General features: G+C 51.5%; 2 protein-coding genes and 1 long non-coding RNA gene across 4 annotated transcripts; 1 reads left to right on the top strand and 2 right to left on the bottom strand.

Moving 5' to 3' along the window:
- Window positions 1-35,184: 35,184 nt before the first annotated feature.
- LOC139705149 (uncharacterized) lies at window positions 35,185-43,530 on the bottom strand. Its single transcript, XR_011707004.1, has 3 exons — window positions 42,853-43,530; window positions 36,311-36,493; window positions 35,185-35,785 (listed from the first exon to the last, which is right to left on the bottom strand). It is a non-coding gene; the product is annotated as an uncharacterized lncRNA (long non-coding RNA).
- A 314-nt stretch (window positions 43,531-43,844) lies between these two features.
- Serhl2 (serine hydrolase like 2) lies at window positions 43,845-66,091 on the top strand. 2 transcript variants are annotated; one of them, XM_027954553.2, is made up of 12 exons: window positions 43,845-43,930; window positions 46,098-46,247; window positions 46,338-46,451; window positions 46,739-46,780; window positions 47,112-47,131; window positions 47,553-47,627; window positions 48,844-48,953; window positions 50,135-50,214; window positions 55,337-55,371; window positions 60,053-60,135; window positions 60,960-61,056; window positions 64,875-66,091. In XM_027954553.2, the coding sequence occupies exons 1-12, from the start codon at window positions 43,927-43,929 to the stop codon at window positions 64,887-64,889; spliced, it is 825 nt and encodes a 274-aa protein (XP_027810354.2). In that variant the 5' UTR covers window positions 43,845-43,926; the 3' UTR covers window positions 64,890-66,091. The 2 variants fall into 2 exon arrangements, with proteins under 2 accessions (XP_027810354.2, XP_027810353.2); XM_027954552.2 differs by lacking the exon at window positions 64,875-66,091 and adding an exon at window positions 61,996-62,427.
- Window positions 59,157-69,371, bottom strand: Rrp7a (ribosomal RNA processing 7 homolog A). The gene is made up of 8 exons (XM_027954556.3): window positions 69,294-69,371; window positions 68,237-68,379; window positions 65,677-65,802; window positions 64,854-64,971; window positions 64,429-64,526; window positions 63,866-64,064; window positions 60,607-62,850; window positions 59,157-60,274 (listed from the first exon to the last, which is right to left on the bottom strand). The coding sequence occupies exons 1-7, from the start codon at window positions 69,364-69,366 to the stop codon at window positions 62,765-62,767; spliced, it is 843 nt and encodes a 280-aa protein (XP_027810357.1). The 5' UTR covers window positions 69,367-69,371; the 3' UTR covers window positions 59,157-60,274; window positions 60,607-62,764.
- Window positions 69,372-69,739: the final 368 nt, after the last annotated feature.

Raw genomic sequence — 69,739 nt, 5'->3', positions numbered from 1 at the left:
ACCATCGCTTCAGTGTGGTACCAAATGTCAAAAGCAAGAAAGAGAGCGAGGATGTGAGGCCAGAAGACCCTGAGCCGTGACCAAATGCTGCAGGAGGGGAGTTGGCCCATCCGTCCTTGTGCCCAGCTTCGTCACGGAGTCACTGTGACTCTGGGAATGGTGTTAAGCAGCCTTACGAGACCAAAATACCTGGCAAGGACTGAAGAGGAGGAAAACTTGACTTGGGCTTGTGGTTTCAGAGGCTCAGCAGCCCTGGGCGGGAGGGGAGGTGGGACATCATAGCAGAAGGGCACGGGGGAGGGGGGAGCCCTGCTCCACCGGCGGGAGCCAGGAGGCAGAGAGTGGGAGGAGCCAGGACTAAACAGGTAATCCCCAAGGCAGGCGCCCGGTGACCCACTTCCTCCAGCCCTGCCCAGCTGCCTACAGTTAACAGTAATCCATTCAAACTATTCATCCATGACATGGATTAATCCACTGATTAGGTTAAGCTTTCATGATCTGATCACTTCACCTCTGAACATTCCTGCATTGCACAGGCACTTTGGGGGACACCTCATATCCAGGATGTAACAGGCAAACACAGATTCAATTTGGTCTGTGTCAGATTTCTTCCCGGCACAATGATTACTAAAATGCCAGCCCTTCTCCGTCCCTTAATGCCTGCTTGGACCAGCTCCTCTATGCCAGCCAGCTCCCCGCACTGAGATCTTCCACCAATATCGACAGAGGACAAACATGTAAACAAAGTGGGACTTTCAGCCAAGCATGGTGACGCACGCCTGTAATCCCAGTGGCTCAGGAGGCTGATGCAGGAAGATCACAAGTTCAAAGCCAGCCTCAGCAACTTAGCGAAGCCCTAAGCAACTCAGCAAGACCCTGTTTTGAAATAAAATATAAAAAAGGGCTGGCGATGTGGCTCAGTGGTTAAGCGCTCCTGGGTTCAATCCCTGGTACAAAAAAAACAAAAACAAAAACAAAAAAGTAGTCTTTCTAGACTGGAAAAATCTGCAAAGGAAACACGATGCTATTCAGGGTGCCCCTTTCACTCACCCCACTTCCTGAGTGAGAGCAGATCCTTTCACCCTACTGTCAAACTCAATTTCCCTGAGTCCACTACTCAGGGTCCTGGGGGGTCCTGGGAGCCCTCAGTGGCCTCTCTCCTCTGCCCTCTTGTCCTTAGGGTCAGTCCCCGCCCACCAGCTAGGCAAATCCTCTAAAAACACACTGTCTTATTCTGCTCAAAACTCCCACGGGTTTCCAACTGCCCCAGCCACCTGAATTCACTGCTTGGTGACTTCTATCCAGGCTTGTGCCTGGACGGTGGGCACGGTTTATTAATGTGCCACTTGTGCTCCCCAAAGGACGCTTGGAGATAGACACATCGATGCCCTGCCGCGGACGCTCTCCCCTCCGCCTGACCACTCCTTCCCCAGAGCCCCTGCCTCCCCTCATCTGCTCCCGCCTCTGCCTCCACCTTCCACAGCGCCTTTCATGACTGAGACCCTCCCCAAGTCCCAGCCTCCCTCTCCTCAGGGCTCTGCGTCCCTCACAGTTCTCACAACTGCCATGTGTTTATTTTTCTTATTGATTTATTGTCCTCCTGCAGGCACGTTATTAGCATCTTGTTCACTGCTGTGTCCCTAAAGCAGTGCTTAGCACCTGCCCAAGTGCTGGAGTTTGGATCCCGTGTGTCCCTCAGAGTCCCATGTGGTGACAAAGGTTTGCTCCTCAGGGTGATGTTTTGGGGAGCTGGTGGGCCTCCTGGGAGGTCTTCAGGTCCCTGGGGGATGGCCTTTGAAGGGACTGTGGGACCCTGGACCTTCCTCTCCATCTCTTTTGCTTCCCAGCCACAGGTGAAGGATTTGGCTCTGCTGTGTCCCCTGCCATGACGTGCCAGCACAGGGCAGTCGATCATGGACTGAAAGCTCCAACCCTGTGAGCCAAGATAACCCTTTCCTCTCCTAAGTGGCTTCGCTCAGGTATTTGCCATAGCCGCACACCAGGACAGCAGCCACACACCTGGCTCTGGACAGGTGGTCAGGGAAGGCTCTCCCAGCAGCCAGCACTGAGACTGAGGCTGGTCACAATTTCTAACAAATTACTGCAAATATAAGTGGATCAAACCAACACAAACTCATGTTTTGGAAGTCAGAAGGGGTCCCTTAGGGAGACCCAAAAAGGGACTCACTAAGCTAACACCAAGGAGGCTACACGGGAGAATCTTGTAGCTGGTTCTTCTAGCTTCTAGAGGTCACCCACAGCCCATGGCTTGTGGCATTCTTCATCTTCAAAGCCAGCAACTTAGTGAGACCCTGTCTCAAAATAAATAAATAATAAAAAACATAATATGAAATGGCGATTTTGCTAGGACTTTAGGCCACAGGACAGAGGAACCTTGGGAAGAAGAAGAAACATTGTATGCAGCCTATCACTTTTTCTTATCTTCTCTGGAAGTCTGTGACCCGCGCCCCCCCCCCCCCCAATAACCACCACTGCTGCATCCTGTCACTCAGATGGCCTTAGAACCCTCAGGAGGACACTGGCCAACCTGCATTTGAAAAAGCAAGTAGTGAGATCCCTGGGAGTTTGCAAGACATCCTCAAGGCCACAGCAGGCATGGGGTTACAGGAGAATTCTGGGATCCTTCTCACACTTCTCTTTCAATCTAGCCTGGCTGAGCTCAGGTGGCACCAGGCCTTGGGAGGGCTTGTAGGTCAAGAGCTGCTGCACTGTGCAGCGAGCGCAGACTGCAGTAACCAGGGATCCCCGGCTCCAGTTAGCTCAGGCCTAGAAAACGGCGTCAGCAACCAGTGCCCGCAGGACCGTGCCAAGGGGATGCGGGACGTGACTGCCCCCCGGGATGCGAGGTGTGGGTAGGGGGGCGAGGGAAAGAATTCACCAGATGTTTAAACGGACGGCGCTCCTTCCGGACTCACTGTCTTGGTGGGTTCCTGCCTTGAGTTCTGCTCAACTTGCAAATGAACTTGCACAAGGATAAATGCCCGCGCCGCGGAGCCGTGATTTCCTCGGCAGGTGGAAGCAGGAGCTCGGAGACCTGTGATAATCGCCCTCTGCGACGAGCACTCCTTCTTCCCGCTCATTACGGGCGGCAGCGCGGAGAGGGGAGCCCGGGCGCGCAGTGACAGAGACACTTGGAAACCTGCTGGGGGACGGCGCTCTGTCACCGGGAAAGACAATGGAATACATTAAAAATGTCTTATTTTCCCTTGTTCTGCCAAGCAGAAGCTTCGGAGCCCTTCGGGGAATTCACTTGACAAGGAAAAGAAAACGAAGCCCGCGTCCCGCCCCGCCCTCGCCGCCAGGTGCGCCCCTCCGCCCCTGCGCCGGGGGACACCGCAGCTCCCGGCGGTGGCCTTGTTGAGAGGCCTCGTGGAACGCAGTTATTCTTTGCAGTGGCTGATTTCCCTTTCTGTTTTGAAGGCGCCTCTGTTTATTCCCATTGAACCCGGGCTCAGAGAACGGAGGCGAGTACAAAGCCGGGGAGCGCGGGTGCTGGCTCTTTGGTCCTCACAGCGCGGGTGCTGGCTCTTTGGTCCTCACAGCGCGGGTCCTGAAGGCTCGGTCGGCACAGCGACCCTCACTAATGCCGAAGGGTGGACCCCTGACTGTCTCCAGCATGAAGTTGCAAGGGAACGCCCATTTCTTATGCTTTAAAATATTTATCTTGCCAAAAAAGAAGTCACCAAAGAGTGACTTTAAACAGTGACTTTAGAGTTGAAGAGCTTGAATTGCTCGCTCTGAACTTATTAAACCACCAGGGCCATTCTGGTCAATGATCTGCAAACCAGCTGGGTCAGGAAACAAAGTCCAGCCCAGCGCACCAGGTGACAACAATGAGAGATAATTAGGCCATTTTGGCCCATGGGGGACCCGTGGAGGGGGGCGGGGGGAGACGACTGTCTTGAATCGGGCCTGAATTAAGCAAAGTGTAATAACATAAAACTGTTTTAAATAGTCTCTTTACAACCCCTCCCCCATAGGTATGAAGGATGGACAAGGGGACTTGTCACATGCTAGGCAGGCGCTCTCCTAGGAGTAATATCCCCTATTTTAAATTTTGAGACAGGGTCTCGCTTAGTTGCTAGGGCCTCACTTAGTTGCTGTGACTGGCCTTGAACTTGCAATCCTCCTGCCTCAGAATCCCAGATCACTGGGATTATAGTCATGAGACACTGAGCCCTTTGAAATGATGTTTTGACTCTTATTACTAATAACATTGAGGATCAAAGTGAATAATTTCAACTTCCCTCAATAGCCAGGAGGAAAAATTCTTCATTCATTAAAATTACAAAATAGTAGTAGGTGCACACAGTGGCTCAAGACTGTAATTCCAGTCTTTCTGGAGGCTGACACAGGAGGATCAAAAGTTGAGGCCCTGGGCTGGGAATGTGGCTCAATCGGTAGCGCACTCGCCTGGCATGCGTGCGGCCCGGTTCGATCCTCAGCACCACATACAAACAAAGATGTTGTGTCCGCCGAAAACTAAAAGTAAATATTAAAATTCTCTCTCTCTCTCTTAAAAAAAAAAAAAAAAGTTGAGGTCCACCTAGGCAGCACAGCCAGACCCCAGACCCTGTCTCAAACAAACAAACAAACAAATAAATAAAAGATTTATGAAAATCATCAAAGACTACTTAGGGGCCAAAGTGTCCTTTTATAACCAGATTATAAAGTTGTTTTTGCTTGTTTTTACAGTGCCGGAAATTGAACCCATAGCTCCACACATGCTAGGCGACTACTCAACAACTGAGCTACACCCCCAGCAACAGAACGCAAGGTTCTTGGGCTGGGGCTGTGGCTCAGTGGCACAGCACTTGCCTAGCATGCATGAGGCTCTGGGTTCAGTCCTCAGCACCACATAAAAATAAACAAATAAAATAAATGGATTCTGTCCCTCTATGACTACAAAAATTAAAAATAAAAAGAAGAACAGTTTCCAGAAAAATTATTTCAACCATCTACTAATTCTCCTTAATAGCTTGGAGTTTCTCAAGATGTTTGAGTCTGGACCTAATTTGTGCTACTCATAGTTCTGCCATTTGCTAATCAATCTGAATTTAGATTCTCACAATACTGAGCTTCCCACTAGGTCATGAATATCTGCTAAGCACCTTTGAGAAAAGATCATGAGTCCATGGCAGGATGTACAATAGACGGCCTACGTGGGGAATATGTGCATGTGAGTTTTTTTTTTTTTAATTAAAAAAATTCACATGCAAAAGAGACATTTTCCAGAACGCTTGTGCCTAATAATTGTATAATTACAGGAGAGGCAGGCCAAACTGTTGGAAATGGTTGCCTTTGAAATACATTTTGGATGGAGTTTATGGGATCAATCACATCTTGATAATCAGGTATTTTTTTTTAATCAGGTTGTGGCTTTGGTTTCTTTTACGCTCTGTTTGCAAAGTTCTTTGTCAGCACCCATTTTATAAATCAAACACCTGGAGCTCAGAGGCCCCACAATGAGCCAGGGATAGAACTGACTGAAAACAGGAGCTGTCCTTTCTCTGTAGCCTCAGTGCCTTAGCCCTCGTCGGCTCCACGCCCACCCACTCATCTATTTGTGGGACCCAGTATTTCCAATAATCGTAGAACTGAACAATTCATGTCTAAATGCAAAGTTTATTTAAAAGGATGCCTGAGGTTCCCATAAGTTTTCCCCAAAGCCTTATTCAATATATAATAAATGTTGACATTGTGTTCACTTTCCATTCCTGCAACAAATGGGAATTATTGCCCATGAATTGATTTACACTGGATGCTGGTATCATTGTATCACCTAATCATAGATGAAATCAAGAAGACAGCAGGGCACGGTCTAGATGACAACCCTACCGTTGAAATCAGGAGACACGGACAAATCATTGAATTTCTCTAGGCCTCAATTTCTTGCTCCATGAGGTTAAGGGTTCAACCCACACCAGGGTCCATGACCTGGCCTTTCTGCCTGCATTCTGGGCACCACATCTCTCCCAGGCTGGCAGCACCACACAGTTGACACTGTAACGCTTGCCATGGTCAAGTTCACGCAGTGACAGAGAAGCAGGTGCCAGCGTGTGTGCCTCTGCCTGAAGACAGATCCTTCCAAGCAAGGAGGGTAGCAGAGGTCTTAGGAGCAGTGCCATTGGCCCGACTTTGGGAATTGCTTTCCAACACAGAGTTTGAGAAGTTCTCTGCCTTGGATTTAAGCTTCTAGAAGCCACCAAAAATGCATGCTATCTTAGGAGCACCATATGATGAGTTTTAATAAGTGCATATACTTATGACACCAGCCCAGGGAGAATCAATACCGACAAATTTTCATCTTCAGGAGGTGAATTTTATTTCTGGAAATATGCAAAAGTTATAACCAGTCTGATAAATAGAGACTTGAAAAAAATTAAGGAATATCATTTAGGACTAAAAGCAAAACAAAAATCAAATATAGCAAACAAAGTAATGACGTTGTTGTGTAGCTCTGACTTCCTCCGAGGATTCTTCGTAAGAGAAGTTCTGAAACTATTTCTCAGTCAATGATCATAGCACCCAATGTAAATATTCTAAAAGTCACTTCTTGCCCTAAAATATATTTTCTTTATTTAAATATATTACATATAATTTATGAGCGCATTCAATATGTTTAAGCAGGGATGTGGAAAATATTTTTCTAAAAGGGTATCCATTGCCTAATAAATACTTTCTAAAAATCACATTTAAGCATAAAAATTACATTGTTTATTTCATTAGGGAAAATATGTCGTTCATATTTCCACATACTTCTATCTAGTACTTGTCCTTGAGACGTCTATCTGAACCAATTCACTGAACAGTCACTGAAGTCCAAACCTCCAGGCTTGTAACACAGTCCTCTGTGACACCAAGGAGAGTCATTGTAATGCTTCCTTTTGTTCTCCCCCCCCACCAACTTGGGTACATGGGGCACTTAGCCACTGAATCATATCACCCCAGCCCTTTTTCTTTCTTTCTTTCTTTTTTTTTTTGGGGGGGAGGGGGGAGGCTCCACTGGGTATTCTTATTTTGAGGCAAGATCTCACTAAATTGCTGAGGCTGGCCTTGAACTTGGGATCCTCCTACCTCAGCCTCCTGAGCTGCTGGGATTATAGGTGTGGCCACCACACCCAACTTCACTGCACTATTCCAAAGTGAGAAACTTGAGGCAGAAAGACCCAAAAGCAACCTTCTCTGGGGGCAGAGGGGTTGTCAGGGACACCTAGATGCATTTGGGGCTGTCCTGACTCAGGAGCTCCTAAAGCGTTGTGGGTCACAGGTCCTCGGAGATTCTGGTGAAGGCTCTGGACATGCTCCTAACAAGCACACACCACATGTGTTGTGCACACGCAAACTTCACACAGGACACATGATCATCAAACATGTGTGGATCCAGATTCGGGACATGCCTCTGCTACCTGTCCCCATCTGAGATGAATTTTTCTCTTTCTGAAATTTAAAATAATTTTTTTCTTTTTAACAGTACTGGAGATTGAACCCATGGCCCTGTGCAGCTAGGCCAGTGCTCTCCCACAGCTTGGTCCCCAGCCTTGACATTTAAATTTTGTTAATTTGCTAATTTCAATAACTGAAAAGTTTGGAATGATGGATCACTAATTCTTCAAGATCAACGTCCCATACATCTCTGCCTCCTATCTTCCTCACACCCACTCCCTAGTTAACAACAACAACAACAACAACAAAAAACACTTTCTGGAAATTCTGAGAATAAATCTCTCTGAAACCCCAAGTTTTTGGTCCCCAGCGGTTCTTAGCACTGCTCAGTGGGTGGCAGAGCCCCGAGGCCATTGGCTATCAACACACATTCATTTGTTCCTTCTATTTTGCAGGTGCCTACTGGCCTAGGGACTCAGAGCACAAGTGTGAACAACTGTGTCCTGAAGAGCCTGGCACACACCTGTAACCCATGCCTTGGGAGGCTGAGGCAGGAGGATCCAGAGTTCAAAATCAGCCTTAGCAACTTAGGGAGACCCTGCCTCAAGATAAAAAGTATAAAAGGGCTGAGGATGTGGCTCAATGGTAGAGCACCCCTGGGCTCATTCCCTGGTACCCGCCTCCCACATGCTGGTGTAAGGACGCTGGCATTTGTGGAGGGGGTGGAAGGGTCAGTGCAAAATTTTGAGCAGGGCCTCTGTGTTGAGAAGAGATTTTAGGAGGCCAAAGGAGAAGCAGGTGGCATGGAGTGTGACAGCTTAGCATTCCTGATGAGAGAGGAAGGGGCGGCAGAGGGGCGAGCAGGGAGCGGCTTCTGCACTGAATTTAACCCAGAGCTGATGTGTCCAATGACAGAGTGACTCTAGGGTGAAAGAGAAGGAAGAAAGGGTGACTAAGGGTTTGGGTCTGAGCGGCTGAGGGACGGGGTGCGGTGGACTCAAAGGGGAAGACTGAGGGAGCCTGGGGGCTGGAGGACCCCCACACACACACACAGACCATGGATGTGCAAGCCCGGATCAGAGGCGGCAGTGGGCACGGGAGGAAGGCGTCCAGGGGCGAGGCGCTGGCCAGAGATGTCACCATGGGAGCTGTCAGGCACAGGGGGGACCCAAGCCAAGGGACAGAAAAGGTAACATTTAAAAATTAATTCTGGCTCATGTTAATCTCACCCAGAGAGAAGGGTGTAAATATCTCCATTTGGAACTTCAGTTGTGACATGTGTTGTCCTATGTTTTGTGGTGCTGGAGATGGAACCAGGGCCTTGTGCATGACGGGCAAGTGTCTACCACTGAGCTATGCCCCCAGTCTCCAGTTGCCATGTATAAAATTGGTACAACCTGTAATAGGAGATGATACTTTCAGTTTTTAGTTCAGGTTCTGAACTTTTTTTTTTTTTTTTTTTGTACTGGGGGTTGAATGAATGCGGGGTGTTTTTTTTCTTTTTTCGTCTGAGACAGGATCTCACTACCTGATTAAGGGCTTAGGGTTTCACTAAATTGTCCAAGCTGCCGTTGAACTTGCAATACTCCTGCCTCAGCCTCCTGAGCCACTGGGATTACAGGTGTGGGTCACGACACCAGGCTGAATCTAAAACACTAGTGTCTTTTAGAAGTGTAAAAACGAAGCTGGGCACAGCTTCACATGCAACTCAGTGAGAACCCATCTCTAAATAAAATACAAAATAGGGCTGGGGACGTGGCTAAGTGGTGCTCCTGGGTTCAATCCCCAATACCCTCCTCCTCCCCCCAAAAAGATGTTTGAAAACAAGGCAGTCCCAGCCACTCCAGAGGCCACTCAGGAGTTGAAGACCAGCGGGCGGGCAACATGGAGAGACCGTGTCTCAACAGAGAGGGAGAGAGTGTGTGTAAAAACATCAGATAATCTAGCTTCTAGGATTATTTATCTTCTTTATTCAGCTGGCCTCTCAAAATGACCAAACATGATGTTTCGAAAGAGTCAGGGAAGATGTGCATAATCTGTTTTGAGATTAAAGTTTGAATCTGCACATGTGGCCAGACGTGGTATCGTATTTCTGGACTGCAACTAATCGTCTACCCCAGCATCTGGTTTGATGGGGAAACCACCCAGCAGTGAGAGGACCGTGTTGAGGACTGAGGGGCCCCTGGTCACCGAGTGCCTGACCCACTTTCCCGGGCTCGGGGAGAAAGCAGGAGACAGACAAAAGCTCAAAGAGGCTAAGAAAGAAGGAAGTGGGACAGAGCAGAGCTGCAGCGCGGCACCCCAACGCGCTCGAGGCCCCGAATCAGAAGACCTGGGCTGCAGTGTGGCACGTGTTAAAGTGACTGGTCTTCGTAAAGGGGACACTCATCCTGTCCTGCTCCTCAGTAACCCAGAGCCCTCCGCCCAGCAGTAACATGCCTGGGGTAGAGCGCGGGACGAACCCCAGGGGCCCTCTCTCACATCCGCCCCTGTCCACTATGTGCTGCCCCGCCCCGGCTGGCCACCCTGTCCAGGTCTGCCAGTGAGACTTGTCCCCTGTCTGCTCTGCCTCCTGCCCTCATCAGCTGCTCACCGTCTGGTCTCTTAACAACTCTTCCGTTTCTTTGGCCGCCCTCTCCTCCCCAGCTCGGGTCCTCCTTGCCTCCTCCTAGAACACTGCGAAGGCTTCCCAACCTGTCTCCTCGGGGTACATCTGTGGAATTCCCCCCTAAGCACAGTTGTCACCATGTCCCTCCTCTGTTTATAAACAGGTAATAGCACCGGACGGCAGATACAGGTAGGGGTGGCTGCTCCCAGGGCCTATCCCCTTGTAACAACTCCACCACATCTACCTGTTCCCACCCCAACCCCTGCATACCACTGAAAATTCTGTCAAAAGACATCCCACAGGCTCAGGAGGCTGAGGCAGGAGGATCGCAAGTTTGAGGCCAGCCTCAGCAACTTAGCGAGGCCCTAAGCAACTGAGAGAGAACGGTCTCAAAATAAAAAGCGGCTGGGGATGTAGCTCCGTGGTAAAGTGCCCCTGGGTCCAATCTGTAGAACCACCACCAAAAAAGACCCAGATCCAACTTGGGCCACCCCCAGTGGCTCAACCCTGGTCACAGAGTTTGGTCGAGGGGTGGGCATGAGGCCAAGCCCAGAGAGTCAGAACAAGGACACTTTTGCCCTAACTGGAAAGGGCACGTGGATGAGCCCAGGGCTGCTGACGTGGGTGGAGGATGCAGTATTGGGAAGGAAGACACAGAGGGAAGCCACTTCCCAGAGGTGGTCTCCAAGGGCAGCTCTATGCCCACCTCCTCGGTTACAGAGCTGATGAATCTCCTCGGGGACTTGAGCTCATTTAGGTTGGCCTTCTGCCATTTGCAGCTAAAGAATCTGTATTCCGCTCACCCTTCTGCTAGCTAAACTGCTCGAGCACCGTGTGAGCCTCCTCTGGTGGAACCGTCACCTCTGACGCCTCCCCTGTCCCTCGTAGACACCCATGGGCCATTACAGCCAGGTGGGTGGCCGTTCCAAATTCTTGCCTGTGGGCTGTCGCTCTCTGGCCTGTGCTTTCTCTTCTGCCTCCCAGTCCACACCCTCATGCCTCTGAGTTCCTCTGAGTCCAGGCTCCCACATCAAGACCTGTCTCAGAGGTCTCCTCTACCTAGGAATAGGTCCCCGCTGCTCCCTCAGAACACAGAGAATTCAGAATCTCTGTCCCCTCTCGCTCTGGGTTTTCATCAATCTCTCTGTCCCTCTCATGCCCCAGGGCCTGCTCTGGGCCGGACTCCCTCCAAGAAAGGCTGGTGGGAGAAGGAAACCCCAGGTATCCTAAAGGTTTAAGAAGAAATTAAAACAGTAGATCTGTTAGGGCAACAGAATTCTAGATGATGTTTGGTATTTCACAAGGAAGATGCTGCCAGCAGGAATCGTGATGACACTCCTTTTGGCTTTCTTATTAGGGACCTGGCACAGGGATAAAGTTCATCATGCTGTGGTCAACTAGGAACTCGGTTTCCTCTTCCTGGGAGTGTCTTCCCGTCCCTTCTTCTGCTTCCTTTGGGGAATTCCATCCTCATTCTGTATGGCCCTGATGTCAGTCCCAGTGCCCCGGTCCCTGAGGTGGGCGTGTGATCTTGATCCGCCAATCAGAATTCTCCACTTTGCCCCCAGGCTTCAGGAATGGTGATATCTATGGGAAAATGTGCAATTGGGGCTGCAGCCCATCTTCCCTGAGTGCTTAGAAGAAACCAGCAGTTGTGGGACAGAATGAATCCATCACACAGGGAGCCCCTGTCTCCAGCTCTGCCCCCAAACGTCCACCTTGGATGTCTCCAACTGTCCTTGTTCTTTGTGGGCCTCTGTAACAGAATTCCACCAACTGGACAATCTGTAACAATACTTTATTTGCTGCCTGATCCTGGAGGCTGGAAGTCCAAGGTGGAGGGGTGGCCCCAGGTGTGGGCCTTCCTGCTGGGCCCTAAGGTGGCAGAAGGCTTGGCCATGGCAGGAGAGCGGGAGAAGGCAGCCCAACGCTTCTATCAGGTCCACATCCTCCATAACCAACCACTCCCACAACAAGAGCATGAATTCATTCAGGAGGGCCCTCCTAGTCACTGTCCCCCCACTCAGCAGCAACAGGGCGGCCTCAGCAGATGCTGGCGCCCTGTCTGACAGACCAAGTCCACTGAGTGCGGTCACCCCAAATCCCAGGCGTGCGCAGCCTGAGGCACAAGCAGCTCAAGTTCCCAGACAGCTTGGGCAGCGAGTGAAACTGGACAGCCATTGTCTCAAAATACAACTTTAAAAAGGCTGGGATGTGGGCTGGGGATGTGGCTCAAGCGGTAGCCGGCTGGCCTAGCATGTGCGGGATGCTGGGTTCGATCCTCAGCACCACATAAAATAAAGATGTTGTGGCCACTGAAAACTAACTAACTAACTAACTAAATATTTAAAAATTCTCTCTCTCTCTTAAAAAAAAAAAAAAAAAGCCTGGGATGTGGCTCAATCCCCAGACGTGAAAACCAAAACAACAAAGAAGCAAAACCAGAGGTGGCCCTCGCTGTGCTTTACCCTCTCTGGTCCCTGACCACGCACAGCTGAGGAGCCCCCCTAAGGGTGTGTCGCTCCCGGTTTTCTCACACGGAAAGAACCCAAAGCCCCTCTTTGCCTTTCCTTTCAAATTGTGCGCGGAAGACACTGGCCAGACAACCGGCGGGGGAGCGCCAAGGGCCCCGGGCTTGGGAGGGTCCCCCTGGTCAGCCTCTGGGAGGCCACGGGTAGGGACCCCGGGGGGCGCTCCTGTCCCGCCTGCCTTGTGCGGCAGGTCTTCCACGGTGGCTGCCCCGCGCCCGAGGTCGCGGCGCCTGAGGTCCCCTGGGATGAGGCTGCAGGTGCCCCGTGCGCCGGGGTCGAGGGTTCGGGTGACACCGTTCCGCGCTCCTCCGCGCCCCGGTGGCTCTCGGGGGCTGGACGCGGCGCTGCAGAGCCGCGGGCCGGGAAGCCTCCGGCTGTCGCCCTTCCTGCCGCCGCCCAAAGCCAGCTTTGGCCAGGGCACAGTCGGAGAGCGCGCCGCTGCCCCGGAGCCGTGAAGCTGTCGTCCCGCAGCCGCCACCGGCCACCTGGGGGCGAATCGGAGCCACGAGCCCATCCAGAGGGCCGGTGGCGGGCGGCGGGAGGGGTGGCCGCGGGCTGGGCTAACCACGCCCCTCCCCTTCCTCAGTGCCACCCGAGGGCCCCGAGGGAGCCCATCCAGGACGTCCCGGCGCCTCCGCTGCCTGGACACTCCCCAGACTGTGAATACGGGGACCAAGGGACCACGCCAAGCCGAAGGACCCCGAGCTGGCAAAAACGCAGCTGCCCTAATTAAGGCAGGGGGGCGGCCGGCAGAGGGGACCCCCCGCAGAGGGGACCCCCCGCCGGGAAGCTGCCAGGAGCTGACCCCTAGTGGATGGCAGTGGGAGCCCAGGGCCGGCGGGGTGGTGACCTGGACCTCACCTCGCAGTCCCAGCACCGGGAGACCCCTCAGAACGCAAGTGCCAGGGATACACTGGCACTCATCCCCTTGGCCACGTGGCCCCTGACCTGCCCTGGTGTGCCAGAGGCCAAAGTGACTGCGGCTGGCCTCCCAGCTGAGATGCACTGAGCTCAGGGCATCATCATGACAACCTCCAGCTTTAGGCCCAGAGGAGCCACCGTGGAAGGCTCTGGTCTTAGGCTGAAAGGGCCACAGAAAGCCTGCTGGTCAGCGCTTCCAGGAGAGAGGCCAGACTGGGCAGGAGGGGGGGTGCCTGGGAGCCTCAGCCAATTCCACCCAGTTATCCTAAATCAGGTAAAGGACTGCCCTTTGTACCACTGCTTCAGCTGGCCAGTGGTCATGGGCTGCTCGTGGTAAGACATAACCCTGGTCGCGAGCTGGCTCTGCCCTGCTGAGTTACTCCTTGGTGAAGAGAACTGTGGTTTTCAGGCCGTGCCCAACCCTGAGTCATCCATTTTAAAGCAGTAGCTGCCCCTGAGCTGCTCCGTGGGAGGACAGGGCTGAGGTGGGGCTCCACACCTTATCTGTCCAAGGCCACCGCTGCCATCTGCCCGGCTCACACCGATAAACCGATCGTGCTAATAAGTGACGACCACCAGTGACCTCATCAAATTAAACCAGTTGCCCATGGATGCCTGGGTGTACCACTCCAGGCCCATGAGCCGATCAAACACCCGGAGCTCCGACAGCAGCAAGCCCCTCGCCCGAGAGCACGGAGGAGGAGCACCCCAAGACCCATTGTGTGGGCACGCACCCACCATCATCGGACCATCTTGTGAAGGTGTCATGAGGTCCACAGGAGGTCACCGTGACCCTCGGACTCTGTCCCCAGCTTCAGCTCGGCCCCACCTCCTGCTCGACAAGGCCCACCTTGCAACCACCTGCCTGCCCCTGGACCCCGGCCGAGAGGGAGCCCTGTGCTCTGCCAGCGCTGCACCCGACCAGCCTTCAGCCGGCCCCTCGTCCACCTGGGCACTGCAGCCACTCTTGCTCTCCGCCTTTGCCCTCAGGGCAGCCTCCTGGACCCTGTGGCCACCTCAACCCTCTCTTAGCCTTTCTGTAACCTAACTATGTCATTGTGGAAAGTTGCTTTGTCACCTCAGTGTTATAATTAGAAATTAAGATGGAATGAAATAAAAGGACCGGTGACTGCCCAGCCGAGGACTGCCAGGTGGCCCAGGAGTGCGCCAGGCACTGCGACTGCCGAAGCTGGTGTAGCCGGTGAGTTTATACCACTCAGTAAATTCTGCCATCGTGGAAAGACACAGGCGCCTTGGTCTGTGAGTGGCCCTGGGAGTGGCCCTGCTTGTTCACTGCAGCTGGCCAGGGCAGCTCCCTGGGAAGAGCCCAGCCCGCGCTCCCTGGCAGCCAAAGGATGGCACCCCAAGACCCAAGAACGTCCACTCCACTGGGCCCCGGGGAGCCTGCTGCGCTCTCTACTTCCTGCACATTTGGGTTTTTTCTTTCTGCCACTCAGGCTGCAGTGACAGATGACGATCATAACAAGGCTTCTCAAGTAAAAAGTTCCATTTCTTTCCTCTTTCTTTTTAGAGAAATCCTAAAGATGGAATATAAAACACAATTCCTGGACACAGACCGGGACCCGACATGGCTCAGGTGATGTGGCCTAGGGACAGTCACAAATACCTTTATGACTGTGTGGATGGGGTGGGCAGGTTCCCCCAGAGGAGGCACCCTGGGAATTAGGCATGCCCATCTGAAGGTGACAACTGCAATTTAAAGGTAACCACATCCAAAAGGAACTTGGGCTTCCAGGCTGAAGAAATAACATATGCCAAGGCACGGAGTGTGAAAAGGTATGACATGTTCCACAAATTCATACATTTATTCATTCAACAAATATTTACTGAGCACCTGCTAAGTACCAGACGCTATTTCCGGCTGGAGACACAACTGTGAAGAAAACACAGCCCCTGCCCTGGTGGAGCTGACATTCGAATGAAATAGACGCTGAAGCAGCATGTGGCGAATCAGGTGGTGCTCAGCCCCTCAGAGACCAGGAAGCCTGGGAGGAAGGACTGGCTGTGCCCATCGGACGGGGAGGGGACAGGGAAGCTGGTCAGAAATGGAAGCTTGTGAGCAAGGACCTGCAGGAAGAGGCTGGATCTGCCTGAGCTGGAACCCTGGGGTCGGGGAAGTCCCCAGTCCCACAAGGGGCCTGGAGAGTGTGAGCAGGACTTGGGCTCTCCATGGGGTTGGAGGAGGGCAGTCCTGGAAGGAGCGGCAGGTGTCCTCCCCCCCGATTGGCAAGCGAGGCACAGTGACTTCCTCTCAGGGCTGTTACCAAGGTCCTGGGCCCAGAGGTCTGACTCTGGGGGTCCCAACAAGCCAGGTCCAGCTGTTTACCCCCCAAAACAGACAGAAAAGGTAATGGCAAAAAGCAGGAAAGGCTGGCAGTGAATTGGCCATACTGGGAAGGCAGAGTGACCTCAGGGTGCTGAAATGAGCTTTAGGATTGGGGCAGGAGGCAGAGGTCTTCATAATTAAGTAGTCTTGCCAGGTGCCTATAATCCCTCAACTTGAGAAGCTGAGGCTGGAGGATTGCAAGTTCAAGGTCAACCTCAGCAACTTAATGGGACCCTATCTCAAAAAATTTAAAAAGGGCTGGGGATGTAGCTCAGTATTAGAGCACCCCTGGATTCAATCTCCCGTAAACACACACACACACACACACACACACACACACACACACTTAGTCTTGGTCAACCTTCAGTTTGGTAGATCATTCTCAGTTTGGGTTCTTCCATTTGCTCTGGATAAGTCCTTTATCATCTGAGGGGTCAATTTCTACTTGTTGCTCAGGATGTTTATCTATTGGACCTGTGATCCTGGAAGGGAACTAGAAAAGGCAATATAATGAATTTGTTTGGAAAAATAAGGGACCCAGAATAGCCAAAGCAATCCTTAGCAAGAAAAGTGAAGCAGGAGGCATCCCAATACCAGACCCTAAACTATATTACAGAGCCATAGTGACAAAAACAGCATGGTATTGGCACCAAAACTGACTTGTAGACCAATGGTACAGAATAGAAGACACAGAGACAAACCCACACCAATATAGTTATCTCATACTAAACAAATGTGCCAATAATATTCACTGGAGAAAAGATCGCCTGTTCAACAAACGGTGCTGGGAAAAGTGGACCACGTGTAACAAAATGAAACTAAACCTCTATCTCTCACCCTGCATGAAATTCAACTCAAAGTGGATCAAAGACTTAGGCACTAGAATAGAGACCCTGTGTCTAATAGGAGAAAAAGTAGGCCCGAATCTTTACCACGTCAGCTTAAGATCTGACTGCTTTAACAAGACCCCTAAAGCACAAAAAGTAAAAACAAGAATCAATAAATGGGATGGATTCAAACTAAAAAGCTTCTTCTCGGCAAAAGAAACAATCAATAGGGCTGGGTTTGTGGCCCAGTGGTAGAGCGCTTGCCTAGCACATGTGAAGCCCTGGGTTCAATCCTCAGCACCACATAAAAATAAATAAACAAATAGAGGAATTATGTCCAACTACAACTAAAAAATAAATATTAAAAAAAGAAACAATAATATGAAGAGAAAGCCTACAGATTGGGAGAAAACATTTGCCACATTCACCTCAGATAAAGCATTAATCTCTGGGGTATATAAAGAACTAAAAAAAAAAAAAAAAAACTTTAACAAAAAACAAATAACCCGATCAATAAATGGGCTAAGGAACTGAACAATACTTCACAGAAGAAATATAATCAATCTATGTGAAAAAAAAAGTTCAACATCTCTAGCAATTAGAGAAATGCAAATTAAAACTACTCTAAGATTTCATCTCACTCTCGTCAGATGGCAATCATCAAGAATACAGGCAACAATAAGTGTTGGCGAGGATGTCAGGGAAAAGGCACACTCGTACATTGCTGGTGGGTCTGCAAATCGGTGAATCCAATATGGAAAGCAGTATGGAGATTCCTTAGAAAACTTGGAATAGAACCACCATTTGACCCAGTTATCCCACTCCTAGGTTTATACCCCAAAGACTTAAAAATCAGCATACTACAGTGACTCGGCCACATCAATGTTTATAGCAGCTCAATTCACAATAGCTAAACTATAAAACCAACCTAGGTGCCCTTCAATAGATGAATGGTTAAAGAAAATGTGGTATATATGTTAGATGGAATACCACTCAGCTTTACAGAAGAATGAAATATGGCATTTGCTGGTAAATGGATGGAGTTGGAGAACATTATGCTAAGTGAAATAAGCCAATCCCCCCAAACCAAAGGCTGAATGTTTTCTCTGAGATGTGGATGCTAATTCACAATAAGGGGAGAGTGCAATAAGGGACGAATAGAGATACTTTAGATTAGGTAGAGGGGAGTGAAGGGAGGAAGGATAGTAGAATAAATTAGGCATTATTACCTTATGAGGGCAAGACCCATGAGATCCTATAACGTGCAATCAGAAAAATGAGAAATATACCCCATTTATGTATGATATATCAAAGTGCATAAATGCATTCTACTGTCACGTATAACTAATTAAAACAAATAAAAAATTTATAAGGTAGAAAAAAATAATGGGAGACTTTAGGCAGTACTGCAGGGGTCTAATGCTGCAAAAGCTGACAGTTCAGTGTCCCTGCAAATCTTATCTCAGTCTTGAAGCAGGGACAAGATAGGTTAGGTCAATCCAGAGCTAATAAGCTGGGCACACATCTATAATCCTAACAACTTGGGAGACTGAGGCCGGAGGGTCGCTAAGTCAAGGCCAGCCTCAGCAACTCAGTGAAGCCATAAGCAACTTAGAAAGACCCTGTCTCAAAAAACAAGAAGGGCCAAGGATGTGGCTCGGTGGCAAAATATCCCTGGGTTTAATCCCCAGTACAAATAATAACATATTTGGGGCTGATAAACCTTGTATTGCTGAGAGCCATAGCCAAGTCCGAATGACGCATGACATTTTTGCCAGAAGGGAGTGGTTGAGAGGTGACGCCAGCAAGACATTGAGATGATAATGGTTATGTTAAGCTGTGTATATTAGACCCCTGCTGTCCACCTCGGCCTGCTACTTTGGAGTTCTCTCGGGGATTCCCGGAGAGTTCCCATTGGTTGGGGAAGTGCCGGAGCGGGGAGCCGCGTGGGTAGCGTTTGGGAGAATTCCCGGGGAGCGTGTGTGGAATGTGCTGGTGGAGTTCAGAAATAAAGTTTGTTCCTGCTTCAGTGGCTCGTGATTTGTGCCCAGCCAGACTGTGGCATTTGGACTCGGCTATGGCTCTCAGCATCTGCAATAATAAAGTAGATATTGAAAAAAGCATCCTGGTTACCACCTGGGTTTGACTCTTATTTGGATATCCCATCCTTTTTCCTGTAACTTGCATAATGGGTCTGAAGGTATTCCCACAAGCAAGCCCCAAGGTTTTTTACATTTGAAATAGGCTTTAATGGTGTTCATTATTCATTAGCCACCAGGTGTGGGAGAATCACTGTCGCAGATGTAAGAATAGCCAAACTGGAGCTCTGGATACCAGCTGTTATGGATTTGAGTCAAATCATCTTCTTTTTGGTCTGTAGAAATCGCTTTGGTTAGTCTCTCTGGAATCTAAATCGGCTGCTGTTCTCCCTGTGGAAATACACAACAGAACCCCGACTCCAGACAATCACTGGGTCAGGAGCTTTCCATTGTCCTGTTAGAATATCCTTCCAAGTACCTTGGGCTTATGTACATTTTTTGGATACATATGCCTTTCCGTAGCACTAAGCCCTGATGAATCCAAATTTTAAAAGTCTAGAGTAAAAAGGGTTATTTTAAGTTTATCTTTGGGGGATATATACTCCTTTCCATTGTATCACCAGTTTTTAGATGAACACTCCTTAAATGATTAACAGGCACCTGATCCAAAGGTTAAGGTGATAAGGAGATCATGAGAGCGCAGGCAGGTGCCAGGCTTCCTTCTGCTTCCAGTTGTCCCCTGGGCGTCTGCAGGCCTCAGAGTCGCTGCATTCAGTAAAGGCAGCCTTTGTAAATCCCTGCTATGGGCTTGAGGTTGGCATGTGGCATATTTTACTTAGGAGCCCCCCATGCCCCACCCCCCGCCACCACCCTGCCACTCTGCCTCTTGGATAATTTGCTGGAATGGGGGCAAAATAGGGGGCCCCTCACTAAGCTGCTCATTAGCACGAACTCAGGAGTGATCAGAACCTACTCGAGAATTTCAGAAGATACTCCCAACACTCAGGAAATTCACTCTTTAGGAGATCTGGGCCAGGAACTGGAGACAAAAACCACATATATTTTCTTATTATAATACAAGTTCCAAGTTGTATTATCCATATGAACCTCTTACGCCCACTCACCATGGGATGGATAAGTGAAGCGTGGTGCAGTCCTACCGTGGAGCACCATGGGAGCGGACAGGAGCTACCCCAGCACCACCCGTGCGTGAGCATGCACCTCGCCAGCACAGTGGGCAGAGGAACCCGGCAGAGCCTGAGCCGGTCCCGGGCCTCGCTTGCTCTTAGCTGACTTCTGTGTCACTAAGTTGAGAGGTCACAGAGCTGGGCAGTAGATTCCTGGACTCCCACTGGCTTTGCTGTAGGTAACACCTCCGACTTATGGGTCAGAATAGTAACGGTTGCCTAAGGTGTGCTTCAGGAACTGAGAGGCAGCCTGTCTTTCAAATTGATCGAAGTCACTCACTGACCTCTTTGCTTGGGTCAGTACAAATATCACCTGGGTGACGTTTCCTCACCAGAAGTTTAAAACCCCACCCCAGATCAGGCTAAGGCCACCGTTTTCTGAATGCCGCCTTATGAGAGCCGTGGTGTTTGACTCCGCATGTGTCGACCGCAGATTGCCTTTCCCCATGCCTTAGGCCACCTGCTTCCTTATCCCATGACAATCCTAAGCCCTATTGAAGGTGAGGCGGATCCCAGACTTGTGTAAGACTCATGTCACTGCTTGGCATATTGCACTAGCAAAGCAGGCCCGGTTCAGTGCTATTCTACTGTATGAATCTGCTTATGAAAAAACAGACAAAACTAACTTATGCTGTTAGATTCAGGTTAGTGGTGATGTAACCAAGGGAAGACTTACATCAGCCCTCTAGCTTCACCTGCTCCTAGTTGACTATAATAATCACTGGTTTTGGAGGCCACTCAGCTAAGCCATCTGTACCTTCACCTTTGAGTCAGATTTCTGCTCTACTGTGAACGTAAACACGTTAATCATCTCTTTCCCCTAGAGCCCAAGGCTAGAGGCCTTCCTTTGGGCATTAAGATAAGCCAGGTCTGGCCACTCACCCCAAAAGCCAAACAGAAAAGGTAACGGTGAAAAGCAGGAAAGGAAAGTCTAATCAGGATGGCCACTCTGGAGGGCAGAGTCACCGGTGACAGGTCTGTGGTTTCAATGGGGAGCCTTAGGGTGAGAGGTCCGCAGAGTTACGCGGTCTTGGTCAAGCTGCGGTCTGGTTGCTCATTCTCTCAGCTCTGATTCTGCAAGGGAGCTCTTGAGGGGACAGTTTCCACTTATTGCTCAGGATGTTTATCCAACCTGTGATCAGGCACAAGTCAGTTCCCATAGGTGATTGCTCCTGTTGGGGGGAGAGTCTCACGACGGGTGCTGTGTCCGCCAGGCTCCACTGTTCCTGGAAGCTGTAGGCAATGACTGGAGACTTGTAGGTGCCACTCTAGGGGTCTTAACAGGACAGTGTAAAAGCTGACAGTGGCCCTGCAAATCTTGTCTCAGTCTTGAAAGGAGACAAAAGAGGTTGGTTATCAGGGCTAATGAACCTTGGACTGCTAGTTTTTAGATGAACGTTCCTTAAATGATTAACATGTCTACCTGCCAAGGTGACCCAAAGTTTAAGGTAATGAAGGCAGAGATGCTAAGCTTTATCCTGCTCTTGAATAGTTGGAATAGTTACCCAGTAAAACCAGGTAGGCAGGCCCCCAAGAGGCTTCTCCAAGTTGGTAGAAAGTGCAGACTGCTGCCTAAAAACGGGTTGTTCCATAGAAACCTTCCAACCACCATCCAAGGGCATCATGCGGGGGTGGGGGACAGCCTACTCCCCTAGTGACTTCCCTTTGGCCCAGAGAAGTGAGAAAGAAAGCAAGGTGGGAGGGGCCTGCGAGGATCTGCAGATAATTTCAAACTCAGTGGCTGAAAGAACACAGACAAGCAGAATATCACGACCCAACCAATGAACAAGTCACCTCCCAGACCCCAGATTATCATATAAGTCAGACAGCACCCTGAGCCCTGTAGATAAATACCCCTAGGCCCAAACCTGTCCTCTGCAACCCTCTATGGGGACCCCTCTTGCTCAGTGAGAGCGCTTTCCTTCTCTCTCGAAAAACTCTTACTCTCTCACACTCAGCCTTATCGACCGTGAATTTCATTCTTCGAGAACACAAGACCAGACCCTGAGAAGAAATCCCTGCTGGTCTGCTGCCGAACAACGACACTAGCAAGCATTGCCCGCTGCGGAGCTAGAAGAGCTGGAACACAAACAGTCCCCACCTGCCACTATTGTGACAGCAGCAGAAAATCCGGCTTTACTTTTAATTACCCATCAGAGACCTGCAGGCCTGAGAGTCACTGCGTTTAGCAAAGGCAGACTTTATAAGTCCCTGTTATGATTTAAGGTAACTCAAGATTGATTACCCCTAGGTTTACCGAATCTCTTCCGTCCCCTAAGACTGAAGACATCAAGACAGAGGTGACAAAGTTGTCGTCAAGATTTGCAGGGGCATCAGGATGGTCCACCACCACATCCCGTAAGACCTCCAGAGCGGCACCTAGAAGTCTCCGGGCTTCAGTCAACAACTTGTCCTCCAGACACTGGCATTTCTGAGTGGTGACTAAGAGGAACCCGGGTATGGAGGGTGTTGGGTGAGCCAGAAGCTGTGGGGTGCTGGGACTGCTCCTTCGTCGAGGTGCTGGGCACAGTGTGTGTTTGGTTTGTGAAAATCCACCCAGCTATACGTTGGTGAGGAGGTTCACTTTTCTGTGTTATGTTCTACTTCAATAAAAACATAACTTAAATCTTTGCATATAGTCCTAGAACGATCCATCTGACATTTTTGCTAAGTGAGGACGTTTTAATGTCGGGAAGCTATGGTTATCCTAACAAACTTCCTTGAAATGGAATCAATTCCAACTTTTTGAGAAATCTTCCTGTGTGGTCTTCTTTGGCCATAAGCTGGTATTTGGGGCTCATTGCGGTGGGAAATGGGTGGAATGGGGAGCAAGGAGCGTTCCCATAACCTGACAAGGGTCCGGGCAGCCTGGGTGACAGAGCAGAGACGGTGGAGGGCAGAGCAGGGCTGGGAGATGCGTCAGCTTTTTCGCTGTTGTGACTAAAAGACCTGAAAAGAACAATTTTAAGGAGGAAGAGTTTATTTGAGGGCTCACGGTTTCAGAGGTCTCAGTCCATAAGAGGCTGGCTCCATTCCTCGGGGCCTGAGGTGACGCAGAACTTCATGGTGGAAGAGTGTGGTGGCGGGAAATGGCTCACATGATGTCAGGAAGCAGAGAGACCCTCCACTTGCCAGATACAAATATATACCCCAACGGTGCCCCCAGTGCCCACCTCCTCCAGCCGCACCCTGCCCCCCTTCATTACCTCTGTGACTTCTGTCAGGGGATTCATGCACTAATTGGGTTAAGACTCTCACAACCAGATCATTTCTCCTCTAAACCTTCTTGCATTGTCCCACATGAGCTTTGGGAGGACACCTAATATCTAAACCATAACAGGAGACACCTCAAGACTTGGTCCCTTAGGGTTGAGGGTGACCGAACATTTTTTTGCTTGAACCTGGAAGATGGTGAAATGTTACTTGAGATTAGAAAATAAAGAAGAGCCCCTGGGAAAGTATCCAATTTAATCATGGATGTGTTACCCTTCAGGCACCTTTTGAAATATTCAGGAAAAATTACGCAGGAGGCAGTGGTTATAGAGGCCTGGATGGATCAAAGACTCAAACTTAGAGATAAAAGTGGGGCTGATATAGCTTGGTGATAAAGTGCTTGCCTCGCAGGCATGAGGCCCTGGGCTCGATTCCAGCAAAAACACACACACACACACACACACACATACACACACACCACAAAAGCCAAAACTAAAGCTGTCAGAAGAAAGCATTGGGAAAAATCTTGTGGCACTGAATTTGGTGACAATGTTATGGACATGACACCAACAGCATAGGCAATAAAAGAAAAAGACTGACAAGTTAGACTTTGTTAGAGTTAAGAACTTTTGCACATCAAGATACCATCAAGAAACTTGAATGAAAGGGAGAAAATATTTTCACATCATATATTTGATAATGGTTAAGGTCACACTAATTTGCTGAGGCTGGCCTCGAACTTGCAATCCTCCTGCCTCAGCCTCCTGAGTCACTGCATTTACAGGCATGTGCCATGTGCTGCCTTCAGCTAAGACAAAGGGCTTGATTCCTTTTGAAGGAGGAGCTGGAGTGGCAGGTTGGGGGGCAGGCAAGAGAGGCTTCGTGAAGATCACTAAAGATACTGAGCAATACCCAGGGATTCTACACATCAAGTTCGTTAAGTGGGATGGAGATTGGAAGGAGCCTTGTACGAGGTCCTCTGTCACCCTGCTGCATGTAATTGTAAGGACGGAGGTGGACGCTGTAGCTCAGCGGGCCGAGCAGTGAGTGAGCAGTGAGAATTCATCAAGTTTGGATTATGGTGAACCATTTGAGGCTCAAAGAGAAAGAACACGTAATGGCCTGGGAAGAAAGGGGGACAAAGTAAGTGGCTTTGTCTGTTTATAAGATGTAGGTCACCTGAGGTAATGATGGAAAGAGGGGGGACGGACATAGAGGGCCTCAGAGGAGGCAGGATCGTGGGACCAAGAACTGGAGGGAAGACCGACACTGCAGAGACGGAGGCTGCCCCTTCTCTAAACTCAGAGATGGGGATGGGGATGGTCACATTGCTGGGCTACCTTGGCTGGTTGAGGGATGCCCAGGTATCTGCTAAAGTATTATTTCCGGGAGTATCTGGAAGGGTGTTCGGGGAAGGAGTAGCATTTGAGAGGGTAGCCCGAGTACGGCACAGCACCCCACCAATGGGGGGCCCCATGGAAGCTGGGCGGAGGTGGCGGCGGGCGGGCTCCCTCTGGTAGAGCTGGAAGGCCACCTAGCCCTCCTGGTTCTCAGGGCATCCAGCTGGACTGGGACTCACACTCTGGCTCCCCTGGTCCTGAGGCCTTTGGGTTTGGAGTGGAATTCACGCCGCTGGCCCTCCCAGGCCTCAGCTTGCAGACAGCAGATCCTGGGCTTCTCGGTCTCCTAGTAGCATAAGCCAGTCCCTCATCACTCATCTCCGTGTACCTATCTCCCTCCTATTGATTCCGTGTCCCTGGAGGACCCTGACTAATACAGAGACCATTATAAGGGAAGTTGACTATGCTTTTGGAGCCAGAATAATGATGTGGAGTCTGAAAATGCAAGCAAGCTATTTTTTTGTTGTTGTTTTCTTCCAGTACTGGGGATTGAACTCGGGGCCCGGCTCCCGCTGGGGAAGCACTCTACCCCTGAGCTACCTCCTCAGACCTTTTTATTTAAGACAGAGTCTTGCTAAATTACCTAGACTGGCCTCTACCTTGGAACTCTCCTTCCGCAGCCTCCCAGGTAGCTGGGATTACAGGTGTGCACCAATAAGTAAATTTTTAAGAACAAACCAAAGTCAGGTATGGTGTACATGCCTGCAGTCCCAGCTCCTCGGGAGGCAGAGGCGGGAGGGTCACTTAAGTTGACGAGTTTGAGACAAGCCGGGGGCAACCGTGAGAGCCCCATTTCAAAACAAAGCAAAACAAAAGAACAAACCAAAACAATAGTCACCCGGGCCTCTCAAATTTCAACACCCAGGCAAATCACCTGAGCCTCCTGTCAGGGCAGACTCTGATTGAGTGGCTCTTGGATTTGTTTTTTGGTTTTTTGGTTTGTTTGTTTTTGGTACCAGGGATTGAACCCAGGTTGCTTAACCCCTGAGCCACATCCCCAGCCCTTTTTATATTTTGAGATAGGGTCTCACTGTTTTAGTCTGCTTTTTCCACTGCTATGGCTAGAAGATCTTACCAGAACAATTTTTTTAAATTTTTAAAATTTGTTCTTATTAGTTGTTCTTTACACAGAATGCACTTTGCTGTATCATATATAATGGAGAATAATTTCTCATTCTTCTGGCTGCACATGATATAGAATCCCACCAATCGTATAGTTGTATAGGAACATAGGGTAATGATGTCTGATTCATTCTACTCTCCTTCCTACCCCCAACCAGAACAATTTTTAAAGGAGAAAAAGTTTATTTGAGGGTTTACGGTTTCAGAAGTCTCAGTCCACAGAAGGCCGGCTCCATTCCTTGGGGCCCAAGATGTAGCCGAACATCATGAAGGAAGAGGGTGATGGAGGGAAGCAGAGAGGGTCCACTCTCCAGACACAAAATATATCCCCCAAAGCCACACTCACCTGCCTCTAGTTACCAATCAGTTCATCCCAACAGGGACCAATTCACTGATTAGGTTAAGATTCCCAGAACCTTCTTGCATTGTCTTACATGTGAGCTTTTGGGGGACACCTCACATCCAAACCATAACACTGAGGACCTCACTAAGTTACTGAGGACCTCACTAAGTTGCTGAGGCTGGCCTTGAATTTGTGATCCTCCTGCCTCAGCCTCCCAAATTGCTGGGACTACAGATTTGCACCACCACACCCAGCTTTGGATTTTCATTTCTAACAAGCTTCCAGGTGAGACAGAAGCTGCTCATCTGTGGGCCAGATGGGAGCACCAAGTACCTAGCACGTGCTGTCCCATACCGTCGCAGCTAGCACCCATGGCTATGGAGCTTGGAGTGCAGCTGGTCTGGGTGGAGGTGTGCTGGGAGGGTGGGCAAAACCCCAGATTTTGAAGACTTGATATAAAATGAAAAGAGAAAATAAAACGTCTCAGTACTTTTCATGATTGCATGCTGGATAGATTGGGTTAAATAAATGTTTCCTTTTTAGTTTTTCAAATAGGTTCCTAGAATAATTTTAATTACACGTGCAGCTTGCATTCCGTTTCTATTGGACAGAGCTGCTGTCAAATATTGGAAATGGAGCGACCTTCCGGGAAGAATCTGGCCCCCCCATCACCGTGGTTCCAAGTTTGAAGATGGCACCTCAGGGCACAGGTGGCATTAATGAGAGTTCATTCATAGATTGGCGGAGGGTGGGGGAGCCAGACGGAGGAGGACGGAAGTCACTAGTGGCTTGGCCCGTGTGAGTCTCCTGCAGAGCGTGCACATGCGTGTGGGCATGATGAGGTGGGACTTGGAGACAGCAGCAAGAGCTGGGCCAGCCCGTGGGGCTCATCAAAGCCAGGTGAGGAGGGTCAGAGCCGAGAAGCCGCTGTGAGGCAGGAGCCGCACAGTGGGAGCCTGCAGAAGCAAGGAGATACATATATAGATATTTTTCTTTTTTTTGGTCCCAGGGATTGAACTCAGGGGCGCTCGACTACTGAGCCACATCCCCAGCCCTATTTTGTATTTTCTTTAGAGAAAGGGTCTCACTGAGTTGCTTAGGGCCTCACTAAATTAGTGAGGCTGGCTTTGTATTCATGATCCTCCTACCTCAGCCTCCGGAGCTGCCGGGATTATAGGCGAGCGCCACCGCGCGGGGCCAAGGTAATATTTTTTTAGCAGACGTGCGAGGCTCCAGATGTGGAATAAATTTCCTCCTAAGAGTTAAACTGTGCAGTTAATGCCACACACGGCACATTGAAGCGGAGATTGCGCAAACGCGCTGGGAGGCAGGATGCGTGGTCCCAGACCCGCAAAGCGCTTAGTCTCAGTGTGTCCTCAGGGAAGGCGAGGCCAGTGCTTGGCTCCAGGGCTGGGCGTGGACACGCTCAATGGCGAAGCTCTAGTTTAGCACTCAGGAGGCCTTGGGCTAGCTCCCTGGAGTTGCAAAAATAAAGCAAAACAAAAATAAACCAGCTGTCAATCATCCCAAACTGGCGACGCCCACTGCTCCTGGGAACTCAGTAGCTCCGCCCACGACTGCAGCAGCACCTCCAGCCCCTCGCACTCGGCGGCCCCAGCCCTCCGCCCCTCGGCTCCTGCCACCCAGGTCCCAACGCCTCCCTGCCTGGCCTTGCTCCTCTGCGCCCCGTTCCTTCTTGGCAATCGGGGATCGCACTTCGAACAGCCTTCAGATCGATTGTTCTGTCAAATTCCTCCAAGGGCTTCAAACTCAGGCCCAGGAGTCCCTTCATGGGCTGTGCTAACTGGGCACAGTGGCCCTGATGGGTCTCCCACCCCCTCCCATGGCCCTGGTCCACCATCCCGGCCACTTGTGCCCACACCTCTGGCCTGGACATCCTGCCTGCAGATCCCTGATCCTTCCCTGGTGTCCTTCAGGTCTTCTCTCAAATGCAAGTGTCACCACTTGAGACCTTTCCTGACCCCAGGAAATGGTGGACGGCAACCCCCACTCTATCCACGGGGCTTAGCACCGCATCAGTGCTCCTGAGCGCTGTCGCCTGTTCTGTTTGTCCGTCTCCCATCACTGTGGCAAGCTCCGTGGGGCGGGGTCTTGACTGCTGTCCGGCTGGTTGGCCGTCACAGTCTGTGGACCCAGTGAATGGCCAAGCTGTCATCAGTCAGCTCCTCTGCGGTGGGGGTCAGGGGCACTCTGCAGGCTGTCCCTGTGGGGAGAGAGGGGCAGCCAGGGCAGGGGAGGAACTGGGACAGGGGCACCCTCACCAAGGCCCATGGGAAAGTGGGAAGCTGAACTGGTCCTCTGAATCTACGAGACATGGACACAGGGTGTCCCCGCCAAGGCAGCTCTCATAGCCAGGGCCACCATAGCTGGTGAGCTTCCTGAAAGCTGGGGAACAAGGGCATGGTCCTGGAACGAGGGGATCCTGTGGTGCAGGGGTGCAGCGGGCCCATCCAATCACCCATGGCCAAGGGAGGGGTCTTCTGTGCCACCAGAGCAGGCCGCCCCTGCCCCATGTTGGAGGGAAAAAAGCAGAGAGAGCAGAGGGAGGGTCTGAGAGGGGCCAACGGCTGTTACTCTCAGGAGCACCCGGGGGCCACCGAGGGGGGGAGGGGACTGACACAGTCTGGGTCTGGGGTGGAGCCTGGCCGTGCATGCTAGGCGAGCACTCTTCACGGAGCTGCACCCCCAGCCCTAGTTTGAATCTGAGGTCCCACAGAGGCCCAGGTTTGAAGCTTGGTTCCTAGATTGTGACACTGTTGAGTGGTGGAGCCTTAGGAGGGGGGACATAGAGGAAGGAAGTTAGGCCACTGGGGTGCCCTCGAAAGGGACTTCATGTCCCCACCCTTTGCCCCCCTGCCTGGAGGCGAGTGGGCCTCCTCTGCCGCTGGCTCTTGCCATGATGAGCTCCTGCCACAGGCCCAAAGCCACAGGGCCAGGAACCAGGGACTCGAACTTCTGAAACCACGAAAATAAACTTTCCATACTTTTAAGTTGATGATCTCAGACGTTTTGTCACAGGGACGGGCAGCTGGCTCACCCAGGGAGGCCAAGCAGGGACTTTCAATGACTGGGGTGACTTGCTAAACTGCAGCAGAGGGCCACCCAGCTGCGGCACGGGTGGGGAAACGGACCGTGTTCAGCGGCCTGAGAACACGCGACAGCCATGTGCAGCCATGCCCACATGGAAGAACCCTGCACTTGGCAGGTTGGAGGCCCTGGGTTCATTCCTGGCACTAAGGAAACAAAGAATCCCCCGGGAAATGTGGGTAAGTAAGTTCAGTTAGCACGGCCAGAGGCGCCCCTCATCCCCGTGATGATTGTAAGGAAAGAAAAGCCTCCTGTTCCGTGATGGGGCAGGAGTTGGAGAGCTCTGGTGTGTTGTTCCTGTTGCCTAATCCACCACGAAGAGCCGGGTTCTCTGACAGAGACCAGGACGGAGCTGGGAGGGGCAGCCAGTGGCTGTGCTGTTTGCATCCTCATTCTCTGGTCCAGGGGGCCAGGAGAGGAAGAAGGTTCTAGAAGCAGCCAGTGTGGCTCAGTGGTAGAGTCTTGGCCCAGTATGTACAAGGCTCTGGGTTCAACACCCAGCAGAGCTTTTTTTTTTTTTTTTTGTAAAAAGAAAATAGTAAAAGTGTTGTGAGCCTCTTGCCCTCTCTCGTTTGTTCATTTAGCTACTGTTTGGGTGGTGCTGGGAATTGATCTCAGGGCCTGGCTCTGTACTGTGTGAGTGCACTCTCATTTTTGAGTGAAGGTTTTTTCCCCCCCTTTCATCTTCTTTTTTTTTTTTCATACTTATTTTTTAGTTGTAGTTGGACACAATACCTTTATTCACCTTTATGTGGTGCTGAGGATCGAACCCAGGGCCTCACACGTGCTAGGTGAGCGCTCTACCGCTGAGCCACAACCCCAGCCCCTTCCCTCTTTCTTCTTAAATGAGATGCTCATGAGTTCTCAAGGACAGGGAGAGAGCAGCTCTGGGACAGAGGTGGGGCAGAGGGTGCTGGAGAGGGGCCTGGGCCCAGGATGGGCGCAGTAGGAAGCTGAAGGGTCTTCCTGAGACTGGGGGAGGGTGGAGAGGGGAGTGGAGCCAGGCAGCAGGTAGGTCTCCCTCCCTTAGCCCTGGAGGCAACATCTTCTGCTGAGAGTGAAGGGTGGCCGTGGGGACAAGGGGGATGTGGGTGCAGGAGCTGGAGGTGAAAAAAACCTTCTGGAGAATTTGAGCCTATGATTTTTTAAAATTCTTTTATCTTTTACTTTGGGTACTTGGGATTGAACCCAGGGACACTTTACCACTGAGCTACATCCCCAGCCCATTTTATTTTTAATTTCGAGATAGGACTTTGCTAAATTGCCCAGGCTGGCCTCAACCTTGTAGTCCTCCTCCCTCAGCCTCCTGAGTGGCTGGGATCACAGGCATGGCCACACCCAGAAAACCTAGTATCACTTTTAAAATTCAGTTGATCATTGATTTTTTTTTTTCATTAAAAACAATTTATCACAGAGCCAGACCCTCCCATCTTCCCAGGCACTCAGGAGGCCGGGGCCTGAGGATCACTTGAGCCCAGGAGCTTGGGACCAGCCCGACTGTCTTGTGGACCCTTCGGTTCTCCTGTATCCATAGTCTCTCAGTGCAGACAGCGTCACACAACATGAGCGGCCTAGGACACACTGAAGTTTGTTACTCCCCGTGGTTTCTGAGGTAGGAAATGAGGAGGGGTGGGAACAATGAACCTGAGCTCAGGTCAACAGAGGCCGGAGGAGTCAAGCCCTTGAATAATCTTTTTTTTTTTTTGGGGGGGGGGGGGGTGCTGGGGATTGAACCCAAGGCAAGCCCTCTACCAACTAAGCTATGTCCCCAGCCCTGAATAACCTTGATACAAAGCTAAAAGGGGACAGGGAATATAGGAGTTTTTTGTTTTGTTATTTATCATTTTATTATGGAAAATTTCAAACACAGTAGAGATTAATATAACAAACCCCAATATACCCATGTTCTGGGTCGTATTCTGTCTCCAAAACACAGCTATGTTGGAGTCCTAACCCCCAGTACCTATAACTGTGGCTTATTTGAAATTAGGCTCTTAAGGAAGACAATCAATTAAAAATGAGGTCACTGGCGTGCCTTAATCCAATACTACTGGTGTCCTTATAAAAAGGGGAAACTCGGGCTCAGAGACAGACACACACAGAGGGAAGGGAACACGAAGTTGCAGAAAGAAATTATCATAAAGAATTTCACACAGAAAAGCAGAAAGAATCTGTTTCCATCATGTGAGGATGTAGGCAAAGATCGAGGACAAGGGGTACCAAAGAATGCCAGCCCCCGCCCCCCCACCCTGGGCCCAGAACAGTCTCCCTCACAGCCGCCAGAAAAGCCAGATGCCAGCCCTGTGAGGTGGGGGATAGACGACAGAGAAACAGGTGATAGGTGGATTATAGACAGACAGACAGATAAGCAGACAGAGGATGGAAAGATAGTGATCAATAGGTAAGTAAGTAGATAACAGATAAATAGATGAAGATTATTAGAAGACAGAAAACATGATCATAGATAACTATAGATAAACAGATTATAAATAGATAAGTAGGTAGATGGTAGATTATAGACAAGTAGGTAGATGAGGGATAGGCAGATGACAGCTGGGTAGTTGATAGATGGTAAATGAATTATAAATGGATGATAGATGATTATAAATGACAGACAGATGATAAGTGAATGATAGATGCTAGATGGATGGACGATGGACATACATATCCTGCATACATGGGAGAGGAAGGGGCAGGCGGTGTCCACTGGCCTCGCTGGCCTGTCCAGTCTGACAGCTCTCTGTCCAGGCCTCTCCCTCCCGGGTGCCGTCCACACTCCCTGTTCCTCCCTCCCACGCAGAGCTCGGCCTCCTTCCTGCCTGCTCCTCAGGTCAGGTGGTCTGTCCTCGCCTGGGTGGCCCCTCCTGCACATGGTCCTCCACCAGTGAGGAGCCTCCCTTTTCTCCTTCTCACGAGACTGATGTTCCATGAGCCTGGGGCATCTGCCCTGCGTCTGGCTGTCATCAACGTCCCTGTTTCCCCAAGCCCACGGAGCAGCATGTGTTCGACATCCATGTACCAGAAGGGTCCCTTCTTGTCAAATGTTCAACCCGAATCTCCCCACCCCACCCTCCATAACAGCGGGGTTTCCGCTGACGCGGGATAAGATGGCACAGACGCTGGCCTCTCCCCTCCCCATATGCTTGAGTTGTGCTGCCCCCAAAGATGCTGAAGTCCCAGTACCTCAAAATGACCTTATTTGGAAATGGGGTCATTGCCACTGCAGAAATATGACAAGGCCGTGCTGGAGAAGGGCCTTTACCCCCCCACCACCACGGTGTCCTGCCAAGCTCTGGAGCATGAAAACACATTTCTGTGGCTCCAACCCGCCCGTCAGTGGTGGCACTTCGTTACGGCAGCCCGAGGTCTAAGGCAGCCCCCAAGCCCGTGGATTGCAAGAAAGGAGGGTGGTGGCACTGGGGAGGTAGGGGCCCCTGCCTTGAACAAAGGGGCGGCCCCTCCTGAGTCACCTATCCGAGCGAAGGCCTGTCATCCCCAGCTCCCGGGAAGCTGGAGAGCTGAATCCCAGTGGGAAGTTCTCCCAAGTTGCCAAAGTTGGCGACTGAATCCAGTTTTTGAAAAACACCATGTGGGCCCGATTGAGGCTGTTAGTCTGCAACCTTGGCGCCCAGAGGAAGGGATCCAAGGAACAGGGAGAGAGGCAGGGCGGGGGCTGTCATGTGGCTCTGGAAAGTCCCCCAAGGCTCCTGGGTTGACGGCGAGGTCCCGGCCTGTGGCATTCCTGGGGATTGGTGGAACCTTCAGGAGGGGAAGGAAGTTCAGTCATCAGAGACACGTCCTTCAAGGGACCCCGGCCCCCCTTCCTCTCCTTGTAGACTGGCTGCCGTGAGGTGAACAGTATGTCCACCACGATGTGCTGGCTTCTCAAGGGGGCCAAGCAACCGTGGACGGAAACCAGGGGCCGAAGCAACCCGTGCCTCCCTTTGGGTTGGTCGCGTTGGGTGTTTTGTCACATGTCAGAACACTGCCATGGGTTCGGAGCCGGCAGGGCTGTGACTGTGTCGGTGAGTGGAGCCCAGGACGGGCCTCAGTGCTGGAAGGTGAGGGCTCAAAGGCCAAACAAGGCAGAAGTGAGGGACGCCCTCCTGGTGGGGCCTGCTGGGTGGGGACGGGTGCCCTGGTCACATCTCCAGGTGTGACCAGGCAGATGGCCTGGACAGTGCCGTAACCTGTGTCACTCAGAAGCACCTCGTGTGTCCTTTCACTCCGGTCTCCAACAAGCCTGATCAATTTATCTGGGGACAAAACCAAAAGTTTAAAGCGGGTGAATGCGCCACCCTTCCCTACCTCTCTCTTTCCCTTCTACATTTGTGATCTGAGGTTTTTCTTTCGTCTTTTGCAGCACTGAGGATTCTAGGCGAGTGCTCCTCCACCGCCACATCCCAGCCCTATTTCGTATTTTTTTTAGGGACAGGGTCTCACTGAGTTGCTTAGGGCCTCACAGTTGCTGGGGCTGGCTTTGAACTCGGGATCCTCCTGCCTTGGCCTCCCGAGCCGCCGGGATTCCAGGGGCACACCACCACCCGGCTCTCACGCCCTTCTCGAAACCGCCTCTTCCTTTGGCTTCAGGGAAGTAAGCTGTGAGCGCCGAGCTCCCTCTACCTCGGAGCCATGATGACAGAGGCCCCTGGTGCCTCCCCTGGGTAACCATCCTTCCCTTATAGCTCCCTGCCGTGGCCTGCTCTGGACACTGTATTGTCACAGCTACTGCCCCGTTGGCTTCTATTGAACCATCTTCCACAGATGATGGTGTAAAGCTGTGGCCTGGAGTCACCAGGAAACCACCACACGAAGGCAGACGCCGGGTGGGGGTGACTGGGAGAAAAGGGAGGGTCTGAGCGTGTCCCCCTCCTTCACATGAGCGTTGGCCTAAAGGCTGCCCCAGTCTTCACCACATGGACAGCTTCCGCTTCCCTGGCTTGGGAAGCTAGAGAACGGAGACTAGGGTGACCACACTGCCACAGAGTGGCGGCTGGAGAGCGGGGGCAGAAGTTCTAGAAGGTGAGAGCTGGAGAGGAAGAGACTCAAAATCTATGTCCACACTCAGCCCAAACCTCTGATTGAGAGCCGGGCACAGCGGCCGCGCCTGTAATCCCAGCAGCTGGGAGACTGAGACAGGAGGATCGTGAGTTCAGAGACAGCCTCAGCAGTTTAGCGAGGCCCTAGGCAACTCAGCAAGACCCACCCCAAAATAAAAAATCGAAAGGGCAGGGGATGTGGCTGGGTGGTAAGTGCCCCTGAGTTCAATCCCTGGCACGGGGCTGTGTGGGCACAGCAGGCTCCGAGCAGCCCAGGGAAGCGGGGGAAAAAAAAAACTAAACCAAAATTTGAGTTGCCTCCACCAAAAGGAGACACATCTACAGAATTTCCACCAAGTAAACTGTCTGTTCAAACAGATGAATTAATAGTCTCTGGAGGGTCGTAGCGGAATCCAGACTCCGGATAATATATCATTCACGATAACCAGGACGAAACCCAAGTCTTTCAATATTCAGAGAAACAGGGAAAAGTGGCCAAGAGAAAGGAAATCAATGGAAACGGACCCAAGCGAACCCAGATGCTGGATTGCGCGAAGAGCCCTGCAGACGGGGACCTCCTAAGAGCCCCCTCTCGACGCCGCTGTTTCAACGGCGTTAGATTTCTCTCTGATTTTTCCTTCTTTCTTCCTTCTTTCCTTTCTTTGGTGGTGCTGGGGATTGAACCCAGGGGTACTCTACCACTGAACGACATCTGCACCCCTTTTTAATTTTTTTAATATTTATTTTAATATTTATTTATTTAATATTTTTTTTAATATTTATTTTTTTAGTTTTTAGTTTTTAGTTTTCGGCGGACACAAATCTTTGTATGTGGTGCTGAGGATCGAACCCGGGCCGCACGCCTGCCAGGCGAGCGCGCTACCGCCTGAGCCACATCCCCAGCCCTTAATTTTTTTATTTTGAGACAGGAGCTCACTAAGTTGCCGGGGCTAGCCTCGAACTCGCAATCCTCCTGCCTCAGCCAAGCAGTGGCAATTGAATTTCAGCACGTGTGTGGAGGGGACAGTCACACCTCAGCATCCAGCAGGATGGATCTCACCTCTAGCCTCCCCGCACCTCCTGTCCCGCCCTTCTCTCGCCAGCAGCACCAGTGTCTGAGGCTCATCCTGCCAGCTCCTCTCCTCGCCCAGCCACCCATCCTGCCCAGTCGGCCCTGGGCGTCTCTAATCTGCGCCTCTTCCGGTCCCCTCACCGTGTGCTCCCCAGTGACAGGTGTCTCTAGGTCTCTCTAGTCTAGACTTGGTCTCACACAAACTAACTGCTCAGGAAATGCTTCTCAATGAATCTGAAAGCATAAGGGTTTGGGGACCAAGGAACCATGATTCCTCTCCCGTTAGACACCTGGAACAAAGGGCGTGTAAATGGCTTACGGCCCTGTGACTGCAGCAACCCATCAGGTGGCAGCCGCGCTGACGGGGGCTAATCTGAGCCCCTGGGCGGCCCCACAAGTGGGACATTCAGGTCCTCGCAGTGGGTGGGAAGGGGCTTCCTCGTGCCCCTCCCCAGGGACCCTCTTCAGACCTGCCCAGGAATGGCCACAGCCGACGCTCCCCAGATGGAGGGTCATACGTCCCGAATAACACAGTCTCAGGAGGCCCGTGTGGAGGCCAGGCGCCGTTGTCCAGTCAGGATCTGTTGGTCGGGTGAACTCTACTTTGAGACTTTCAAAGGCCTAATTGAAATGAAGTGAAAAGCCAATGTCCCTGAGCACGGGGCTGGGGACAGGCTGTGGGGCAACTAGAAAGAGCCTCTTCCTCGTCTTTTCCCTTCCACCCCCAGCTGCCTTAGGTCCAGCCCCGCCCCAGGGGTGGGCAGGAGGACAGGGCAGCTGTCCTGGCAGAGGTGCTGGGGCCACTGTGGCTTAGGCCAGTAGGCAGGGGACAGGCTGGCTGCCATGTCAGCCAGCCGGAGTAACAGAGGGTTGTGGTGAACTCCCGTGTCACCAGAGGGGGTGACAGGAGGTCCCAGAGAAGGCAGCGGGGTCCTTGACATATGTGATGGAAAGATCCACTTAGGAAAGCGAGGAGGACACCTTGAGGGAGAATGGAGGCCACCTGTCCACTGAGAAGCACTTTGGGGCTCTCAGGCCCTTCTTTTAAAGGGTCTTAGCAGGACGTGATGGGGCATGTGGGCTGGCACCCCCGCTGGTCACAGATGCTCTGGGGGGGTCTGGAATGGTCAGGTCCTCGGGTCCTACCTGACTGGTAGCTGATGCTGGCACAGTGCGCTGGCTCCGCCTCGGTGCTCAGCCTGTTCTGAAGACGCGTGGACTGGGGCTGATGAGCGGTGCCCGGGGGTGAACTTTCCAGCGATTTTCAGGCTGTGAGTGAAGATCCGTAGGCTTCCCCGAAACGTGGAAGTGACCGACCCGGGAGGAAAGCTGCCCGGGGAGGAAGGTGTGAGGGGCCCAGCGGAGGCTCTGGGGGAGGCCAGCCTCCTGCCGGACCTTTGCCTCCTTTCTACCTGGGGTTTATTTACTCTTTTATCCTGACTCATTCCCATCCCTTGTTCCTCAGCGTCCGCCATGAAGGGTGAAGGTCTGGCTTCCAGAATGGCTCTGAGCTGGACAGAGACAGCGTCCTCCTACTAAAGGAGACAGACAGGAACTGGTCAACGGGGACAGTTGTGGGATGGACTGGCATCCTTTGGTTGGTTTGCTTGTTTCTGTTTAGGCACATTCAGTGATTTACTGAGGAAGCAGAGACACACTCAAGGGAGATTGTGGGTCACCTCAAGACAATGAGAAGCAGCCCGGGGTCCCCCCATTGCCCCTCTCTCGGTGTGGAACACTGCAGTCTGGAAGATTCGCACTTGCACGTGGAGATTAAGAAGGAAGGGCTTGCCGGGCACCGTGGTGCACCCCTGGAATCCCAGCGACTCAGGAGGCTGAGACAGGAGGATCCAGGCTCAAAGCCAGCCCCAGCAACCTAGTAAGGCCCTGCCTGAAAATAAAAAATAAAGACTAGGGATGTGGCTCAGTGGTTAAGGGCCCCTGGGTTCTGTCCCCAGTTCCCAAAAAATAAGGCAAGGACTGAACAATGGGGAACAGCAACCAAAGTCCTTGGAGTGGCAACAGCCAGCGGGGAGGGGGGTGGTCGAAGGTCGGCCCCACCGAGGGTCTGCGCGTGGTTCTGTGGGAGCTGATCGGTGGCCAAAGGACTTCCCCACAGCCAGAGAAAAACACCCACAAGAGGGGCTGGGGCTGGGGCCCAGCAGTGGCACTGGCCTAGCACATGCGAGGCCCTGGGTTGGATCCTCAGTGCCACATAAAAATAAATAAAATAAAGGTACTGTGTCCAACTACAAGAGCAGAAAGGCCCAAGAGCCCTGGTTTATACTACAGAGGGGAACTTAGCTTAAATAGGTTTTTTTGTTTTTATTTTTTGAACAGGACTTGGACATCCTCTAGTGGCTTACACGAAGAGAAGTTCTTCTTTTTCCTTCTCTCTCTCTCTCTCTCTCTCTGTGTGTGTGTGGTCCTGGATCTGCAAACCTCAAGTGGGATGGGTTTAATTTTGATCGGAGGTCCATGATGTCCGCCCTTGGAGATCCCCACTGCGGGGGTCTTGGGGGACCCGCACAGGCCCTTCTGCCCAGGAGTCTGAGCCTGGCTCCTCCTCTCCCTGCTGGAGGGGGCGTACCTGCCCCAGGTTACCCCCCTGCTGGAAGACCAAGCAGGTCGCCCTGTGTTGGCTGAACACCAGTTTGTTGCTGGGTTGTTAAGGTCAGTGCAGGCTTCTTGGGGTTACCCTTGGGGACTTTGTGAGAAACCTCTCAGTTCCTTTAATCTTTTCCTCTACCAGTCGTGCCATCTGCCAGGATGGGCCGGGGTCTCGCGGACCACCTGGCTTCCCTTAGAAAGGCTGGGGACGTTCCCTTGTCCAATGGTCCTCCTTTATGCAGAATATGCACTGGGTGGCTCCTAGTCTCTGGGGCCTTCATAATCCCCGAGTGAGAGGTCGATGACTCACCAGAGTTGCAGTTCTCCTAGAGGAAACTGTCATTCCCTGGGTTCCAGCTGATCTTAGAGGGTGAGGGCCAGAAAAATGACCAATTTTCCCTCTTTATACTTTCTATTTCTTGTTTTCATTTTCAAGTCTCTGTTGTTGAATAGTCAGATCAGTTCCACTGTTTCTTTTTTTTTTTTTGGAGGGGTGGTACTGGGGATTGAACTCAGGGGCACTCGACCACTGAGCCACATCCCAGCCCTATTTTGTATTTTACTTAGAGACAGGGTCTCACTGAGTTGTTTAGAGCCTCACTTTGCTGAGGCTGGCTTTGAACTCATGATCCTCCTGCCTTAGCCTCCGAAGCTGCTGGAATTACAGGCGTGCACCACTGAGCCTGGCCATTAGTTCTTTTTAATGAATAGGGGTCAATATAGCCTATCTGTCCTGTAGATGTTGGCTATCATATTAAAATATGGCTTAGGTTGTTTCATTAGAAGTTATAATTCTGTAAAATGTTAACTTTAAGGAAAATAGATAACAAAGTTGTTGTTATTTATTCATCTATTTTTATGGTACTGGGGATTGAAAACAGGGGCCCTCTATCACTGAGCTACTTCCCTAGCCCTTTTGATTTTTTGTTTTGAGACAGGATCTTGCTAAGTTGACCAGGCTGGCCTTGAACTTGTGATCCTCCTGACTCAGCCTCTGGAGCAGCTGAGATCACAGTTGTGTGCCACTGAAAATGGTTTCTCAAAATAAAATTAAGAGCAAAGAAAATCCAGTGTCTATAATAGTTCTGAAAATATTAGATATCACAAATAAATTCCAATTAAAACGTTATTTTTATATCTTATTTTCTTGTCCTAAAAAATAAACGAAAAAAATTTTAAAAAGTAGAATGTGGGGCTGGAGTTGTGGTTCAGAGGTAGAGCACTGGCCTATCATGCGTGAGGTTTGATCCTCAGCACCACATAAAAATAAACAAATAGGGCTGGGGATGTGGCTCAAGTGGTAGAGCGCTCGCCTGGCAGGCGTGCGGCCCGGGTTCGATCCTCAGCACCACATGCAAACAAAGATGTTGTGTCCGCCGAAAACTAAAAATAAATAAATAAATAAAAATAAACAAATAAAGGTATCGTGTCCATCTACAACTAAAACCAAAAAAAATAATAATAATAAATAAATAAAGGTATGGTTTTCACCTTCAGCTAAAAAAACAAATGTTTAAAAAAACAGAGTGTACTTATTTGCAGATGTATTTCCTAGGTGATCAATGCTCAGTCGTTTTTGGCAGGGGTTCTGGGAATTGAAGCCAGGGGTGCTTTCCCACTGAGCCACACCCCCAGTGCTTTTTCTTTTGAGATACAGTGTGACTTAGTTGCCATGACTGGCCTTAAACTTGCGATCCTCCTGTCCTACAGTCACTGAGGTTACAGGCATGTGACACTGTGCCCATCCAATGCCCAGTCTTTTAACTGCCAGAGTAGCGTGGTTTGGAACACCAAGTGTTTGGGCACATCTAAATAGTTTTGCTGAAAGACGACAGTCGTCATACAATTAGGAGTACACAGATTGACGCTTGAGAAAAGCTCTCCTTACTAACAATTTTAGTTTGGAAGACATCATCTTGGTAGAGTGTTTTCCTAAGCTCTGTGTTTTAGAATGCTCATATACCTGGCAAACACAAGTGCATTCGGCATACAAGATCCTCACACTTACCTAGAAGTCCTCTATATATCAACTTAGCTTTTACTTTTGGAGGGAAATTCAGACTCCTCGGCTCCATAAGATCACTATAATTACAGGTCTACCTAGGCTAACAGCATGGACGAAGAACCACTTTAGACCTCTTCTAAGTTCAGGAAACAGTGTTAATGACCGTTCATTAACTCAATTAACAAAGACCCTTCCGGGCTGCTTGCAGATACCGTTGCTATTCCAGAAATCTCTTGTTACATAACCATCCTCCCCAAATGCCAGGACAGAGGCTCTTTTAAAGTCACCCTATCTGGGGAACAAGATATGTAATTCATGTCACAGAGAAAGAATGCATCTCTCTATTACTTAAGAGTTCTGAATAACAATGGGCTGGGGTCAGCTCCCAGCTTGCCCCCCATGCTCAAGGGCCTGGGTTCTGTGCCCAGCATCACAAAAGAAAAAAAGAAAGACAGAAAGAATTCTAAGAAATAAGGGAAGAAAGTGAAAAACCATGGAGAAGGAACATGTAAAAATACAAATGACCCTTAAATATGTAAAAATATGACTAAGTTAATTTATAAAAAGAAAACTTCTGATTATAAGTACCCTGAGATATGATATCCTACTAACTGACACAAATTCAAAACTTGGACCCTCTCCTCATCCATCAAGGCCAAGGTGGGTTTGTCCAGCTCAGGTGGGATACAAAGTGGGACAGTCTGGTGATGGGGAACATCTGTCACAACGACAAATGCTCTGAGCTTTAGCTGTCTGTGAGCCTCTGGGACTGCATCTCGAGGTCACTGCTGACCATGTCATTCCTTGCAGCACTGTTTATAAAGCAAACAATGGGAAAGATCCCACTTTCCCTCAATAGAGGGACAGATAAAATTGTGGACTAGTAGAAGACTGCACAAATATAAAGAAACAGGAAGAAGCTTTTGGGTCCTTCTTGACAATTATGGGGATAGCTAGAGGACCCTTGCTAAGGTGGACAACAAACAGTGTGTAAGCTAACCTGCTTTTGAGGCCAGATTAACCTGCATATGCATTTTAAAAACTGAAGAATACTGAGAAATTTCAAACCATTTGCTATGGTTTGAAAGTGTCCCCTAAATTCCAGAGGCTGAGGCGGATATAGGAGTGCAGACCTGTAATCCCAGCAATTTGGGAAGCTGAGGCAGGAGGATTGCAAATTAGAGGCCAGCCCCAGCAACTTAGCGGGACCTTATCTACACAAAAAATTTTTTAAAAGGGCTGGGGATTGTAGCTCACTGGTACAGCAACTGTGGGTTCTATCTCCAGTACCGCAAAAAAAAAAAAGAATGCTTGTTAATGACTACATTTTGCGGTATGACCTAAGTGGAAGCCCCTCGTGTACATAATTGAATTTGAATCAGTGAAACCAAATGTTCTCATCTGGGTTATTTACAAAAGTAAACTCTTAAGTGATGGTGTAAGTTTAGATTTACAGAAAAACTGCGACCATAGTGCACAATTTCCTCCCCGCCCTTCATTCCATTTCAGCCACGGCAGTCTGGCGCTGCGTGGTACAAGGCTAGAATAAACACTGGTCCTTCACATCAGCTAGACTCCAGGCTTTATTTGGATTCTCCCAGCTTCTCCACCTACATTCCTATTCTGTTCCAGGATCCAGTCCAGACCCCCGTGCTGCGAGCACTTCGGGGACCTTGTTATTGCACAGGCGTCCTCAGCTGATGCAGGAGGGCACTCCTGGGGGCCCATCTGTCACTCGCAGCTGGGAATGTGAGCTCCTGTTCACCCCTCCCATCCCTCGGTGCCTGAGGACTCTCTTAACTGAGGGATGTCAACCAGGGGTAAGAAGGAAAGACCTGAAGAATTGCCCATGGTACTCCCACCCCACGAGGGGCTTCCTGTGCGCGCCCCCAGAGAGCCGGGGAGAGAGGTGCTCATTCTCAGATTCCATCAACAGACACTGACTGAGCCTCTACTGTGTGCAAGGTCCTCTGGTAGATGGCATGGGGGGAAACACAGTTGAATAAGCCCTTCTCTCACTTTTAAGGGCTGCCATCCAGCCAGAGAGACAGCCTGACCCCCAACTCTGGAGGTGGGGCTGAGACACAGGTAACTGGGCAGAGACAGAGATGAGGAGATGTGCTTCACCTGGGAAGACTGAAGGCTTCCTGGAACACAGGTCTTTTGAACCAGGCCTGAAAGGAGGGTGGGATTTCAATGGTAACGGCAAAAAGGAACAGTGTTGTAACTGAAGGAACAGCAGAGGCCAAGGTGCAGAGGCGTGAGAGTTGAGGGCAGGTGCCCAGGACTCCTGGAGCTGAATGTAAGGGGAGAAGGGCCCCAGGAGGGCAGCGAATGCTGGGGCAGGAAATCCACCCTTCTCCAGCAGGTAGTGAGAAGCACCTCAGAGTCCCACACAGGGAAGATGGGAGCCATGTGACTTTTAGGGAGGAGCTTGTGGCAGTAGGACAAGAGGGTGAAGGATCACAGGAATGGAAGAGGATGAGGCAGGCAGAGCAGAGACGGAGATGGACAGTGGTTGGGATACGAGGATGGGGTGGAGGTGGGGTGACAGAGATCACAAGACAGAGGGACAGAAAATGGGGAGCTGATGCCAATCTATTGAAGGGGCCGGTTGCATCAAGGAATTTTGAGGTTGAAGGTGCAGGAGATCCCTCCCCAGAGGTCACACTGAGCCTGGTGCTCAGGTATAAATGAGGCATCATCCATGAAGAGGAAGTGGCAGAGGGTCCTCTGGGCAGAAGAGGAAGCAGATCACCCTGCTTCACAGGGGTCATGTCTGCAATGCCTGTCACCCACAGTCTATGACTCCTGCATAACTCCTGCATAACTCCTTAAGGATCCTTGTCCACAGGAGGTCAAAGCTTTTCCTGGGCTAATGACACCCCCATGTGTGCACCCCTCATAGAAATGGTCTCACTGCCTGCCCCCAGCTCCTAGTCTCCTGGACCCCAGCATGCACCGTCCCATCACAACCTGCTGCCACCCCACTCTCAGCCCCTTGCCCTCTGGGGCCCACATTTTCTAGCCACTGACAACTTTCCCTGCATTGTGTGGCTGGGAACCCCCTTACCTTCTGCAGACCGTGGTCTTCTCAATCTTCAGGTCTGGGCTCCCTATCATCCTAGGGACAAGTCACCACACAGGTCTTTCTCCTGCCCTCTGTGGTTCATCAGTTATGGGCCCCGGGGGGACTGTGAGCCTGGAGACCATATCCAGTCCTCTCCAGGGTTCCAACTAGCCAGCGCAGTGAATGAGCAGGAAGTATTTGCCTTAATTTGTCCTAGACTTCCCACTTTAAAGATTCAAAGGGAGCATTTTTCTTCCATCATTGTAGGCCCTCCTATAACGAAATCTCCTCACCCCAAACAGGGTCTTCCTGACGAGGGGCTCTTGACCTTTTGCACACTAGATGATATTGGTTAGAAACTTTCCCCACCTGGGCTGGCGGGGTCCTTCACGTTCCCAGTTCACACATTTAGTCCTCTATCTGTACAACAAATATTAGGCTGGTTTGTGCCAGGCTCTGTTGAGGACCTCAGGGCCCGGTGGAACACGTGGACGCATGCCGGCCTTGGAGGTAGGCATTAAACGGTCACCGCAAAGCCGAGCGTGGTGGCGTATTCCTGTAAACCCAGCGACGCTGGACGCAGGAAGATCGCAAGTTCGAGATCAGCCTCGGCAACTTAGTGTGACCCTGTCTCAATAAATAAATAAATAAAGCGAGCTCCCGCCCCTGCTCGCTGTGGGTGCCCGCTGGGCAGCTTCCGGTACTGCGCTGGGGCCAGGGTCCCGCCACCCGCGCGCCCAGCAGAGCATGATCCGCTCCCTCCGACGCCGCCCGGGTGCAGCGGGGGATTTTGGAGGCTGTGAGCCACCTCCCAGGGCTCCGCAGCTCAGTCTCCGCCGCGCGGCTCGGCCTCCAGGGCAGACCACTCAGGGCTCCCGGGCTCCGCAGCTAAGCCTCCTCCAGGAGCAGGGAGAGCGGCGGGGAGGCGGGGCCTGCACCTGGGGCGGGGTCTCAGCCAGGGGCGGGGTCTAGGGGCGGGGCTGTGGGCGGGACCTGAGCTGCGGGCGACAGCTTTCCTCCTTGTGGCCGCGACCTCGCCAGGCTAGAGGGACTGCCGCGCGCCGCGGGAGCGGAGCGATGGGTGAAAACGCCGCGCCAGGGCCCCTTAGACTAGACCCGGGCGGGGGAGGCCACGCGCGAGCACCCAGGTGCCCACCCACCTTCTCGGACCCGTGAGCAGGGACATTGACCGCCCCCGCACTCCTGAGTGTCGAAGCTTCTTCATCTGCTGTCCCGGGAGCGAGCAGAGCCAGACCAGCTGGAGGGTGGGCGCCCACGCTGCCGCGCGTGGCCGCCCAGGGTCTCGGGAGGAGAGAAGCGTGGGTATCTGGGGGCGCAGAGGTCTCCAGCCGGGCAGGGCGAGCCCGCGGGGGAAAATGTCAGCGCCGGGCCAGATCTGAGCAGGGTAGGCCGCAGGGTAGGCGCGGTGCTGGGCGGTAGCGCCCGGGTCATGGAGTGGTGCTGCCAGCTCCAGACCCGCTGTGCATCGCATTCCGCTGAATGACCTTGGGCATGAAGTAGACCTCCTGCTATGTGAAGCGAGGATGTGGGGAGTCTGAATGACCTTGGGCATGAAGTAGACCTCCTGCTATGTGAAGCGACGATGTGGGGAGTGGGGAGTTCGCTGTGTCAGGTGCCCAGCACCCACGTGGCCCTCAGTGAAGGCTGAACCCCGTCTGTCCACAGTTTTCATTTCCAAGCCTCCAGTTATCCGAGGTCCAAAAATATCCAATAGCAACTCCAGTTTGAAATTGCCCACTATTGTGAGTAACATGATAAAATCTCCAGCTGCCTGAACAGGACTCACCTTCACCTTTTGTCTCTCCTAAGGTATTTTGAGAGAAAGAGAGAGAGAGAGAGAGGAGAGAGAGAGAGAGAGAGAGAGAGAGAGAGAGAGAGAGAGAGAGAGGGAGAGAGGGAGGGAGATCAGTCGCATAACTTTTGTTTGCTGCCCTGGGATTGAAACTAATTGGCTCGTGCTGGTGATGCTCTACCACCCAGCTGCATCCACCAGTGGCCCCCACCTGTTGTACTGGCGTTATTTATTTTATTTTATTTTCACTAAGTTGCCCAGGCTGTCCTCCAATTTAGGATCGTCCTCCCCAGCCTCCTAAGTAGCTGGGGGTTACATGTGTGTGATATCTTACCCTGCCCCACATAACTTTTAATACAGTATATTGTTATAACTGTTTTATTTTATTATTAATCTTTTTCTCTCTTTTTTGGGGAGTCCTGGGGATTGAACTCAAGAGTACTCTACCATTGAGCTACATCCCTAGCTCTTGTTTTTGTTTTTTGTTACTGGGGATTGAATCCAGGGAGCCACATCCCCAAGCTTATAACTAACTAACTATCTTTCTCCTTCCTTCCTTCCTTCCTTCCTTCCTTCCTTCCTTCCTTCCTTCCTTCCTTCCTTCCTTTCCTTTCCTTTCCTCTTTCTTTCCTTCCTTCCTTCCTTCCTTCTTCTTTCTTTCTTTCTTGTCTTTCTTTCTGTCTTTCTTTCTTTTTTTTCGTGCTGAGGATCGAACCCAGTGCCCCAGGCATGCCAGGCGAGCGCACTACCACTTGAGCCACATCCCCAGCCCCCACTTTATTTATTTTTATGTGGTGCTGAGGATCGAACCCAATGTCTCACATGTGCAAGGCAAATGCTCTACCACTGAGCCACAACCCCAGCCCTCACTGAGTTTCTTAGGGCCTCTCTAAATTGCTGACCTGGCTTTGAACTTGCAATCCTCCTGCCTCATCCTCCCGAGCCACTGGGATTACAGGTGTGCACCACCATGCCTGGTATCCCTAGCTCTTTTTATTTTTAAGGCAGCGAATTGCCAAGGCTGGCCTTGAACTTTTGATCCTCCTGCCTCAGCCTCTGGAGTCCTCAGGATTATAGGCATGTGCCACCATGCCCAGACTTTACTCCACTTTTACAGAAAAGGAAATTGGGATGCAGAGACATTTCAGGAACTTGCCCAGGGTCAGACAGCTAATTAGTGGTGGGTCCAGGCCACCCAAACCCCAGCCCACTCTCCAGTTCTGCCCCAGTACAAATGGGTGCATTCTATCAAGCCTGCCAAGGCTTTCTCTCCCTCCTCTGGGTATCTGCACACCCATGTCTAGCTCCCTCCAGCAGGGGCCAGGGCAGGGGTCAGTGGTGCTAATGTCCTGGGAGCACTGGGCCTAGATGAGGGCCCAGGAAGGGCTGGCTTCATGAACAAACTAGTGAACAAATGAATGTCGCCGTCCTGCAGGTCTGCTCTCAGAGCTGAAGCTGACAGTGCCCTGGGGCCACATTGCTGCCAAAGCCTGGGGCTCCCTGCAGGGCCCCCCAGTTCTGTGCCTGCATGGCTGGCTGGACAATGCCAACTCCTTCGATAGACTCATCCCTCTCCTGCCACAAGGTAGGGCGGGGGTGAAGGGAAGCTGAGGGGCCGCCTGCAGTGAGAGGCGGCTGATGGGGACCCTTCTCCTGCCCCTTATCTCTGGCCCAGACTTCTATTACGTTGCCATGGATTTCGGAGGTCATGGGCTCTCATCCCATTACAGCCCAGGTGTCCCGTATTACCACCAAAACTTTGTGAATGAGGTCCGGCGAGTCGTGGCAGGTGAGCAGGAGGCCGGGGTGTGGGGGTGCCCTGGGATGCACCCTCTGTGCTTGCAGCTGGGTGGTGCTAATGTCCTGGGAACACTGGCTGTGGCTCTGGTCTGGCCCCAGTTCCACCAGCAATTCTTGGGTGGAACTGGGGAGAAAGCTCTTCTCCAGCAAGAGCTCGCTTCCTCCAGTGCACCCCTAAACTGGTCCCCTGGGGGAGAGGGATTTTCCCAAGCCTGGGACAGCAGGAAAGAGGCCCGTGGGGGCGCCATCCAGACCTCCTGCTTTATGTATTTTCAGCCTTGAAATGGAGCCGTTTCTCTCTCATGGGCCACAGTTTTGGTGAGTACCCTTTGGCCAGCGACTGACTGGCCTCTTGCAGGGGCTGTGGGAGGCCCGGAGTTGGCACCTGCTTCCTTTCTCTGCACCTCTGAGAACCACAGAGACACAGATGTCTTGGACATTGACCTTTGGCCTCTGTGCCCTCTGACCTCAGACATGTGGCTCAAAGGTGGCTATTCTCTGACCTGATGAGGGAGAGGTGGCCCCATGAGTGGACTGTCTGGAAGGGGCCTGATGAGCCAGGGGAGGGGGCCTGAGTTTGAGAAACAAAGCCCTGGCTGGAGCAAGGGTATGTCTGCTGACTGCTCCTTTGTCCTCTTTTTGTCCCCAGGAGGCACTGTAGGCGGCATGGTGAGTAGATGGCTTTGCTATGGCCACCTGAAGTGGTGGGAGTGGGGGAAGCAGGAGGAGGAAGTTCCCCCGGACAGGAAGGGCCTCCTCCCGGTTCAGTAGGGGCCTCTCCTCAGCTCGGCAGCACATCATGGTAGTAATCGCCCTCGTGAGGAAGTTGGTGTCAGGAAGTGGAGACTCCTGATAGAGTTCAGAGTTTCCACATTCCTGCCCATCACGGGGACCCTGGAGTCCAGCTGTCACCAGGGTCTGGAGCTGGGTGCAGGTGCAAACTTGGGGGGTCCAGGGGAGGAGCCTGAAGGGACAGAGGGTTCTCACTCTGACCTCTTGGGGGCCCCTTCGCCCAACCGAAGCCTTTTCGGGAAGCGCAGGGAAGAGCTGCGTCCTCGCTCGGCTCACCCTTCCCTTTCTGTTCATCTAGTTTTCCTGCACCTTCCCCGAGATGGTGGATGAACTTATCTTGTTGGACGCGTTGCCGTTTGCCATGGACATTAATGTAAGGAGGGGGCTTCGTGCCGGCTGCCATGGGAAGCCCCAGGCCCGGCTGGTGCCCTCAGCCCTGTCTCCTTTGGTAGATCAGGGAGGCTGGAGGAGGTGGCGGGGTGGATGGAGGTCGGGGGACCTTCACAGAGGCGAGCATTCCATGCTTGTACCCAGGAGTGGTCAGGGGAGGGGCCGTGGAACCCTGTGTGTGTCCTGGGAGCGGCAGAAGGCAGGTGGATTGTGAGCGGCGTGGAAGAGGAGAGGAACTGCGGGTTGAGGACACAGCCCGGGAGCCCATGACACTCACGCTCAGCCAGATTACTTTGTGCCATGCACACTTGCACAACCACACAGAGCACGCTCGAGTGTGGACTGACAGGAAAAGTACTGACCCCTCCAGCCACCACCACCAATAACAGCCAGTGCTGTCCCCTTTATCTGAGACCTGGCTCTGTCGTTTGGGTTCTGTGTAGCCCAAGGCAAGTCACTTGGCCCTTCTGAGCCTCAGTGTCCTCACCTACAAAATGAGAAGTTGCACTCAGTGCTCTCGGAGATCCTGCCCACTCTGGTGGTCTGCTGTTCTCTTTCGGAAGGCTCAGCTCTTGGTGGTGACACATCTACTTCATCAGTTTCAGTTTTCTTATCTGTAAAATGACCACAGTTCTGCAAGGGCAAGAACGTATCTGTCTTTTTATCGCCACATCCCCGGGCCATGCTTAGTAGTAGGTGCTCAGTGAGAGCCCTTTGCGTGAACCCGTACTACAGTGAGGATCCAGCTCGCCGACCGCCAGGACCGACCTGCTTTCTTCCTGTATTTCCCCATTGATGGGACAGACAGCACCCAGGGCCCCCTCCTGGGGCTGGGTGAGCGCTTGGGTCTCCCTGTCCCCTATTCTCAGGTGGGAGTGGGAGGGCCTGGCTCCACACCCCCTCGCCAGCCCTCCCACCAGCCGGCGTGGTGGCATTAGTTGAACCAAGGGAAGTCGCCCACCCTTGGTGGTCATGACTGATCCTCTGATATGTCTTTACAATGTACCTAACAGAGATGTCCTTCCTTCTCCATCATCCAACCTGGTCCCTGCAATGTCCCTGCAGGCAGGGTTGAACTGGCCATGGCTGTCAGAGGACTCACTGGGAATCACTAGCAGGGGCCCAGTGAGCTGGGCCAGGGAGGGGACCCCTAGTCTCTAGCCTGGAGCCCTGCCTACCCAGCCAATGGCAACCCCTAGGAGATGGAGAACTTGCTGACCTACAAGCGGAGAGCCATAGAGCACGTGCTGCAGGTGGAGACCTCCCAGAAGCCCTCACATGTGGTCAGCCCGGAGGAGATGCTGCAGGGGTGGGTGTTGGGAGCAGGTGGGGAGGGAGGCTGGGGCACTGCAGGGCACCCTGGGAGGAACCCTCTGAGACCCAGGGAAGACTCTTCCACCCATAGTTCCACACCAGACCTCTGTCTTCCTGTGGTTGCCCTGAGCACCAGCCTCCTAGTGGACGCCCCAGAAGGGCTCTATCTGCCTTTGTTCCGCCCTAGGCGTTAAACCATGCCTGCCACTTCTGCCACCCTGCTCCAGTGGCCCTCCCATCTACACACACACACACACTCACTCTCCCTCCCTCTCTCTCCCTCCTCCTCCCTTCCTCTCCCTCCCTCCCCTTCCCTCCCTCCCTCTCTTTCCCTCCTCCTCCCTCCCTCCCCTTCCCTCCCTCTCTCTCCCTCCCCCTCTCTCCCTCCCCCTCCCTCCCTCCTCCTCCCTCCCTCTCCCTCCCTCCCCTTCCCTCCCTCTCTCCCTCCCCCTCCTACCCCCTCCCTCCCCTTCTCTCCCTCTCTCTCCCTCCTCCTCCCTCCCTCTCCCTCCCTCCCCTTCCCTCCCTCTCTCTCCCTCCCCCTCTCCCTCCCCCTCCTACCCTCTCCCTCCCCTTCTCCCCCTCTCTCTCCCTCCCCTTCCCTCCCTCTCTCTCCCTCCTCCTCCCTTCCTCTCCCTCCCTCCCCCTCCCTCTCTCCCCCTCCCTCCCTCTCTCTCCCTCCCCCTCCCTACCCCCCCATCACCCTTCCACACATTCTCTTCCCTCCTGGCCTCTAAGACTGCAGCTCCCCCAGCCTGACCTGTGATCCTCCCCTGCACCTCGCTGGCCTCCCCACTCCTGCTTCAGCCTCAGTGGGATGCTTCCCTCTGGAAGCTGGCCATGACTACCCTTCCTTCCCTGGAGGTGACTGCCCTGTCCTGCTGACTCCCTGTCTCCTCCTTGGCCAGGAGCCCCACAACCATGGATGGGGACCATGGCCATTTGGTAACATTTGTCTCTCCTGCTCCTAGCAGTGTGCCCAGGGGTCAGGGCTCACAGTACTTGCCATCTAGAGTGGAAACACACACACTCATATTCATAGGACACTTAGCGACATGCTGGCACGGCCCGCGGCAACCAGGCACGTCCTTCCTGGGTGCCTCCCTTTCACCGCCCTGCTCCCCTCCATCTGGCCCCTGGGCCGGGGCCTTCAGCATCCCTCTGTCCCCCCCCCAGGTTCCTGAAGAACAACAGCCATGTGGGTGAGGAGTGCGGGAAACTCCTCCTGCAGAGAGGAACCACCCCGGAGGCCACAGGTAAAGGTCTCCCTCTCCAAGCTTTGTGGACTGTCACTGGCATGGCATCAAGGACTTGCATGGACCAGGCATGATACTTAGTGCTTTGCAAACACGTCCGGGCTGCATTCAGGTCGTGAGCACCATCTGTTTGACTTGTGCAGTTTAAACAAAAACATTCGGGGGGGGGGGGATAGGTCACCTTATTTAAAATAGTAAGATTTTATGTAGAAATAGAAATTCTTCTGGTTTCTTTTGAAAAGTTGGGAGATCTGGCAACACATTCTGTTCCCTGCAGACAAGGAGTAGCCCCACAGAAGCCCCTCTCCCTGTGAACAGGCACTGTGCCCACTCTGCCAGGCTTCTGCTGGCATCTGTGTCAGTGACCTTGGGAGGTCCCAGCAGAGGCCTTTGGGTTTTGGGGATTGGCTAACTTCACTTAGCATTATCTTCTCCAACTTCATCCATTTAGCTGCAAATGCCATAATTTTATTCTCCTTTAATCCTGTGTAATATTCCATTTTGTATATATACCACATTTTCTTTATCTATTCATCTACTGAAGGGCATCTAGGTTAGTCCCACAGTTTATAATTTTTGTAAATTGTGCTACTGTAAACATGGATGTGGCTGTGTCCCTGCAGTATGCTGTTTTTAAGTCCTTTGGGTGTAAACCGAGGAGTGAGATAGCTGGGTCAAATGGTGGTTCCATTCCCAGTTTTCCAAGGAATCTCCATACTGCTTTCCATATTGGCTGCACCAATTTGCAGTTCCACCAGCAATGTATGAGTGTGCCTTTTCCCCCACATCCTCACCAACCCTTATTGTTGTTTGTACTCTTAACAGCTGCCATTCTGACTACAGTGAGGTGAAATCTTAGAGTAATTTTGATTTGCATTTCTCTAATTGCTAGACATGATGAACATTTTTTCATATATTTGTTGATTAATTGTATATCATATTCTGAGAAGTGTCTTTTTAGTTCCTTTGCCCGTTTATTAATTGGCTTATTTGTCTTTTTGGTGTTTAGCTTTTTGAGTTCTTTATATACCCTAGAATTACTGCTCTATTTGATGTGCAAGTGGTAAAAATTTGTTCCCAAGCTGTAGGCTCTCTGTTCACTTCACTGATTGTTTCTTTTGCTGAGAAGCTTTTTAGTTTGAATCCATCCCATTTAATTCTTGATTTTTTTAATATTTATTTTTAGGTGTAGATGGACACAACACAATGCATTTTATTTTTATGTGGTGCTGAGGATCGAACCTGGGTCCCACCCATGCTAGGGGTGCGCTCTACCGCTGAGCCACAATCCCAGCCCTTAATTCTTGACTTTAATTCTGGCACTATAGGAGTCTTGTTAAGGAAGTAGGAGCCTAATCTGACATGATGGAGATTGGGGCCTACTTTTTCTATTAGACGCAGGGTGAGACCCAAATCTTGATCTGCAACTATGAAAGGAAGGAGGCAGAAGACAGGGAAGTGGACCAGCCCCTGGAGGGCTGGAGTTGACCAGCATGGGTCCTCAGGAATCAGGGCCCCTTGATTTACGTATGTGGACACCAGGGCCAGAGGGGCTCTGCAGCCTTTGAGGGCATCCATCCATTCGCACATTCAGCACATCTGACATACCAGCCTGAGCCCCCACCCTGAGCCGGCCGTGCTGCCTCATGCAGCGGGTGAGAGGGTGGGCAGAAATAGAGAAGCAGCCCAGCTCCCGCCCTCACAGAGCTCCCAGCTGGCGGGCAGGCTGACAGGAAGTAACCACCACCCACACGCACACTGTTGGCCCAAGCAGCTGGGTCCTGCCTGGGGCTGCTCAGTGATGGGCAGAATGGATCCTTGGAAAGGCTGGAGGACGTGGCGTCAGACCTCAGGCCATAGGAGACGGTGCTACCCTCTGAGATAACCCCCTTTTTGATGTATTTTCCTATCCTTCGAGCTGCTGGAGCCTAGGCAGGAGGAAGATGGATCTTGGTGGGCTCTGGTCCTGCCAGGCAGTGAGGGCATCATGGGGAAAACCCAGAGAGCCAGGGGCCTCTGCCTGGGATTCAAGAGGCTGGGTGATCTGTGGGTGCTGCAACCAGAACCTCCCAGGCACAGGGTCCTTCTAAGCATGCGGAGACACAAAGCCCTGGTTAGAACCTCTATCAACAATTAAACATTACATTTATCATCTGAGAGTTCCATAATCTCTAATTAGAGTGGAAAAACATAATAATTACGGAAAATATCTCTCCTTCATGTTTCCGTGATTGTTTCTTCCTCAGAGAGCCATGTCCATGTTCAAATGTTGGCTTTCCAGCAAGGAGGCCTATCCCCGCCCTACTTCTTGAACATCCCTGGGGGTCATGGCTTTTCCAAAGGGGCTGGGCAGACGTGTCCACCTAGACATGATTTTAGTTTCATTTTTCAATTTAATATTAACTTTTTTTTTTTTTTTTTAGCACATACTAAGTCACAGGAATAGAAAATCTCACAGTCTCGTTGTTCCCATCCATCTTTTTCCTCATCTCACCTGCAAGTTAATCCCCCTTCTGAGCTTTTTCACATTCATCTTGGTCTGCTTTCTGTTGCTCTAACAAAATACCTGAGGCCAGGTAATTGATAAATAATAGAAATGTAGGGGCTAGGGCCTAGCTCGGTAGTGATTGCCAGGTACGGTTCAGTCAGAAGGAGATGAGGAGAAAAGAAGGTGCAAACGGACAGACTTCTTCCACTCTCCAGATTCTGGAGCCGGGAAATCCAAGAGCACAGTGCAGGCATCTGCCCGGCATCTAGCATGGGCCTTCTTGCTGCAGAGGGCATCACATGCACGAGCATTGGAGAGCGCTCCAATTAATCCTTTCATGAGGGTAGGGGCCTCATAACTCAGTCACCTCCCAAAGGTCCCCTCCAGATACCACTGACAGGTGAGACTGGGGACGAGACTTCCAAGACATGAGATTTAGGACGTGCTCAAGCCACAGCGACATCCTTCCAGGCTGTCCTTGGTGGAGCACAGGACTCCCCTCCACCTGCGTGGCTGGTTGGCACCGGAGAGTCTCCTTGGAGGCCTCCCTGGTAGGAAACTGGAGGCTGGTCCCCATGTTCCCTAATGGTGTCAGGCTAACTTAGCCAGTCACCTGGGGAGGGACACTGGCTGTGAGTGGTCTGTGCTGTCCCCTGGCCATGTGGATGTCTGCACAGCCATGGACAAAGGCAGGCACGCAGACCAGAACCCAAACTGAGGTACCTCTTCCCTGGCCAAGGTGAGCACAGGGGCCTCCAAGACATTGCCAGTGTCCTCATAGCTGTGCCTTGGTGTCCTCTCAGCCAACTCTGCTGACTGAGAGGCCTGTGTCCCTGGATGTCACTTGTTTGGAATTTTGTCCATTTCCTAAGAACTGGTATCTTCCCGTAGTTGTAGTTCTGTCCTCCTTTTTGGGTAGGATCTACGTTCCCTGCTTTTGCCCCTTGCCCTGCTCGACACCCGTATCTCAGTTTGAAGACATTTTCATCTGTGGGGAGACTGGATTGCAAATACCTTCCCCTGGGTTTTCATTTTATCTTTTGACTTTACTTAAGGTAGTTTTTTTTTTTTTCCTTCTTGCAATGAAGAATATTTTTTATTACAATTGAATCTATGACTTTTTTATGGCCTCTGATTTTTGAGTTGTAGTTAAAAGCTCATGTTTGAGTCTAATACTGTTTTGTGTTTAGTATTTGCATTTAAATATTTAATACTGTGTACTTATCTAGTGTAGAGAATGAGGTTTGGATCTGACTTTATCTTTTTCCAGATAGCTCCTCGGTTGCCTAACACCTTTATTCTTTTTTTCTTTCTTTTTTTTTTATCTTTTTCTTTTTATTTTTCCATACTGGGGCCAAATCCAATGTTTTTCATATGCCCTCAGCCCTTTATAAATTTTGAGACAGGCTCTCAGTAAGTTGCTGAGACTGGCCTCGAACTTCTGATTCTCCTGCATCCGCCTTCTGAATAGCTGGATTATAAGTGTGCACCACTGCACCCAAATTCCATTCTATTCTTTCCTGTTATTTTCCCAAGTGAATGTTTGAATCAGGTAGTTAAATTAAAAAAAAAAAAAAAACTTTGTTGGTATGTTATTTATATATACATTGAAATATTAACAAGTAATGATGTTAATAGTAATAACGTCTACTCATCATCCAACAAACAACAATAGAATAGCATCCATTCCTTTGAGCCCTCCCAGCCTCTCCCGCCTGCGTATTCCTTCCACAAGCGCTCCTGACCAGCTCCGTGTCGTGTGGGCCAGACTGTGTGCTCATGGAAGCTGTGGTCTAGCAGGGGAAAGAAGTGACTTCATCAGTGATAGTGCATTTTAGACAGTGCCATGGTGGCCGAGGGTGGAGCCCAGTTGTGTAGCAATGGAGAAAATCAATCAGAGGGGCCTAGGGAGGCCCGGGCGAGGCGTGTGCAACTTTGAACAGGAGGGCTGCTGGTAGGTGGCATTTGACTAAAACTTGTGGAGAGGGAAGGGTGGCCTTATTTTCTCACCCATGTGGATGCCCGCAGCTCACGTACCCCTCTCCCCTGCTAAGAAGGTCCCCTTCTCCCCCCGGCCAGCCCTGGGCAGCTTCCAAAGTGGCGCTTACCCACTGTGCAGCAGGGGATGCTCCGAACCCCGAGTCCCCACGTGGGTGTTCTCCGGGTGGCACTGTCCAGGCCCGGCGCTGCCACCGTTCATCCTTCCTAGGTGGGGCAGAAAGCCGAGTCACTTCCTGAAGTCGGTGGCCTGCGGGCCTCAGTGCCTCTAATGTGTCTGTTTCACTTTCCCTTCAGCAGGGAGTGACATGATTCTTAGCTGTCCACTGCTTCTGAATGACGTTCTCCGTTTCCCAGGGGAGTTTTCTGATGTGCTCAGACTCGCTGTTCCCCCCCATCAGCACCGCCCTGTGGGGTGGCCAGACTCCCGTGGGCTCCGCGGGTCTGAGGTCCAAGGGCTGTGGTCAGGCTCTGCTCCAACAGATCCCAAGACCGGAGTCCAGGGCTGGCCCAGGACCACAGCTGTGGCCTCATCAGCCCAGGGGGTAGAAATGTCCTAGCTGAGGAGGCCCCAGGGGAGTGGCGGTGAGCCCCTCCGACTCAGACCACTGAGGACCCTGCCTTGTGCCTCTCCAGGTCTGGTGCTGAACAGAGACCGGAGGATCACTTGGGTGAGTGCTGCCGTCCTCCAGCTCCTTCCTGGCTTGCCTGCTGCCCGGTGTTGGTTTTAAGTTGTTTTTCAATTATGCACCTAATATAGACATACACAGTATTTGTCCTTTTAACCACCTGTAAGGAAGCAGCTGAGTGGAAGTGGTAACCTCTAATTTTGTTTCCGTCTCCTGGGTTTGCCTATTAGGCACCTCTAAGTGGGATTGTGCCACGTTTGTCCTGTGTCTGGCTTCTTTTTTAGTTGTAGATAGACACAATATCTTTGTTTATTTATTTATATGTGGTACTGAGGATCGAACCCAGAGCCTCACACCTACAAGGCAAGTGCTCTACCACTGAGCTACAGGCCCAGCCCCCAAATCTCCTTTTTAAGGCTGAATAGTATTCCATTGTGTATTCCACATTTTCTGTATCACTCATCTATTGACCCACACCTGGGGTTCCACCCTTGGGCTACTGTCGATAATGCTGCTGTGAACATGGGGGTATAAGTGTCTGTTTGGGTCCCTGCTCTCAGTTCTCTTGGCTATACCAGAGTGGGACTGCTGGGGCACACAGTGACTCTCTGTTGAACCTTTTTTAAAACAATATTTTTATTAGTTGTTGATGAACCTTTATTTTATTATTTACATGAGGTGCTGAGAATCGAACCCAGTGCCTCTCACCTGCCAGGCAAATGCTCTGCCACTGAGCCCCAGCCCAGCCCTCTGTGTGCTACTGGCCACTTGTGTGTCTTCTTTGGTCCATTTTTTAATTGGATTGTGTGGGGTTTTGTTGTTGTTGTTTTAGTTATGGATCTTAATTCCTTATGAGATATATGACTTGCAAATATTTCCTCCTACTCAACAGCCTATTTTTTTTTTTGGGGGGGGGACGGTTCCAGGGATTGAACCCAGAGGTGTTTAACTGCTGAGCCTCGTCCCCAAAGCTTTTTTATATTCTTTTTAGAGACAGGGTCTCACTAAGTTGCTAAAGGACCTAGCTAAATCATTGAGGCTGGATTTGAACTCACAATCCTCCTGCCTCAGCCTCCTGAGCCACTGGGATTACAGGCCACTACACCTGGCCTCTTCACTTTTTTTTCCTAATATTTTTAATTGTAGGTGGACACAATACCTTTTTACTTATTTTTACATGGTGTTAAGGATGGAGCCCAGTGCCTCACACGTGTGAGGCAAGCGCTCCACCACTGAGCCACTTTCTTGATGCACAAAAGTTCTAATTAGGGCTGGGGCTGGGACTGAGAGGTAGAGTGCTTGCCTGTGTGAGGCACTGGGTTCAATTCTCAGCACTGCATATCAATAAATAAAAAACAAAGGTCCATTGACAACTAAAAAAAATTTTTAAAAAAAGTTCTAATTATTTTTTTGGGGGGGGTCTTTTTTGTTTGTTTTTGGTGATTGAACCTAGGGGCTCTTAACCACATCCCCAGTACTTTTTGTTTGAGAGAGGGTCTTGCTAAGTTGCTGAGGCTGACCTCGAACTTGTAATCCTCCTGCCTTAGCCTCCCAAGTCAATGGGATTTCAGGTGTGTGCCACCAAGCCCAGTTATTTATTTATTTTTGGTACCCAGGATTGAACCCAGGGGTGCTTAACCACATCCCCATCCCTTTTGTGTATTTTATTTAGAGACAGGGTCTTACTAAGTTGCTTCAGTCTTGCTAAGTTGCTGAGGCTGGCTTTGATCTTCCTGCCCCAGTCTCTTAAGCTGCTGGTATTAGAGGCATACACAACTGTGCATGGCTCTAATTTTTTTGGGGGGGAGTGTACTGGGATTGAACCCAGGGCCTCACACATGCTAGGCAAGGGCTCTACCACCAAGCCACATACCCAGCCCCATTTCATTTGATTAGTCCACTTTATTTTTGTTATCATCTGTGCTTTTGATATCATGTCCATAGCAGCATTGCCAAATACAGTATCATGAAGGATTTTCTCATTTTCTTCTTCTTTTTGGGGGGAGAGTGTGGGTGCTGGAGATCGAACACAGGGCCTTGTGCTTGCAAGGCAAGTACTCTACCAACCGAGCTACATCCCCAGTCCTCAATGTTTCCTTCTAAGAGTTCTATAGTTTCAGCTCTTAAGTTTAGATCTTTGATGTATCTGGACCACTTTTCTAAATAGTTTTCTGAATGTTTCAGAAGATTCTGAAGTGCGACATGTCCATAATTAAATGTATACTTTTCTCAGTAGGTTCCTTCACCTACCCGCCCCCCCCAGCTTTTTTTTTTTTTTTCTTGCAGTGCCGGGCATTGAACCCAGAGCCTTGCTCATGCTAGGCGAGCAGTGTACCACTGAGCTATACCCCAGCCTTTTTGAGACAGGTTCTCACTAAGTTACTGAGGCTGGCAACTTATAATCCTCCTGCCTCAGTCTCCTGAGTTGCTGGGACTACAGGCATGTGCTATGCTCCTAGACATCCTTTATTTTCTGTCTCAAATGACACATCACCATCTTCTAGGTTCCCAAGCAAAACGATGGCTGCCTGATGTTGGCCCAGTCACGGACAGACTCCACGTCCTGTGTTGTTTCATTCTTGTTTTAGGGCTTTCTGTTATGTTTACATAAATGGTTGCAGAGTGAAAGGAGCCAGCAACAAAAGGTGATTCTACTTGAAAAATCAACCCACAGGGCTGGAGGCCAGAGTAGTGCTCTCCTTGAAGAAAAGCCCTGGAACAAGCTGGAGGGCAAGGGCCCATTGTCTTGGCCCGAGTCAAGGTTACATGTGTATGTACACAGTGAAAAGCCATCAGGAGCTGACTGTCCAGCCTGGGCTTTGCTATAAGTTATACCTTAATTATTTTAAAAAACTGATCAGGAAATGAAGCTAACAAAATCTAAAAAGAGGTGTGGAGGAAGAAAGAGGGAAAAGACAGAAAGGGAAACAATACACCCAGCAGCCCCATGGCCGCAGATGCTTTCATGGAGAAAGGGCCTCTGTTGCTGGTTGGGAAACTGCTGCAGAAACAACTGCCTGTGTTGCTCCCACCTCCAGAGACAGGAGTGGAGAGAATGTCCCTCCATCCCTTCCTGCGAGATCAAGTTAAATTCAGCGAGGGCCTCACTGTGCCGTGGAGCTAGACAGCCCCAATCTTGGCAGGAACCGGAGTGTTAGAGAGGCCCGGCCCCCGCCTGAGCTTGAGTCCTGGCGCCATCTCCTGTTAGCTGTCGGCTGTGACCAAGTTCCTGGCCTCTGGGATCTAGCCTGCCTTCTGGAAAGCGCTTGCTTTAATGTTTGCCTCAGCACCACGGGGAGTTCCTCCACGGGAGGCAGCCCGCAGTGCCTGGTCACAGCCGCTGGGACTCAAGTCCACAAGAGTGTGGGCCTTGTGTAAGATGTGGAAACCTGCTTTGGGGAAAGCACCAGAGGTCATTTTAGTCATGAAAAGCAGGAAATGGCTGGAAGAGCCTCAGGACAGAGTTTTTTGTGGCCATGACCAAATGGCTTGTGTGTATCCTCAGGATTTTTTTCCCCTTTTATGGGGTGCTGGGGCTGGAACACAGGGCCTTGTGCATGGTGGGCAAGGGCTCCACCACTGAGGGACACCCACAGTCCCCAGAGGGATTTTATATTCATTGCGGTGGTGAAGAACCTTAAGGAAGGCTTACTGGAATCAGTCCTCAAGGGAGCTTTCTTGAATGATCAACGCACCTGTACTTCTGTCACCAGCATGCTGAGAGGTACAAACATGGACAAAATTTGAGAGTTCCTGTCTCTGAGAGTTCTCAGACTAGAGTGCCAGGCCAGTGGTGAGCCTCATGTAATAAAAGTTTCTAGAAGCCCTAAGAGTAAAAAGAAAGCAGGGCTGGGGATGTGGCTCAAGCGGTAGCGCGCTTGCCTGGCATGCACGTGGCTCTGGGTTCGATCCTCAGCACCACATAAAAATAAAGATGTTGTGTTCACCGAAAACTAAAAAATAAATATTAAAAAATTCTCTCTCTAAAAAAAAAGAAAGAAGGCAAATTAATTGTGGTGCTGGGGACCAAACAGAGGGCTAGCACATACTAGGCAAGCTCTATTCCACAGAGCTACCTGCCCCAGCCCAACTGTAATATTTTTTATTTAACCATTTCAAGACATGATTGACATCAAAGTTGATTGTTATTTTTCCAGTTGAGTCCCAAACCCAGAAGCATTTCATGACAGGGCACCTCAATAGCCCTAGGACTGGTGGTCACAGCACTGGACAGCGCAGCCTAGACACTCTCAGTGGTCATGACAGGATGGTCAGGACTGTGGTGGAAGCCAGCAGAGGCTGGGGTGAAGTCACTCTGCACTGTGATCCAAGCAAGTTCCTTTCTCGTGGAGAGGTCTCATGAAGGTCCAGGGCTCTGTCTGGTGTCCAGGTGACAAGGTACAGGGCAGCCTGTGCAGTAAGAAGGGGGCTGTGAGGACCACACCTCAGTTCTAAGATCTAGGTCCAGAAGTACCCCGAGTCACTTCTCTGCCTTCAGTCAAGTGGCCACACAGCTGAAAAGGGCTCAGGCAACAGTCTGGCCGACAGCCACGAGCCAGGGAGGAGACAAGAACAGATGTGGGAAAGTGGGAGGCCTGGCAGAGGTGCCATGGTGGGGCTGGGCTTGGTCTGGAGCAGGTGCTGAGGTGGCCTCACCAGGACCCACTGCCCAGGACTGCAGGGCTCCTTGCCACAAGGATTCACCCTGGCTTTGTCCCCGCAGCCGGAGTACAGCTTTGACTTCATCAGCAGGGAGCTGTTCACACACTCCATCCAGCAGCTGCAGGCCCGCGTCCTGCTTGTCAAGTAAGTCTGGACACACCACCCTTCAGTGGCTGGCACCAGCCACCTCCATCATAAGTCAGCTTCCCAGACACCTGTGGGAAGGTGTGTGGTCTTCCTGGGGAAACCCGAGGTGCCGTAGTTCTTTGGAGGTTTTGACTTTCTGTTGGTGCACAAGTAGAAACTGCACTTGGAATCTGTACTTTTCCTGAGCTAGCAACACACGACCTCATTCTCCCCGACACTGGGCAGTGGCAGCACCCAGTAGGCCCTGAGATCACAGGGACACTGCCAGCACCTACAGTGCTTGGGTGTTTGGCAGGCTTGGCGTAATCAAGGCATTTTCCACCTGCCATGGAGCCACAGGGACATAACCCCACCATGAACTGAGGCGAATCTGTACTAAAACCATTAAGTGGAACATTTTCAATAGGATGACTGTATGGTGGGTATGTTGTAGCTCAACAGATCTTAAAAAATAAAGCAAAGCCTGACCTTAGGTGGGCACAGTGGCATACTCCTGTAATCCTAGTGACCAGGAGGCTAAGGCAGGAGGATCCCAACTTTCAGGCCAGCTGCAGCAACTTAGCAAGACCCTGTCTGAAAATAAAAAATAAAAAGGGGTGCAGATGTAGCCTAGTAGTAAAGCACTTAAGCTCAATATCCAGCCCCAGCATTCAGTGGCTGTGACCCCAGTCAGTCTGGCCTGTGGCTCATACTGAATGACTGTGCTCAGTAAATCCAAGCTTTGGGAAAGTCAGAGGTAGCAGGTAGCCCAGACGTGGCGTCTTCTAAGGCACTGCTGGGAGGCAGGGTCCAAGGGGGAACCCATTTCTTCTTACTTCCAGAGCAGCACAAGGATACAGTGATGTGAGACGGGAGAATGATGCCAACAGGGAGCCGCTGATGTTTATGCTGGACATGATGAGATCCATCCTAAAAGAGGTAACAGCTGGGCACTGTGGTGCATACCACAAATCCCCGCAGCTTGTGAGGCTGAAGCAAATCACAAGTTCAAAGCTGGCCTGAGCAACTTAGCAAGACTGTCTCAAAAAATGACCGGGGATGTAGCTCTGAAGCCTGGAGCCAGGAGGGCAGAGAGCACTGTGGGAGGCAGCGCATCCCTGGTTCAAATGCTATTACCTTAAAAAAAAAAAAAAGGCAACATGTGCAGGCTCGGGGAGCTGGTGTCCAGGCCATGCTCACCTGCCCAGGCCCCAGGTCCAAGTGTCCTGAGGAACTATGGCCTCAATCCCCACTGTGGTCAGTCCGAGTTCAGGAAAGAGGCCTTTCATTAGCACAATATTTTATTGTTCTCACATGTGTCCCCTGGGTCAGGCACAACTCGGCCCATCTGCCACAGCCCCATCGCCTCCACTAGTCCTACTAGTGGGTGTGCTAGCTGGGGGTGGGGCTTGTGCCATGACCTGGACCCCTGGGAGCACCAGCACTTTGTGATCATTACCCACACAAATACCTGAGTCTGGGGCACCTGTACCCCCTCACAAAAGGGCAGCCCTCCCATGGCTGGCAGGTGAGAGCTGTGGCCAGGCCTCCCTGGTTGGTGTTCCCTCAGGGAGTTGCTGGTGCTGTGACCTCACTTCTCCAGGGGCCCTCATCTGTCAGGATCACCGGCAACCCCGACAGAGGCCTCCCCCACTCAGTGCTACAGCTTCACAACTCAGACGGTCCTCAACCCAAGTCCTGAGTCCCTAGGGTCTGAGGAGCCCCAGCGTGCTGGGAACACTGGGATCCCCAGGGAGTGCCTGGCCCACTGGGAAGGAGCAGGCCAAGGGAGGGCACAATTGAGTTCCTGGGCTCAATGGCCACAGGTGGGCACTGCCACTTCCTTTGGCCACACCTCACCACCCTCCCTTCCTCCAGCGGTTCCAGTTTGTACAAATCCCTGGCAACCATTATGTCCACATGAATGCTCCCCACCACGTGGCCAATGTCGTCAGCTCCTTTTTACAGAGCAAACGCAGGATCCCAGCTCAGCTGTAGCCTGGACCTGGGCTACGGACATCTCACGCTCACGCTGCTCAGCCTCCACGTGGCTGGCATGGCGGCAACAGGCCTTACTGAAAACCAAGATGAACAGGACAGAATCCTGTGATGGAGGTGGGGGAAGGGCCAAGATTCTGACATTAACGTCTGTGACTTCAAGGGGACAGCATTTAGACTTAGGGTGTCTGTTTTGTAGTTAATGACCTGTAGTGAGCTGGTATAGGCAGAAGGAAGCTTGCCGGTCATTTGGTGGCTTCTGAAGCCTTCTCCACTGCCAGCCTGGATGCAAAATAAAATGTTCTCGCCTTCTCGCTGCCTTCAAGGCTGTTCCATGGCCGGCAGGGGGTTCCGTTGAGGAGAAGGGGAGACGCAAGCAGTTACTTGTTTTCCTGACAGGTAGGAACCACTTCTGAGGGCCACATCCTCCTGCTGTGCTCCAACATGCTTCAGCACAGGGACCCGGGGTGAGCCTGTCCTTCACTTCCAGCCCATGCAGACCTGATGGGGCTGGGCCGCAGGACACAGTGGCCCTTTGGCCTACTGTCTTGCTTTGCAGAGCACAATCTCAGGCCAGCAGGCCCCATGTCCTCACTGGCCAGGCCCTGCACTCCAATGTCACTGCAGGCAGGGTCACAGCCTGGCAGGCTCAGTAGGGTCGGAATTTGCGCTGGGCCCGCATCAGCTCAATCCTCTGCTTGTCCTCCTCGAACTTCTTGCGCAGCTGTGCAAGGTCTGTGGTGTGAGAGGTCACAGAACAGGGTCAGGCAGCATCCTGTGGGAGACGCCCACTGCCCCCACTGAGAGCGCTGGCATACCCCTCACTTCCCAGGGTCGGGGAGTTCCACCAGGCCTCCCCACCCTGCCCGCTTTGGGTCATGGTCTGGATTCTGCAAGGAATCAGAACACAGTACTTGACTGCAGACCAGGTCAGAGGCAAGGCTGAGGCAGGAGGTGACATGCCAGAGTTTTGAGGTTAGAAATGCACCAATGAGAAACCCAAAGAAAACAAAAAGATCCACATGCCTACTCCACCCCCAGGTGAAGGAGTCCAGGTGCCTCCCTCTCCAGCCCTAGTGCCACCAAATTCAGATGGTGATTAGTCAAAGAATGATCTAGGTCAAAGGGTAGGTGGGGATCTGAAATCTAAAGGAGAGAAGGCTGATAGAGGCCACGAAGTAAAGTTCAGGATCTGGAGAGAAGAAAAGGACAAGTACTAGAGAAGGGTCAGTGCAGCAGTGAGTCTGAGTGCGCCAGCAACAGGGCTGGGGGTCAAGACAGCTACAGAGCCCACCCTCCAGGCTCAGGCCAGGACCCTTTCCTCGAACCACAGACAGCTGTCCTACAGGACAGCTGAGACAGCAAGAGACCAAGACAGTGGAGGAGGGAGCTTAGCAGCAGCACCAAAAGCAAACCACAGGCGAAGACATGGTGAACCGCAGAGAGCCCCAGGGCCCCCTGGGCCTTCTCTACAGCTCAGTGACTCTGGAGATCACCTCCATAGACTTCTTGCTGGCTGGAGGCTAACAGGTTCCAGCAGTAAGGGCTCAGGGGCTTGGAGGTGGGTCCCCATCCCAGATGCCTCTGTGGGTATGAATAATCCCACCCACCACTCCTGGGCAAATGCAGCTGCCCCTGGGAAGCAGGAGAGTGCTGCCAGGCTGGAACTCTAAGCCCAGAGCGCGTGTCCAAGGATGCACTCTCATCCCAACCCCCCAAGGCCATCCCCTGCCTTGGAGGAGGCCCTTACGCTCCATCTTGGTCTCCCGATGCTGCCAGGCATAGAAGTTGAGCAGCTCCTTGCGCGCACGCTTCCGTTTCTCCTTCTCCAGCACCCGCAGGCTGGCTGCCTCAGTTCGTGGAAGCACAGGCCGCCGACCCCGGCGGGTCACCTTCACCCAGCCCTCCTCATCAGGGACTCCCTCCTCCTCCTTGGCCTTCTCCTCCTCCTGCAAGGAATGGCACCCTGCTGACCAATGGCAGGACAGTGCTCCTGACCCCTCCAAAGCCTCGAGGGGCGGAACCTCCCATCCTCCTCCAGCAGTCAGACCTGCCCTGGCAGGTGCCTGCTAGCACTTAGCCCCATGGTGCAGGGCACGGGCTGAGTATGGGGATAGGGCACCGAGGTGCCAATGCTGCTCCTCCCCCACCCCCCTACAGACCATCTATATTCAACGTCACCCAGCCAGGTAGCCAAAGATTCAGTAGAGAAAGCCTGGACTCACATGGTGACCAAGGACAGGCTGTCCCCCTTGGGAGTCACATCACATACTTGCAGCCCCACCCTCCCGCAGGGAGGCAGTGTCCCTTTACCGCAGCAATCTTCTGATCATAGGCCTCCATGAATGTGTCCACCTCAACTCTCAGGGCCTCAGGGTCAGTCACTGAATCTGCATAGTCACTGATCCACTCTGGGGGATGGGGAGACAAGGAGAGCAGCTGCCTCAGGCCTGCCAGGTGTCAGGACTTTCTGACACAGGCTGCAAGGCCTTGAGACCTGTGGCCCAGCGGGCAAGTGCTAAGATTCTAGTGGCAAAAGGCTGGGTCTCCACCTTTGTCCACCTGGTGCTGAAGTTCCAGGCTAGCATCTCCTGACGCACCCCAACTAGCCCTGTCTGCCTGTGTCTCCCTCGCACTGCCATCAGGGTGCTGGCTGTGGCTCGTGGCACCCAGAGGCTGCTCCCAGAAAGCTTCCCTCACCAACCCTGGGCCCAGAAAGGAGGTGCTATGGTACTGACTATGAATGCCACTCTTCACAGGGTGACTCTCCGTAGAGACCAGCAAAGGGCCCTTCAGGGTCAAGGCGGCCGACACTCCACTTGGCTTCTGGAACACCACGTAGGCTACCTGGAATCCCTGGGGGAAGAGAGAGGTCCGAGTGGGGGAGCCCTACCCACACCAGCGCAAGTTCCCACACCTGCCCTCACCTAACCTGCTGCTGGGCCACGGAAGAGTTTAGGTGGGGGACAGTCACACTCTCAGTTACCCAACTGCTGCTGGAAAGGAGACTCATTCCCAGCTCTTCCCCCAAGGACAGGGGATACACAGGGGACATTTCTTCCAGTTTCAGAAAGGAGTCAGTGAAAAGTGGGTTTAACCTTAGGGCAGGCTCGTGGAAGCCAGGCCCAGAGAGGAAAGGACAGGGCACTCAACCGGTCAGACTCCCCTGTGCTGGGAGAAGGCGTCAGGTCCAGGCACTTGGGAAAACATGGAAGGCATAGTGCTCCTGGAGACCAAGCCCTGGCCTGAGGAGGACTCTACCTCAGGGAGAAGCAAGCAGGGAGCCCAGGGGGCCTGCAGGAGAGTGCAGAGATGGTCCCCAAGCTCTAACATGGAGAATAGAAACCACCAGGCAGGAAGTCCAAAGATGTTGCACAGCTGGCTCCTAGACCAACTGGAACTATGGAGGTTGGGAATGTCTACTATAGGACATGCTCTCAGAGTCCCACTGCCAACCTCTGCACCTACATACACACCACCATCCCCTACACAAGGGACACTAATTGCCCCCGCCCCGCCTTGTGCTGCCATTCCAGTGGAACCTGGAACTTGAAGGCCTACCGGAATGGGCATAGGGTGAAAAAACTTCGACTTGGGTTCCTTTGCACTCTCAGCAAGGTCCGGCTTCTCCTGCAACTCCACAGACTGGACAGTGCCACAAGGGGACAGCAGACGAGTCAGGCATTCCTGCCACGGCCAGAGGGAAGCACAGGATGAACATTCACAGGGCTTTCCCCAGAGCCTCCCTACACCTGGGTGGCACAGTCACATCCTTTAAAAAGGGATCCCAAAGGACCAATAGCCCAAGTCTACCCAACCGAGAAAGCCAGGGTGCCATGTCCTCTGAACAGTTCCCACATAGACAACTGGGATGTAGATATTCCCAACCTCCATAATAAAAGAGGTGGGGACACTCCTGATATTATTCTTCTAAGACAATTAAGTTAAATAAAGAGTCAAATTTAGGGTCTATGAATACAGCTCAGTTGGTAGAGGGCTTGCCTAGCATGCACAAGGCTCTGGGTTCAATCCCTAAGCACCACCAAAGAAAAGAAGGAGTCTAATCTATACTTTCAGAATCAAGATGGTGATGATCCACAGCAAAAAGGGCATGAGGGAACATCTGGGGTGTGATGATGTTTATCAATTCACACACTGATTATGTACATGGCCATGTTCAATTTGTGAAATGCATCAAGCTACACACCTATAGCCTGCGCCCTTCTCTCAACATTTGCTACACTTTAATAAAGGTTATCTCTCATTAAGTAGCTGAGGCTGGCCTTGAATTTGTGATCTCCTGCTTCAGCCTCCCAAGTTGCTAGGATTATAGGAATATGCCACCACGCTTAGCTAGGTTAACTTTCTTCTTAATGCTTCTTTCTCCCTTGACCTTAAGAGGAATCTTTTAGAAATCTGTATTTATTTTCTTGGGCTGAGGATACAGCTCAGTTGGTAGAGTGCTTGCCTCACATGCAGCACAAGGCCCTGGGTTCAATCCCCAGCAAGACAGACAGACAGACACACACACACACACACCACCAAAAAAAAAAAAATTTAACTTTTTTCTGAAAAAAAATTTCATTCAAAATCCAGCAACTCCCTGTTTTACTTCTATAAATGTATGTAATACTAAATTTAATACTCTCTGTGGAAAAAATTAAGGTGTTTCTAGACAGAATTAGAGGTAATTTTTATTTTCTTACATTTTTCTTCACCTCCCATGGATAGGTGAAGCACTCAGCCCCATTTTTTTTAAAAACATTTTTTTAGTTATAGTTGAGCACACCTTTATTTTATTTGTTTATTTTTACATGGTGCTGAGGATCAAACCCAGTGCCTTGCATGTGCTAGGCAAGTGCTCTACCGCTGAGCTATAACCCCAGTCCAGATAGGTATCATTTTTACATTCAAGAAAGAACAATGTGGACTGGGGTTGTAGCTCAGTGGAAGAGTGCTTGCTTAGCGTATGTGAGGCATGGGTTCGATTCCCAGCACCACATACAAATAAATAAAATAAAGGTCCACCAACGATTAAAAAATATTAAAAAAAAAAAAAAAAGAAAGAAAGAACAATGTAATTCAAACAATTCTGGGTAACATATCCCTCAAATAATTTTTTTTAATTTTATTTTTTAGTTGTACACAATACCTTTGTTTTATTTCTTTTTATGTGGTGCTGAGGAGCCAACCCAGGGTTTTACACATGCTACTGCTGAGCCACAACCCCAGCCCTCAAATTATATTTTTAAAATATAATTAAAGCTGAGCATGGTGGCATACACCTTTAATCCCAGCTACTTGGGAGGTTGAGGCAGGAGGATCATAAATTTAAGGCCAGCCTCAGCAATTTATTGAGACCCTGTTTCAAAAAAAAGGAAAAGAAAATTAAAAATTAAAAGGGCTGGGGGTGTAGCTCAGGGACAGAGTGATTAGGGAGCATGTGTAAGGTCCCAGGCTCATTTCCAGTACCACCAAAAACAAAACAAACAAATACTTTAAAAAGCCAATTTCCTTGGCTGGGGTTGTAGCTCAGCGGTAGAGCTCTCACCTAGAACCTGTGAGGCCCTGGGTTTGATCCTCAGCACCACATAAAAATAAATAATACAAAGGTATTGTGAACAACTGAAAAATAATAATAATTTTTAAAAAGCCAATTTCCTGAAGCCAGGTGAGGTGGCACACGCCTGGAATCCCAGCGTCTCCACAGACTGAGATGGGAAAATTGAAAGTTCAAAGCCAGCCTCAGCAAAAGCAAGGCACTAAGCAACTCAGTGAGACCCTGTCTCTACAAAAACACTCGCCAAAACCCGATTTCCTGGCTGGGCTCGGTGGTGCATGCTGTAATCCCAGCAACTGGGGAGGCAAAGACAGGATGATTGAATCCCTTTCTCTAAATTAAAAAAAAATAAAAAAGAGCTGGGAATGTGACTCAGGGGTTGAGTGTCCTTGGGTTCAATCCTCAGTACCAAAAAAAAAAAAAAAGAAAGAAAAAGAAAAAGCCAATTTCTTGCCACAAGAGGTAAAGGCAGCCTTCTCAACATTTGACACCCCTCCACTTTCTGAACATTTCTACCCTGGGGCCCCCATTCCAGAGCTCACAGGTCCCCTGCCAGTTCACCTCGTTGCAGTATGGCGGCACATTGATGACAAAAAGGGTGCGCTTCTGAGGCCATGTAGATTGGGTGCCTTCTCGAACTCTGTGTTCTCTCACATAAAGGTAATGAGAAGCTCGCTGCTTTGCTGAGAACTTGATCGGAATGGCTGGAAGGGAAATGGTGGCATGGGAGTCAGGGTCAGGCTGCCGTGAGTGCAGGTGAGCACCTAATCCACCCAATTCCCTTTCTCCACGACCCTTCCTAGGCCGTCTGTCCACCGCGCATTCTTCCTTCAGTGAGCCCAACCTCTGGGCAGAGCCCCACCACCTCTGGGCGTGAGCACGCACATCCGCAGAAGGGGGACTCCCAAGCGGGTGGGGGAGAGAACTCATCTGGCAATTACACGGGGGCGCATGAGAGGGGGGCTCCAACTCTGCTGCTGTTGGGGTCCACCCCCAATCCTTCTGGAAGCTGTCTGGAAGCTGTGTGACCGGCCTGCCACGGTGTCTCTTTTCACACTACCCTCCCCCACCCCGGACTCCCGGTTCCCCAACAAGCCGGGCCTCACACTTGCTCTCTCCGCCTGCGCACCAAACCTCGTCCCTGCACCCATTCTTCAGGTTCTGGCTCAAACTTCCTTTCTCAAGGGAGCCGCACCCTCGCCCGGCCTCCGGGTCTGAGGTCCACCTGCTGTGGATCTAGTCCGAGGGCCTCTATCGGCGCGACTCCCTAAGGGCCACCTTCACGAACCTAGGGGGCCGCTCTCTTTGGGGACGCACGCGGCCTCGGGGCAGGAGGCTGGGGAGCAAGAAAGCAGACAGCAATCTTGTATCGGCTAAGAAGGAAGCACTCAGGGCGAAAGGAGGCAGGCAGTTTCCTCGCACAGGCCTTCAGAGACGGCTCTGTGGGGAAGGCTCTCACCAAGATGGGCTGACCCGGGAGAAGGGCGCCGCGTGGGTCCGCGGAGCCAGGGGCTTCTCGACTTGCCATGGCCCAACCACGCGGCCGCTCCCGGGGCTCCCGGGACACCTCCCAGCAAAGCCTCTCCGTCTCCCAACCTCGCGTCCCCGAGCCGCTCACCGTAGTAGCCGGGTGGGCTCGGAACGCCCGCCTCAGGGTCCCTAGCCGCACGCTTTCTCCTACGCGCCACCATCGTGCCAACCGGAAACGTGGGGCTTGCTGGGAACTGTAGTTCCGCGCGGTGCGCGAGCGCGTTTCCATGACGACGGCGCCGCGAGGGCCCCGCCTTCTCGGTCCCAGCCCTGCCTTCCTGGGCCCGCCCTCCCCGCCCCAGGCGCAATCTTAATAAGCTCAAGTGAGGGAGAACCGGGACCAGGGCTGTTCAGGGTTGCGAACCGGGAGGAGCTTTCCTCCCTTCCCCCTTTCCTCTCTCCTACCCTGTCTGCCTTTCTCCCTTCCTCCCTCCCTCCTTCCTACCTCAAAGTACCAAGCGTTAGAAATACAAAGGCCAAGCCGGGCGGGGTGGTGCGCGCCGGAAATCCCAGTGGCTCGGGAGGCTGAGGCAG

The sequence above is a fragment of the Marmota flaviventris genome, chromosome 3 (genome assembly GCF_047511675.1).
Source record: "Marmota flaviventris isolate mMarFla1 chromosome 3, mMarFla1.hap1, whole genome shotgun sequence".
In the NCBI taxonomy this organism is placed as follows: domain Eukaryota; kingdom Metazoa; phylum Chordata; class Mammalia; order Rodentia; family Sciuridae; genus Marmota; species Marmota flaviventris.
This window is presented reverse-complemented; position numbering and strand designations above follow the sequence as displayed.

Bases quoted from the DNA above. Each gene is read 5' to 3' on its own strand.
- Serhl2 (XM_027954552.2), top strand. The intron at 47,132-47,552 runs GTGAGTAGATGG...CTGTTCATCTAG, and splicing joins GAGGCACTGTAGGCGGCATG to TTTTCCTGCACCTTCCCCGA. The intron at 47,628-48,843 runs GTAAGGAGGGGG...GGCAACCCCTAG, and splicing joins CGTTTGCCATGGACATTAAT to GAGATGGAGAACTTGCTGAC.
- Rrp7a (XM_027954556.3), bottom strand. From the start codon at position 69,366: ATGGTGGCGCGTAGGAGAAAGCGTGCGGCTAGGGACCCTGAGGCGGGC. The intron at 68,380-69,293 runs GTGAGCGGCTCG...TTTCCCTTCCAG, and splicing joins GAGCCCACCCGGCTACTACG to CCATTCCGATCAAGTTCTCA. The intron at 64,065-64,428 runs GTAAAGGGACAC...CATTCCTTGCAG, and splicing joins ATGATCAGAAGATTGCTGCG to GAGGAGGAGAAGGCCAAGGA.